The sequence below is a fragment of the Copadichromis virginalis genome, linkage group LG14, assembly GCF_057382275.1.
Source record: "Copadichromis virginalis isolate Kocher_CV1m ecotype Utaka linkage group LG14, C_Virginalis_male_GT1.1, whole genome shotgun sequence".
Taxonomy (NCBI): Eukaryota; Metazoa; Chordata; class Actinopteri; order Cichliformes; family Cichlidae; genus Copadichromis; species Copadichromis virginalis.
The window spans coordinates 42,882,124-42,943,071 of record NC_140631.1 but is presented as its reverse complement, the minus strand read 5'-3'; the positions used below and the strand labels follow the sequence as shown (position 1 = coordinate 42,943,071).

General features: G+C 44.5%; 5 protein-coding genes, 1 long non-coding RNA gene and 1 other non-coding gene across 8 annotated transcripts in view; 2 read left to right on the top strand and 5 right to left on the bottom strand.

Moving 5' to 3' along the window:
* Nucleotides 1–19,964: 19,964 nt before the first annotated feature.
* LOC146694784 (uncharacterized) lies at nt 19,965–25,169 on the bottom strand. 2 transcript variants are annotated; one of them, XM_085431056.1, is made up of 5 exons: nt 24,883–25,169; nt 23,459–24,045; nt 23,229–23,305; nt 22,533–22,784; nt 19,965–22,425 (listed from the first exon to the last, which is right to left on the bottom strand). In XM_085431056.1, exons 2-5 carry the CDS (start codon nt 24,003–24,005, stop codon nt 22,168–22,170), a joined length of 1,134 nt encoding a protein of 377 aa, XP_085287182.1. In that variant the 5' UTR covers nt 24,006–24,045; nt 24,883–25,169; the 3' UTR covers nt 19,965–22,167. The 2 variants fall into 2 exon arrangements, with proteins under 2 accessions (XP_085287182.1, XP_085287183.1); XM_085431057.1 differs by lacking the exon at nt 24,883–25,169 and adding an exon at nt 24,605–24,656.
* LOC146694783 (dual specificity protein phosphatase 14) lies at nt 24,787–27,083 on the top strand. Its single transcript, XM_085431058.1, has 3 exons — nt 24,787–24,853; nt 26,215–26,531; nt 26,607–27,083. Exons 2-3 carry the CDS (start codon nt 26,221–26,223, stop codon nt 26,818–26,820), a joined length of 525 nt encoding a protein of 174 aa, XP_085287184.1. The 5' UTR covers nt 24,787–24,853; nt 26,215–26,220; the 3' UTR covers nt 26,821–27,083.
* Nucleotides 27,084–27,088: 5 nt separating this feature from the next.
* polr2d (RNA polymerase II subunit D) lies at nt 27,089–34,358 on the bottom strand. The gene is made up of 4 exons (XM_085431060.1): nt 34,080–34,358; nt 33,726–33,906; nt 33,556–33,651; nt 27,089–27,403 (listed from the first exon to the last, which is right to left on the bottom strand). Exons 1-4 carry the CDS (start codon nt 34,168–34,170, stop codon nt 27,325–27,327), a joined length of 447 nt encoding a protein of 148 aa, XP_085287186.1. The 5' UTR covers nt 34,171–34,358; the 3' UTR covers nt 27,089–27,324.
* Nucleotides 34,359–34,683: 325 nt separating this feature from the next.
* On the bottom strand, nt 34,684–34,755 carry trnag-ucc (transfer RNA glycine (anticodon UCC)). Its single transcript has one exon. It is a non-coding gene; the product is annotated as a tRNA-Gly (tRNA).
* A 2,422-nt stretch (nt 34,756–37,177) lies between these two features.
* On the bottom strand, nt 37,178–38,134 carry LOC146694780 (uncharacterized). Its single transcript, XR_014923895.1, has 5 exons — nt 38,116–38,134; nt 37,901–37,925; nt 37,737–37,812; nt 37,639–37,655; nt 37,178–37,560 (listed from the first exon to the last, which is right to left on the bottom strand). It is a non-coding gene; the product is annotated as an uncharacterized LOC146694780 (long non-coding RNA).
* Nucleotides 38,135–41,067: 2,933 nt separating this feature from the next.
* Nucleotides 41,068–46,844, bottom strand: LOC146694779 (uncharacterized). The gene is made up of 2 exons (XM_085431055.1): nt 46,793–46,844; nt 41,068–42,737 (listed from the first exon to the last, which is right to left on the bottom strand). The coding sequence occupies exons 1-2, from the start codon at nt 46,819–46,821 to the stop codon at nt 41,432–41,434; spliced, it is 1,335 nt and encodes a 444-aa protein (XP_085287181.1). The 5' UTR covers nt 46,822–46,844; the 3' UTR covers nt 41,068–41,431.
* Nucleotides 46,845–57,915: 11,071 nt separating this feature from the next.
* Nucleotides 57,916–60,948, top strand: part of LOC146694778 (olfactory receptor 4B13-like) — a 14,625-nt gene continuing 11,592 nt past the window's right edge. Inside the window, exon 1 of the mRNA XM_085478765.1 lies at nt 57,916–59,246. Within this exon, the coding sequence (XP_085334891.1) occupies nt 58,316–59,246 (931 nt within the window). The 5' untranslated portion in view covers nt 57,916–58,315. The remainder of the gene's footprint in view (nt 59,247–60,948) is intronic.

The window sequence follows — 60,948 nt, the reverse complement described above, 5'->3', positions numbered from 1 at the left end:
AAAGTAAATTCTTTATCGTTAGGATGAAGAGTCCGCCAGGTATCAACCAGATCAAGTTCGTTACAAGTATCTAAAAGTGCTTTGGCCCTTGTAGACATTTGAATTTGTTTAGGAGGGGATCTGTCCTTAGTTGTAGAAAAATAACAGTTAAAATCACCGGCTATCACAGAATTATCACAAACCCAATCAGAAAAGGAAGAGAAAATATGAGCAATAAAGTCGCTAGACTGTACTGGCGGAAAGTAAATATTCAGAAATGACACCGCCTGACCACCTAGGGTGCCTTTTAAGGAAACATATCTACCAGACTTATCACAAATTGTTTGGTCAACTGTCAGTGGTAGGTGTTTATGTATTAAAACGGCTACACCGCGGCTCTTACTCGTAAAGGAGGAACTAAAAACTTGACCGACCCAATCACGTTTCAGTTTTAGATGCTCCTGAGGAGACAGGTGAGTTTCTTGCAACAAGGCAACATGTACATTCTCCCTCTTAAGAAAGCTCAATATTTTTTTTCCGTTTAACAGGGTTATTTATACCTCCTACATTCCAGGAACAAACATTTAACATTGAATTATCACTTATCATACAACATTTTAAATAAGCATGGAACCACGCTCAGGTGACCAAAGCATAGCTGATATGTAGGGCTCCCAAACACTGCTCTACAACACCAGTGGCAAGTAAAATACACATAGAAAAACAAACGTCCTGCTTTGCTAACAATTAACAGAAAACTATTTATAAGAAACAGAACCGTCAAGAAACCAGTGAGTATGGAGGTCAGACAAAGGTCTCCAACGCCCAGCAGGGGGCGCAAGCAAACTTTCCAACTTGGACATAGAACGATGCTGGACCAGAGTACGAGTCTTTTCTTAATCAGTAACGTGAAACAGTTGCCCGCCCGCAGCTAAAACAAGGATTCGGATTATAAATGGCTAAATAAAATAGTCTATGTGTATGGGGTTATTATCTCCGCACAGACCCGAAAAGAAAAAAAGAAACCAAACAGAAAAAATAACAATAATAATAAACAGGGAAGGAAGAAAAAAAGAAAAAAAAAAGGAGGAGGAGGAGACGAGGGATTGGCGAATGCCTCACGTATGGGACAGGAGCACAGATCAACAGTCCACTGGAGCCACCGAGGATGAGCGCGGCCCCGCCCCTTGAGGTACGTTATCCAGGTAAGCTGAGACTGCTTCTGGAGATCTAAAAGATTTCTCCTGGCCATCGATCTTGATCCTAAGGACAGCCGGGTACATCATAGCGAAGGGGACACCCATCTCCCTAAGGCGTTGTTTGACGTGGTAGAATCCCTGGCGTTTCTTCAGAACAGCGGCGGAGAAGTCCTCGAATATCATAATAGGAATGCCATTATGAAATAAGGACTGCTTCCTCCTAGCCGCTTGCATGATCCGTGCTTTATCCTGGAAGTTGTGGAGCTTTATGATGACCGCGCGGGGTCGCTGGGCACTGGAAGGGAGGCGTGCAAGCACCCGGTGGCAGCGATCGATTTTAACAGCGCCGCCCTTGAAACTCACAGCCACCAACTCCGGTAACCACGTTTTGAAAAAAGACACAGGGTTGGTACCTTCACTGCCTTCGGGTAGCCCAATAACACGTATGTTACACCGTCGGCTCCTGTTCTCCAAGTCATCAATCTTATCCAAAGCGGCCTCCAGCTTGAGCTCCACTTCAGAAATCTTGGCGCCATATCCCGCTGTAACATCTTCCTGCGTTGATATACGTGCCTCTGCCTCCTTCATTTTAACATCCAATGCAGAGATGTTAGCTGCGCATGTTTCCAGTCTTTTCAGAACTGGATCAATCTTCTTCTCAAAGGAGGCCTCCACCGCCCTCAGCACCTCCGCCGATATCCTCTCCACCAATTTGTCGACGTCCATTCGGTCGAGAAGTGGGGGCGACTGGGCCTCCGCCATAACCGCTACAGCATGATCGCTGAGCGGAGGGTGATTTTCTCCGGATTTGCCCGGTTTCGACCCAAGGTTGAGCTTCTTCTGGGTGCTTGGCATCGTACGAAGTTTAAAAGTCGAAATAAACAGAGACTTTAACCAAACAAGACATATAAAGGCCTAAACAAATGCCAAGCTGCGGGAGCGTGCGAGAAACACAGCTACTCCGCCATTGACGTCACGTGACCCCCGGGTCCTGTTCTTAAAGCTTCTCAGAGATGTCGGCCAACTGGTGCAATTCCAAAGCCAATATGACAGGCTGAAGTAGCAGCTAAATACACTTTAATAGTGGAAGATGCTCTCCGCTAATCTAGCAAATCCTAAAGGAAGCATGACAGATTGGAGAGAGAGCACTGACAAGCAATTATATTCCTAGCTGCTCACCATCTTTCAAATACATGCTGTTGGCGATCAGAGCGGCCATGTGGAAAAGGCTTTGGATGGTCTCAGTCACCCTCAGAAGGAGAGCAGACCTGGCTTTGTGCCCGGCTGCGACGATGGCGTTTTTATGGAAAATCCACATGAAGTGCTGCCTGCTGAGCCTCTGTCAGGCTGCTTCTCTCCTCACTCCTCCTCACTTAAGTGCAGTGAACAGTTAAGTGAATTTTCCTGGTCCAGCACTTGTGATCTTCAAGAATCCCTGGTGTGGGGCCGGGGACTGTTGTAAGGGGGCACCCCGTATCCTTTTAAGTGTGTGTTGTGGACAGATGTGGTGGTGTCAGGGTATACCGAGGATACCCGCTATACAGGATATAAGTGAGGTTTGAAAGCGTTTGTATTACTGTAATTGAAATGCAAAGTTATATGACCAAAAATCATAACAGGCACATAAAGATTCACCTCTGACCGGCTCAGTTGTGTCACCTTCGTTAAGATAGGACAACGTTTAATTTTTTTTTTTTTTTTTTTTTTTTTGTCCCGTTTGGATCTTTAGCGTCAGAATTGTTGTCTTGAGGCCAAGAAAGATGCCAAGCGGATTTATTTTACCAAGTGGATCATCATGGCCTTGCCATATTGGTCCATTTGATTGACCTTTATTATAATTATGAATTTATTTTATTTTCAGTTGCAAACGGGACAGACATAACTGTGGGATAGGACAGGGGGAAAGAATGAAAGAAAGAGGGGGAGAGAAAGAAAGAAAACCAAAGGGGAGAAGAGACGGTGAGAAGGGGGGGAAGAGAGAAAAAAAAACAAACAAAAAAAAAACAAAAAATAAAAAAAAACTCCTGGGTCACCTGTATGGAGAAAAAAAACAAACAGAGGAGACAGCAAACAACAAAGAGCAACATAATAATAGAAAAAAAAAAAAGCACCATCACAATAAACTAGCTAGCAGTAGATATCAATAGTTACTAAATAATAAACGATATTGTGCAACACGCAAGATAGACAGCGCACAGTGTGCTTTGAGGCAGCAGCCAAGAAAGCTGTAGTCCGCGTCTGTGAATACCCATGTGTACACCTGTGTGCATACCTGTGTGGATCAGCATGCTTGCATTCCAGAGGTTTCTCCATGTAATGATCTGCTAGGGAGTGTGGGGAGCCACAGCCCTGTCCTTTATGGTATCAAGCAGGTATGGAGGAGATCAAAACTCCAGACATCCAGAGGCCCCCAGAACACAAGAGACCAAGGAAGACCCACAGAGGGGCAGCCGCACCACTGTCCCAGTAAGAGCTAAGGAGAGTCCCAGATGAGGGCTCATTCAGCAGCAGGACAACGTTTAATTAACAGGTAAAAGCTGAAGTTAAATGTCGGACACGTGATTTCAGTGAAGTCTTTACAGGCCTCGGATACGTGCGTGGGTCCAGGCTGGTGTTACAGGCGTGGCCCTTTAAGGATGAGCCTGATGGGAAATGTGTGCGGGGGGGTAGAGCAAAAAAAAGGAAAAGGAAGAGTAACGGTTAGCTACAGAAGAGACGAAGGGAAAATAAATAAAAGGAATATAATAACTCCCTCGACAGCCAGAGTTGTATCGGCGATGCCCGCTGTGAGTAAACTGTTTCAGCCCACTGTACGCGGTGTTCGTGCCTTGGAGGAGAAATAAAGGTTCGGTAAAGCAGTTTCCTACGCCTCCCTCGATCTTCTTGCTAGCGGAGTTGACCTGTATAGTAAGCTGTTGCCGGCTGCGAGTCAGTTACGGAACCTTCAAGTAACTGCCAGAGGTTTCCTTACTACGGTTCGGGGCCGCGGATCTGGCGCGGTAACACTGGGGGCTCTTTTCCGGGATTAAACTCCGCAAAGCGCCGAGAGAGAGGGAGCGAACTTTTTTCTCTCTTTTCCCTCGGACGACAGAGAAAATGGCGGCTCCGAGAGATGCTGAAGGGGATGGCATGGTAATGTACTTCAGTAAGAGCAGCAACCCATTTTTGTCAGAAACACCAGAGAGTGGCACAGCTAATGTGGACCATGCCACTTATGTAAACAATAGAATCCACAGCAGCAACCCCTTCATCACGGACATAGAGTTAACGCCAGCGGCGAGCATAGCAGCAGTCGATACGACAGAGTTTGAGGCTGCATGGCATCTCACCCCGCCACCTTCAGCTCACACCAACCCTTTCTTAACACCAATAGCGAAGCAGAATGCAGTGTGCAGTGAGTTTAAGCAGTTGCAGTGCTCAGACTGCGAAGGCCCTGGTAACACTGCATCTACACCGCTCACAGTGGGACAGCATGGCCTGCATGATCACCCATCTCGGATTGTTACATCTCGGCCATGCAGCCAGCCATTCACCGCCATGAACTGTACCTGCAGTGTCCCTAGAAAAACACGGTTTACTGAGCCAGCGAAGCTACACATTATGCCGGGTATACCCCAACCTGCGCAATACAGCTATGAAATGCCAGCTCAGGGCTATTTTTCCCCAACACCTCGCATGGTAATACCAGCACCAGATGGGGGGTGTGGGCTTTGTAAGCATGACCAGGGTCACAGTTCAAAACAAGCCATGCCAGGGCCACGCGGCTGTTTTCCTGGTGTAGTGCAAGACGGTGGTTTTGCAGATTGTAGTGCTGATGGACAGACAAGGGGCAAGGAGAAAATTCCCACATTACAACCAGACCATTTCGATGGGTCAGGGTCATGGAAAGACTTTCTCTATCAGTTCGAGACCTGTGCAAAGGCCAACTGCTGGACGGAGAACACCATGGCTGTCCAACTGAGATTCAGCCTGAGGGGCGCAGCTGGAGCCATAATCCACAAAAACCCCAAATCTGCTCGCTGGAGTTACCAGAGGATTGTGGAGGAGGTGGAGGCTGCCTATGGGCCGTGTTCAGAGCATGCAGCAGCCATTGGCATTGAGCTACGGCAGAGAATCAGGAAACCAGGTGAGGCCCTGCACACCCTCAGAGATGATATTTATGAGAAGGTTTCCATTGTGTATGCCAACCGCTCCGAGCTGGAGCAGGACTGTATTGCTGTAGAGATCTTCACTAATGCTTTGGCAGATGCTGAAATGGTCCAGAAATTGTTGGAAGAACAACCACGCACCCTGGCAAGAGCCTATGAAATCGCCCACAGGTTCGAGACAACGAAAAGGGCCGCCAGGGCAGTCACGCAGCTTATGCAGCCAGGGCCACGAGTCTCTACAGCACAGGGGCCCGAACAGCTGCATTACGGGAGAATGTTCATATGCTAAGTTATGAACCACCGGAGAGGGCTCAAAGACCTATCCAGCATGGGCGCCAAAGCTGGAGCACATCCAACAAGTCAAGCAGGAAGGAGGCTGTTTGCCATAACTGCTCCGGCATAGGACATCTACAGAGGAACTGCCCCTCTCCTCGCTCACCTGCCCAAAAGCCTGTAAAAGCTGCTAGAGGCCCAGCCCCTGACCCAGGCACAGTGTTCCACAACGGAGGCCAAGATGTGATGTGTGTCCAGATAGTAATACAGGGACGGGAAATACGGGCCTTGCTGGATTCTGGTGCACGGCGGAATGTGCTGCCCCTCCACTATTTTAACACCATAGGTAAGGTAAGGTAAGGTAACTTTATTTATACCTAAAGGCAAGGTAAATTTGCTTTACAGAAAAATGACAGCATTTGACATCCCTTTAAAAACACATACCTAGTAAATATATAAAACTCACTGTGACACATACTTTAATATTTCGAATCAAAAACAGTTCTTATTTAATTCAGTGACAGCAACGGGGACAAAGCTATTTTTATAACGCTTTGTCCCCGCAGAGTCAAGACCCCAGGTGCAGGCATCCATTGCTCAGACTCTACAAGGCATTGGTCCAGAGGGATTGGCCGTTCTGGGCGAGGTCATCCTGCCTGTACATGTGGGGAGCGGTGTTAAAAATGTAGACTTTCTTTTGGCCGACATGGCTGAAGGCACTGAAGTTATCCTGGAGCACCCTTTCCTGCAACAATCGTGCGCTTGCTTAGACTACGGCCGCCAAGAGATAACCCTGTTTAATGAAAAGATACCATGTTTTGGTGTGGGCCCTCAACCTCAGGTGCTTGTTGTTAGGGTGGCACGCACTACGGTTTTGGAACCAGGCTGCGAGTATGTGGTCCCCGGGTTTTCCAGCTCCCACTGTGCCGCTCATAGAGACATGATGCTAAGCCCCACAAAGGGCTTTGTGGAGAAGCACCAAGTACTGGTAGCTCACGCAGTTGTGCAACCTAGTAAACCCTCTAGCATCCCAATCAGAGTCTTTAACTCTGGGGCCGCAGCTGTCACCTTAAAGCGGGGTGCCGTGGCAGGGGTTCTTCAGCCCGTGCAGGTCCTGGAGGGGTCGGGGGGTCACCCACCAAGGGTCTTGGCTGCCCTCGAGCTTAATGGTACTCCCCCTGCTTCTGTACCAAGCCATTTGCAGGCCCTTTACGCCGAGAGCAGCCCCGGTTTGACTCACGTTGCCCGCTACGATCTGGCAGGCCTGCTGAGGTCCTACGGTGATGTCTTCTCCACTGGCCCAAATGACCTTGGTCGCACTGGTGTTGTCCAGCATGACATCCTGACCACGCCAGGGCCACCAGTTAAGCACCTGCCGTGCAGGATGGCAGGGGACAAACAAATAGCGGCCGACCAGCAAGTACAGCAGAGCCTGGAGGCTGGGCTAGCTCAACCTAGCAATAGCGGCTGGGCTGCTCCAATTGTGATGGTGAAGAAGAAAGACCAGAGTCCCAGACTATGCGTGGACTATAGACCACTAAATGAGCGAACCCTTAAAGACGCTTATCCCCTGCCACGCATCCAGGACACCCTTGACACGCTTTCTACTGCCAAGTACTTCAGTACACTAGACCTGACTTCAGGGTACTGGCAGGTAGAGATGACCCCCAGAGCCCGAAAAGCAGCTGCATTTTGTACTCGTAAGGGATTGTTCGAGTGGAATGTGATGCCGTTTGGACTGTGCAATGCACCGGCCACATTCCAAAGGCTTATGGACAGAGTCCTGGCTGGGCTGCAGTGGGAGACATGCTTAGTATACCTAGATGACATCATTGTCCTGGGTCAGGATAGCACCCAGATGCTGGAGCGGCTCGAGCAAGTGTTCATCAGATTGCGTGGAGTCAACCTAAAACTGAAGCCATCTAAATGCTGCCTGTTTTGGGAGCAGGTGGCCTATCTGGGCCATATCATCTCTGCTGGAGGTATTTCCACAGATCCCCAGAAAGTCCAGCAGGTGACGGACTGGCCTGCACCGCGGACCGTCACAGAAGTGCGTCAGTTTGTTGGCTTAGCCTCATACTACCGCCGGTTCGTGGAGGACTTTGCCACAGTAGCCAAACCCCTCCACGAACTCACTAAGTATGCCCGTTTTAACTGGACTGCTGAGTGCCAGGGAGCATTCCAGGAATTAAAAAGACGGCTTACAGCAGCCCCTGTCCTGGGTTACCCACTGGACCAGGGTGACTTCTTCCTCGACACTGATGCCAGCAATTGTGGGATCGGAGCGATTCTCTCCCAAGTGCAAGGGGGCGAAGAGCGGGTCTTGGCCTATGGGAGCAGGTGGCTGTCAGCTACCGAACAAAACTATTGTACGACCAGGCGAGAGCTTCTGGCGGTTGTGGCGTTCACTTCCCACTTCAGACAGTACCTGCTGGGTAGGCCGTTCACTGTCCGGACTGACCATAGCAGCCTCCGCTGGCTGACCAGGCTGAGGGAGCCCGAGGGCCAGCTGGCCCGCTGGTTGGAGAAGCTGGCAGAGTATAACTTCCAGGTGCTGCACCGACCTGGGAAAAACCACCAGAATGCGGATGCACTTTCCAGGAGACCCTGCCGCGCTTCATGCCCGTGCACACTCCCAGAGCCCACCATCAACAGCGGCCGGTTCGAGCATAAAGGTGTGCAGTGTAACTTAGAGGACTGTTGTACCAGCATAACCCCCCCAGGGCAGCCCCCAGTGGGGGTAGTGGGGCCTGATGGTACCGATGGGAAAAGCCGGGTAGCAGAACCAGAATGTGCACCCGTAGCAGCAGTGGACTGTTGTTCCGGTAGTAGCCACGACACCCGCCCAAATATCCACCGGGTGGATGAGTCCCATCACACTAGCTTGTTCAGTGGCTGGACCCCAGAACAGCTCTTGGCTAGCCAGAAGAACGATGTGGATATAGGCCCAGTTTGGGAATGGAAGGAAAAAGGGGGAGGTCGGCCCGTCTGTGCCGATGTAGCGGCATGCAGCCCCGCAACCAAAGCCTACTGGGCGCAGTGGAAAAGACTGTACCTAAAAGATGGAGTGCTGGTGAGGAAATTCCACTGTACAGAAAGTAATGTGTTTTTCCCCCAAATCCTTCTGCTTCACGCCTATCGTTACTCCGTAATGCAGCAGATGCACGATGGCCCAGTGGGCGGCCACTTTGGGGCAGAAAGGACCCTGGCACGCTTGAAGAATAGGTACTACTGGTACAACATGAAAGATGATGTGACCCTGTGGTGCCGCACTTGCACCAGTTGTGCTGAAAGGGCGCGGCCCCTAAAAACCCCCCAGGCAGCGATGGGCACGGTATTTAGTATTTAGTATTTATTTATTGTCATTGTCAAGAACAATGAGATTGCGTTTGGGGCTTCCATACAACCCAAAAAAAGAAGAAAATAATAAATACCCCTTAAAACCCAAGTGTACATATTTAACCCAGTGTGACTCCAATGCAATAAGACAATCCTTAGCAATAATGTTCGTAGAAATTCAGACAAAGACCTGAGAAACATGACAAAATACAACAATGCAACCCATTCAATATTATTGTACTGTGAGATATGATATCAGATATGATAGTTATCTATTTAAGAATGAGGGGGGGGGGGGGGCAGGAGGGGGAAGAGAATAAAGATATGATGCACCAATGCAGACCAGTTCATTGCTATTAAGAAGTTGGATATGGTTATTGTCCGTGAGAGGGGGGCAGAGAGTTCAGGAGCCTCACAGCCTGTGGATACAGGCTGTTGGCCAGTCTGGATGTTCTGGCCTGTATAGACCTGTACCTTCTCCCTGAGGGCAGCAGATGGAAAAGGTGGCGCGCAGGGTGATGTTGGTCCCGCAGGATACTGTGCATACTTCACCCTCTACACCACAGACTTCAGCCACTGCACAGAGACATGCCATCTTCAGAAGTTTTCTGATGACTCTGCGGTGGTTGGATGCATCAGCAGGGATGATGAGACAGAGTACCGGGCTGTGGTCGACTCCTTTGTCACGTGGTGTGAGCAGAATCATCTGCAGCTCAACGTGGCAAAGACCAAGGAACTGATCGTGGACTTCAGGAAGACCAGGAAACACTTGACCCCTGTTTCAATCCAGGGGGTCAGTGTTGACATTGTGGAGGACTATAAATACCTTGGAGTACACATTGACAATAAACTGGACTGGGCTAAAAACACCACAGCACTTTACAGGAAGGGCCAGAGTCGTCTCTATTTTTTGAGGCGACTGAGGTCCTTCAACATCTGCCAGAAAATGCTGAGGATTTTCTATGAGTCTGTGGTGGCCAGTGCGATCCTCTATGCTGTTGCATGCTGGGGGAGCAGGCTGAGGGTCGCAGATGCCAACAGACTTAATAAACTGATCCGTAAGGCCAGCAATGTTGTGGGGATGGAGCTGGACTCCCTCAAGGTGGTGTCGGAGAGGCGGATGCTGTCCAAGATAAAGACAATGTTGGATAACACCTCCCACCCACTCCATGACATGTTGGTCAGTCACAGGAGCTCGTTCAGTGAGAGACTGAGATTACCGAAAAGCACCACTGAACGACACAGGAAATCATTCCTGCCTGTGGCCATCTCCCTGTACAACGCATCCACTTAACACACTGTTTGCTGCTACAACTACACATGTTTCTTTTCCAAATATTTATTTATAAGTGACTTATGTATGTATGTATGTATATATATGTATATATTGTACTATTCTTAGTTAGCGTATTGTCTGTCTTGTCTTAATGTTGGTTTAAAATGGAGCACTGTAACAAAAAATAATTTCCCCCAGGGATCAATAAAGTATTCTGATTCTGATTCTGATTCTGATTCTGACCCTCCTCAGACAGCGAGTGGGGAAGATATTACTGATCTCTGGCAGACTTGTTCCAATAATTCTGCCAGCTTCTTTCACCACCCGCTGGAGTGCTTGCTGATCGGCCTTGGTGCAGCTGGGGAACCACACTAGAAATCCATACGTCAGAACGCTGCTGATGGCACAGTTGTAGAAGTTCAACATCAGAGATCTGGGAATGTGTGCGCTCCGCAGTCTCCTCAGGTAGTAGAGGCGCTGTTGGGCCTTCCGTGCAACTGAGGTGATATGGTTGCCCCAGGACAGGTCCTCGGTCACAGTTACCCCCAAGAATTTAAAACTGCTCACCCTCTCCACCGCCTCACTGCCAATGAAGAGAGGCAGATGGTTGTTATGACCCCTCTTCCGGAAATCTACAATGATCTGGAGCCCACCAAAACAACTCCCTGATAACGACTGTGTGATGACTATTCTTCCCGTCCCATGAAGGCCACCTGGGTTGGCTGGCAGACTGTTTACTTAGCCTGATAGTGCGAAGGACACTGTCTCCGCTGAACTCTGGACACACACACACACACACACACACTTACACTGACAAGCACTCACTCATCCCCCTCCCTTTCCAACGCCTTCGATGCTTGTGCCCTACCGGGGATGATAGCAGTCAACTGGACCAGCGCAGATGCTGCAGGACCGGATGCGCTGTCTACGCCGGCTCTCTCTTACCCTTTACCCGCCCCTGTTGCTTGTCTCGTGTTTCTATGGTGTATTGATAGTCATGTGCTTTTGTGCTGAGGTGTTTTTTCTGTTATCAAACTGTTCTCCCACCAGGAGCTCAGTCTGAGTGGAGTTTTTTTTCTCCTCCTCTTACCTCATGTAGTGTATTTTCGTTGTTTTTCCTATCAGCCTACCTTTCTGACATGTCTCCCCAATGTGATGTTTGTGTAAAGTTGGTCAGAAGGTTCCTTTGTGAGTGCGCATGCGCCATTAGCGTGCTGCCTGCTGTAACCCCTAATTTCCCTCGGGATGAATAAAGTATTCTGATTCTGATTCTGATCTCCTTGGTCTTTTTGGTGTTTAAGACCAAGTTATTGTCGTGGCACCATGACTCTAGTTGTTGCACCTCTGTCCTATAGTTTGTCTCATCATTGTTGGATATAAGTCCGAGCACTGTAGTGTCATCTGCAAACTTAACAATGAGATTGGACGCGCAGGAGGAAATACAGTCATGGGTGAAGAGAGTGTATAGCAGAGGGCTCAGAACACACCCCTGAGGGGCACCGGTGTTGACCACAAGGGTAGAAGAGGTGTTCTTACCCACTCTGACACTCTGTCTACGGTTAGTGAGGAAGTCCACAATCCAGTTGCACAGAGAGGAGTTAAGTCCCAGTTGGTGGAGTTTGGGACAGAGTTTGTATGGCCGGATGGTATTAAAAGCCGAGCTGTAGTCTACAAAGAGGAGCCGTGCATAGGTGTTCCTGTGTTCCAAGTGCTTCAGTAATGTGTGCAGCACTGTGGCGATCGCATCCTCGGTTGACCGGTTCTCCCTGTATGCAAACTGGTGCGAGTCCAGGGATGGTGGAAAAGCAGCTCTGATGTGTTTAATGACCAGTCTCTCCAGGCATTTGGCGGGAATGGGGGTGAGTGCCACAGGTCTGAAATCGTTCAGACATGTGACATTTGACTGTTTTGGGATGGGAACGATGGTTGCTGCTTTGAAACAGGATGGTACCAGTGAACAGGACAACGAGGTGTTATATATAGAGGTGAAGACGTCCGCCAGGTCCGCAGCACAGTCTTTTAGCACCCGGCCCAGCACTCCATCTGGCTCGGCCGCCTTCCTGGTGTTAATGCTCCGGAACACACGCCTCAGCTCATGAGTGCTCAGGACTGGAGCAGGATCGGTTGAGGGGAGAGGGGACAGGACAGGGTCGGTGTTCTCCCTATCAAAACGGGCATAAAAGAGATTTAGATCCTCAGCCAGAGTAGAACTGTCGGCTGAGGGTGATGGTGTTCTTCTTTTGTAGTCCGTGATAGCCCTGATGCCCTCCCAGACCTGCCTTGGGTTTGTGTTGTTCTCAAACCTGGCCTCGATACGCCTCCTGTGCTGCTGCTTGGCAGTCTTGATGCCTCTTCTCAGGTTGGCCCTGGCAGCACTGTATGCCTCCTGGTCCCCGGATTTGAAAGCGTTGTTCCTTGTTCGAATAAGTTGTTGAACTCCGTGTGTCATCCAGGGTGGATTATTAGGGAACACACGGAATCGTTTCCAAGTTGTTACATTGTCCACACAGAAACAGATGTAGTCCAAGACAGTGGAGGTGTAACTGTCCAATGCGACACGATTGTCAGTGTCCTGCACCTTGAATACATCCCAGTCTGTGCAGTGGAAACAGTCCTGAAGCATCGGAATAGCATCAGGTACGTGTTGGCGCCCCCATGGAGAGGATTGCAGTCGATCTGATGGGACCGTTGAACGAAACAGAAAGGCATAAGCGGTTCATATTGGTGGTACAAGACTACTTCAGCAAGTGGGTGGAGGCTTATCCAGTCCCCGATGGACAAGCACCCACAGTGGCATCAAAGGTTGTTGCGGAGTGGGTATGTAGATATGGAGCCCCACAGTCTCTGCATAGCGACCAGGGCACCAACTTTGAGTCAGATGTGTTCCAGGGGATGTGTGAACTGTTCGGAATCAAAAAGACACGCACCACGCCCTTTCATCCACATTCCGATGGCCAGGTAGAGCGTTTTAATGCTACCCTGCAGAAGGCCTTAGCCACCACCGCGGAGCGCTGCCACTGGGATTGGGATATAATGATCCTCTATGCTGTCATGGCTTATCGGGCAACTAAGCACAGTTCCACAGGATTGACCCCAAACATGATGCTTCTGGGCCAAGAGATAACCGAGCCTATTGACCTGGTCGCGGGTCTGCCGGCCGACGACACCCCCAACTGCACTGTACCACAGTATGTGGTGCAACTCAGGGAAAGGCTGGAGCTTTCCCACCAACTGGCACGGGAGGCTCTCGGGAAATCTGTTGAGCGCACTAAGAAACAGTACGATAAGAATATCTGCCAAGTTCAGTATCCAGTCGGCGCTGCAGTGTGGCATCTGATCAAAGGGACCAAGAGAGTGCGGCACAAGGTTCGCAAGTGTCTGCCTTCCTATGAGGGCCCCTACTTCGCACGTGTTTGGAGACCACAGACTGGGACACATTGAAGGCTGCTTCTAACAGCTTGGACGAGTTTACGGACACTGTCACCTCCTATATCCACTTCTGTGAGGACAGCATTGTGCCATCACGCACCAGGGTGAGTTATAACAATGACAAACCCTGGTTTACTCCTAAACTCAAAAAGCTGTGGCTGGAAAAGAGAAAGGCGTTCAGAAGCGGAGACAGGGACTGCTACAGAGAGGCCAAGTACAGGTTCACTAAAGAAGTGGACATTGCCAAACATCAGCACTCTGAGAAGATGCAGCAGCAGATCTCAGAGAATGACTCGGCCTCTGTGTGGAAAGGTTTTAGGAATATCACCAACTACAAGCCTAAAACCCCCCACTCCACTGATGACTTGCTCTTGGCCAACACCCTTAACGACTTCTACTGCCGTTTTGACGAGCCATCAGGCAGCCTTCACACCTCCAACGGCCCCAACAATAGAGGCACTTTGGACACTCATTCCCCCACCTCTCCCCCCTCCACAGAGCCATCACCACCTTCAAACTGTTCACCTACAACACCCGCCCCCTCACCCCACACAAAGGAGGATTTCACACCACCTCCTCCCACCACAACTCTTCATATTCATGAAGCAGATGTGAGGAAGCAGTTTAAGAGTCTGAATGCTCGGAAAGCTCCCGGCCCAGACGGTGTGTCTCCTGCCACCCTCAGACACTGTGCAAACGAGCTGGCCCCAGTGTTTTCTGGCATTTTCAACTCCTCACTGCAGGCATGTCATGTGCCTGCCTGCTTCAAGTCCTCCACCATAATCCCTGTCCCCAAGAAACCTAGGATCACTGGACTAAATGACTACAGACCCGTGGCTCTGACATCTGTGGTCATGAAGTCTTTTGAGCGCCTAGTTCTCTCCCATCTCAGGACCCTCACGGCCCCCCTCCTGGACCCCCTGCAGTTTGCATATAGAGCCAACAGGTCTGTAGACGACGCCATCAACATGGCCCTACACTTCATCCTGCAGCATCTGGACTCCCCAGGAACCTACGCCAGGATCCTGTTTGTGGACTTCAGCTCTGCCTTCAACACCATCCTTCCAGACCATCTCCGAGACAAGCTTTCCCAGATGAATGTGCCTGATCCCATCTGCCGGTGGATCACTGACTTCGTGACGGACAGGAAGCAGCATGTGAGGCTGGGAAAGAATGTCTCGGACTCCCGGACCATCAGCACCGGCTCCCCTCAGGGCTGTGTTCTTTCTCCTCTGCTCTTTTCCCTGTACACCAACTGCTGCACCTCCACCCACCAGTCTGTCAAGCTAATCAAGTTTGCAGATGACACCACCGTTATTGGGCTCATCTCTGACGGGGATGAGTCTGCCTACAGGAGGGAGGTTGAACGTCTGGTGTCTTGGTGCAGCCACAACAACCTGGTGCTGAATGCCCAGAAGACAGTGGAGATTATTGTGGTCTTCAGGAAGCACACAGCCCCACTCCCCCCCATCATCCTGACTGACACCCCCATCACCTCTGTGGACTCATTCCGCTTCCTGGGTACCACCATCACCCAGGACCTGAAGTGGGAGCCCACCATCACCTCCGTCATCAAGAAAGCCCAGCAGAGGATGTACTTCCTGAGGCAGCTGAAGAAATTCAACCTGCCAACACGGACGATGATGCAATTCTACACTGCAATCATCGAGTCCATCCTCACCTCCTCCATCACCGTGTGGTACGCTGGAGCCACTATCAGGGACAAACAGAGACTGCAGCGTGTTGTGCGCTCTGCTGAGAAGGTGATTGGCTGCAGACTCCCATCTCTGCAGGACCTGTACACCTCCAGGACACTGCGGCGTGCAGCTCGGATCTCAGCTGACCCTTCTCACCCTGGACACAGTCTGTTTGACCTGCTCCCCTCAGGCAGGAGGCTCCGGTCCATTCGCACCAGAACCTCTCGCCATAAGAACAGTTTCTTCCCCTCTGCTGTTGGACACATGAACAATAACCATATGACTGTCCCCGCCACTAACACATGACCCTACGCTGTGTCACTGCATCATTCCATGTTTGGCACTGATCACCACCTGCACTCATGTATATATCTTTCAACGTAGCACTCTTAATTCTTATTCTCATGTATATATCTCATGTATATCTCATGCACATATCTTTCTACGTAGCACTTTTAATTCTTATCCCTACTTTTATTTTTTCATGTCTATTTAAGTGCTATTTATGACACTATGTTTGCACTGAAGCACCGCAGCAATTTCCTAATGTTGTAAACCTGCTCAACATTTGGCAATAAACCCTTTCTGATTCTGATCTGATTCTCTGATTCTGAACTGTTTATACTAATGAAGTAAAGCTGGATATAGGGGCAAACGTTCAGCTGTAGTGCCTTAATGTCGTGCCGCATCTTGGATAATATGGGCATCACCTCTGAACACTCATGGATCGATGTAAATGCTGTTGTGTGTGTGTTTTTTTGTCTTTCTTTATGAATACTGTATATGTGAAGGACGGGATATGGACATTGACTTGCACCCTCCCCAAAGTGAACTCTGTACATCCTATGTTTTTTTTGGTGCACAAGATATGGACAGTTGTCTACTTCAAGATTGTTCCATTCTAAGGATCGCCATTTATGGACTGGGGGCATGACTGCTGTCCCGCATAGAATGCTGTATGTTTCCTTGTTAATGGGGGGTTCATGTGCTGGAATGATGTTAAGGGTTTAATTATCATCCAGAGTGGGGGTAGTGTTACAGGCGTGGCCCTTTAAGGATGAGCCTGATGGGAAATGTGTGCGGGGGGTAGAGCAAGAAAAGGAAAAGGAAGAGTAACGGTTAGCTACAGAAGAGACGAAGAGAAAATAAATAAAAGGAATATAATAACTCCCTCGACAGCCAGAGTTGTATCGGCGATGCCCGCTGTGAGTAAACTGTTTCAGCCCACTGTACGCGGTGTTCGTGCCTTGGAGGAGAAATAAAGGTTCGGTAAAGCAGTTTCCTACGCCTCCCTCGATCTTCTTGCTAGCGGAGTTGACCTGTATAGTAAGCTGTTGCCGGCTGCGAGTCAGTTACAGAACCTTCAAGTAACTGCCAGAGGTTTCCTTACTACGGTTCGGGGCCGCGGATCTGGCGCGGTAACACTGGTGTGCAGGAGCTGCAGCGCCCCCTGGTGGACGGCAGCATTACAACACAACACAGAAATCGGTTTAAAAACAGTGATGTGGTTTTCTCACATCATTTTAGTCTTGAGTGTTTGAGTGAAAAACATCCTGATGGTGGAAATGTTTTTGTTTACATAAAGAGAAACAAATCATCAAACATGCTGAATCAGAGCCGAGTAAAACTGGGAGAACAGCGAGTGTCCACGCTGCATCACTGCACCCCGGCTGTGGTGAACCGTCAGTGATTCTACCTGGATGGTGATTGTAACCAAAGGACCCGACACGACTCAGAAACTCACATTTTTTCTTTTTCTTTTATATTTATTATAAATATAAATAAATAAATAAATGAAGGCTAGAAGGCTGTCCAGTTTCACAGCCCCTCACTTGTGTCCAAACTGGCCGTCAAAGGATCCTACGCAGCATCCTTCCCCTGAAGGATTGTATTGTGCATACTGGGTTGCGTCTTTCCTGTTTTATTTTGAAGGTCTTGTGCTCCATGTTCATTGCGTTACTTTTGTTTCCTCCCTGGCGTCATGTTCATTTGTGTCAGCTGTGTTTTCCGAGTGTTTCCACTTCCCTCAATACCCTTCTGTGCATTTAAGTCCTCTGTCTCTTGCTGTTCAGTGTCGGGTCGTCTGCTTATCTCCTGTCACTGTAAGTCTCAGGATTGTTTTCATGCTCCTCTTCAAGTTTCTGGTCACAGTTTTTGCATACACCTGTTCAGATTACGTCCCATGTCATAGTTTCATGTTTATTTTTAGTTTGCCACAGTTTAGGCTTTAGTTTAGTTTTTTCCCCTCAACTCACCTTGTCTTGTTTTTGTTTTGGATATCAGCCTCAAAGAGCTGGCTTTGTGACAAACCTTTATTACAAGATGACCAACCAATCACAACAGATGCTGTGCCGAGGGTTTTCAGCAGAGGGCGCTGTCTCATTCAGCCAAGGGGTGCAGCAGTCTCCAGCCACACGTTGGCCTTTCCAACAGTGATCGTGAAGCCTCGGACAAACACCAGACATCAGGTTTCTCCCCACCTGCTCCTTAAACATCGCAGTCTCTTCCACAGTTTCATGTCTTGCCTATAAGTGTCCCCTCCACCCCAGCTCACGGTAACGTGACCACATGTGCACAGCAGAGCTGCTGCAGACATATTTGGACCTGTTTTCTCCAAGGAACTGACACCAGTGACCTTAGTCTTCGGGGACACAATGTCTGCACCTCGTCCTGATGCCCAGGTCCAGATGTGGGAGGAGATCCCTCAGGACAGCTGCTGAGTTGCTGCAGGGAAATTTCAGCTCAGTGGACTCACTTTGATGTTGATCTTTGGGGTATCGTTGAACTCTGTGTGAGTCAAACGATGTGGCACCGTTTCCTCCCGATCACGTCACCCAGCTTCGTTTCTCCCAGTGAGATCTGATGTTTGGTTTCTTTACTTTCTCTGATGGGTTTATTTTATACAGGAGTGTTTTTAATGGCTTTATTTCACCTATACTGTTTCTTTTCTGTGACAAATGATGTCATTAAATATGATAATTAATAATCACAGAAATAATAGTATTAATTTGGCGCAGTATGGCTGAGGTTTAGCCTCATGGCTTTTGCAGATGGTTCACTACATTCCAGAACCTTCCGTCATCCTGCCACAACAATGGGTCAAATTCTTTGAAGCACAGAAGAATTTATAGAAGTAAATTAATAAAACATTTTTATGATTAAACATATCCTAGAATCCAACAGTGACAGCTTGACTGCCCTAAACCACCACCCGGACCCCGCCCAGCATGTGTGCGTGTCAGTGGCGGTCCTAGCCTGTTTGGCGCCCTGGCGAACACTCCCCCCCACACACACACACACGCAACATATTAAGGATTGTACGTTAACATTGTTGTCAGAACCACACTGAATTTCACCAGAGAAACACGCACACATATGAAGAGAGAGTGTATACAAACAGCTACCAAACACGTCACACAATGAGAACAGGACAAATCAACAACTGACAAGGACTCATTAATATTAAAATCTGTAACATAATGTTTGGAGTTTAGTCTGTTACTGTTGCTGTTTTTACCATTTCTTCTTGCAGCAACTGTAACTCACATCATTTCCTTAGAGATTAATAAAGTATTCTGACTCTGATTGGTTCAGGATGAGCTGCCATTATCCAATCACACGTCTGCTTACCTGCATCTTTTGCTCGTTTCTCCTCCTCTTCTTTTCTCTTTTTTCTAAACTGAGCACCTGATGGCTTTGAACGTTTCTTGTCCATCTTACATTGGTTTTAATTTTGCACTCCAGTATGAACACCCATCCCCCAACCTGAGGATCACCACAACATAACCTAACAGACCTACACCTTAGTTCACAGATTCACTTTGTCTAAGGTGCATTTCACACGACCCAGGATTCAAATCATGAATCCATGATGGGCTTGGATTTACAGCATTATAAATGAAATGTGCTCTATTTGGAAGCAGCTGGCCCCGCCCCTTTCGACGGGTTGTGTGTGAGACTTTAAATCATCAAACTGTAAATTTTAAATTGTTATTGATCCTTTACCCCGAGTCCTAAAGTGTAGATTTATTTTCTTACTCTTCTTATATTTGTTTGTTTCCTTGCACCTCTGTAACTGCAGCCTCGTCGTCTCGTCTCTATATGCTGGACTGTCTGTAGCGGAGATGACAAAGTTTACTTTGACTTCAGCACCGCGCAGGCGCACCGAGGGCTCTCGCTCACTTCTCGTGTACAGAATTTCAAAAAAACATCGGTGCAAATTATAAGTCTGCATCATGATGTCTGGTGTTTTCGTGTTTGTTGTTTTGTTTTTATTTTTAAGTTGATTATTAGACGCTGCTCCAGCCAGCCAGAGAATCCCCCGCCGCCCCGCCCTCTCCTCCCTGTGCTGCAAGCAGCAGGCGCACCTTGCAAACGGAGGGCGCCCTTACTCCCAGCAAATGGGCGACAGAAAACCGATCGGTGCCTCTGACATTCCCAGTATTCGCTGGCTGATGTCGGGGCAGCAGGAGTACGAGCAACTTTTTTTTTTTTTTTGCCGATGCCTGTGATGCCGCCCGTGTCTAAGACCGCTACTGGTGCGTGTGGACCGAGGGGTTCGTCGTGCTGCTCCAACAGGAGTCCGGGAGGTGCGGCGTAGCAACAACGAGCGTGGAGACAAAGCTGGCTTTCAAAAAAAGATTTTTTATTAACAGGAAACTAAAACCGCCGTCCGCTCACCAGTAAAACACACAGTTCCACAGTGGGCCAGGAGCCGGCACCTGTGGGGTCATTACACTTCAACTCAATGAAAAACAGGCCTGCAGAGGGCGCTGTTGCACAGCTGCTCTATCAGCAGATCTTTTGTGGTTTCATACCATCAGTCATTTTCTTTTTGCTACGAGGTCACAACTTTAACAACCTGCAGGGCGGAGGTCATGTGACTCCAGTTTATCAAAATGAAGAGCGGGTGGAGCTCACTCAGGTTCCACATGATGACTCATCGCGGTCAAACAGGAAGGTTGCCGGGCGAGACATCTTTCTCCCAGCATGCTTTGATGATGACGGCATGAACCAAATATGTGGCGATCACATGATTAAAGACAGCGTCTGTCAGCAGAACGCCACCTGCCGTGACTGCGGGTAAACCCCACACGCTTCGGGCCACAAAGCTCTTCCCGCAGGTAGCGACCTCAGGGCTCGCAAAATTTTAAAATCCCCGGTAGCCCTTCGGGCAGGGACTCTTCAGTTTTTGGTAGCCCAAAATAAATTTAAGTAGCCCGAATAAAAAAAGAGCAATTTTTTGATTGATGCTTTGTTTTCTTTACAATATTATACATTAAAGTATAATATTGTAAAGGAAACAAAACATTAATCAAAAAATAGTTAAAACACAAATTACAACATTGTATAGAAATTACAATCATCAACTCAAATACTTGGTTCTAATTGAACAGAAATTTCTATGAACTTGTAAGAACTGTGTAGGACATGAATCTGTGTCAGATCCTGACTTTGAAATTTCCACTGAAGTCACGGTAAGAGGCGAGTGGAACCAAGATCGAGGCCGTTTGCTTTGTGAAGTTTGCACAGACGGCTACATTGTGCCAGTGGTAGTTCACTCTTTGCAACATAGTAGCTGTTCTAAACTGATTTTCAGGTTTATTTTTAGTTTGCAATTGGTGTTTGTTCTGGGAAAGATATTGCAGACTGAGCAATAATGCGTTTCTAATGGGGGCCTTTCTTAAAATGACTGGTCCCAGTAACAAAGGCGCTTGTCGACTCAGAAATCGAGGGAAAACCAACAACACACCCGGCAGAACATTATGTTATTTACACGGGTGCAGATAAGTGGTCCGCATGTGCGCATTCGCTGTCAAAATAAAAGACGCGCAGCAGATAAGAAGTTGCAGCGCGCGTTTGCGTCCATATAAAGGCAGTGTTTTTGTCCTAGAGTGGGATTTTCACGGCACATTCTGCACCACATCTCTGTGCGTTCATCATTTGTTTGAAGCCAGCTCACCTCCTGCAACCACTTGTCCGAGAATACGTGCTTCTTTTGTGGTTCGAACTCCTTCTGACATTTCTTTGGAGGTGGAGGAACATCACAGTAATTGCTTAAAGGAGCTTCTTCGACATCTTTAAGAGTTCTAAACTTTAAGAGTCTGTCCTCCTCCAGAAAATCGTATGTACCCAAACACGCGTTGCAACTTCTTATCTTGTGCGTGTTTTTTATTTTGACAGCGAATGCGCACCTGCGGACCACTTATGTGCAGCCCTGGTTATTTAGCTCGTCATATTGCATTCATTTTGTCCATGAAACCATAAAGCTGCACTTTCTTTTTGCCTTATAGTCTGATTTGTCATAACTTCTCCGTTTTGTGGTAAGCTTTTCTTTGGCTGTCACTTCTTCACCCTGACCTGTCTTATTTGGCTCAGCAGAACTGAAATGCTTTTACACACGGACTCACATAAGCTCAGCGATTCTCTGCGCGATCAACCTCTCACATGTTTAAGCTGCGGGAGATTTCACTTGTCATGTTTGCATAGTAAGCTAACGATTAATAAGACGATGTCAGAGGAATTGGTGCGCAAATTATCATCACTCACAGATCAGTGCTGTCGCTCTCTATACACAGTTCGCATGATTGCAAAGTGAAAGCAAAAAACAAGCGCAAATTCAAACGCGATTTCAATATGTCACATATTGGCAGTGGCTCACCGATGCCAATGACATAATTACCCAGCTACATTTCCGAAAGAATGCAAAAGCATTGACATATATTTTTCCTTCCTACGACAGCCCGACGGACAGGGCAGATATAGATTTTGGTAGCCCGACTGGAAAAAAAGACTGGCAAAAAAAAGATTTTGCGAGCCCTGGACCTCTACAGCTCCGGCGTCCCAGCGGCTGCTGCACGCTGCTGCATCTTCTGCCTGACGTGAGGCAGCACAGCGTCCCTGTAAAACACCTCCAGTTTGGACACTGTCTTCTCCCACAGCTCGGGGTCAAAGGTCACCAGGACCACAGCCGTTTCCTTCAGGGTGAAGACCACGAGGTCGGCCTCCCGCAGCCCCGTCACCGCCAGCTGACACTGGATCTGAGTGTAGTAGCTGTGGGAGGTCTTCAGGCGGTACACTGGAATCTGGAGGAGGAGGACACGAAATCAGAGAGGAAGAGGTGGAGGAATTGGAGGAGGAGGAAGAATCAGAGAGGAAGAGGAAGAGGAGCAGACTGATGTGTGTTTGCTACCCCGCCGCGCTCCCGTGTGGCCTCCTCATGCAGCTGCAGACAGAAGGCGGGGTCCTCCCTGCAGGCGTCCTCCACCCGCCTGTGTCTGTGCTTGTAGGGACACTTCACCTCCAGACAGAGCAGCCATTGGCCGCTTCGTCTGTCCGTCACGATGCCATCAGGACTGGCAGCCAACCAGGGCCTCCGGGGGTCGACGAACAAGCCACAGTCCCGAACGCAGACCTGCTGGCCCAACGCCGAGGACTTCAGCCTCTGTGGGGTGATGTAATCAGTGACATCATCAGCAAATGTTCAATAAAGTTTAGTGTGTAGAAAACAGCAGTGAAGGACCTCCTCCTCGTCCCCAGTTTGTAACGTTCTTGTGATCATTGCGGTTTTCTCACATATTTTGTGCGTTTTCTGATATTTTTCACTGATTCTGGTTTTCTTATTATTTTATACACATCTTTCTTTCACGTCACTGGTTTAAAACTATTATTTTCTCTGTTCACTGTTGACCATTACCATAATAATTAGTAATTAGTCATTTATTTGTATTTTACCTGTCAGGCGTCGCACTTTTTAGTCTTTTCCTCGTGATACTGAGCTTCTTTGACTTGTTAAATTAAACTTTAACTCAGAGCGCTCATAATGCCCATATATCCTGCTGGCCGTGTTTGTGAGATGGCGGAGTGTTACAAAGACGCTGAAACACACCTGGTACCTGCGGATGACCTCAGCCTCCATGTGGACCCCCCAGCTCATGGCTCTGGTCTGGACTCTGGGCCCCTCACCTGTCGAGACAGTCAGGTAACCAGTTACTGGCTGACCTCTCGGGATCCTGCACTTGTTACAATAAAACTCACACCAGCAGACGTCCTGGTGAAGCTGCTAAAAGATACATTTATATGGAGTCAGGGTACCAGGTGGTAGAAGGTGTGGCCTACCTGTGACAGCAGCCAGGTAGGAGGTGGGCGGAGTTTTGCTCTTGCCGTTAACAAAGCCGGAGCGAGCGATGCTGTGTGCCACCGAGGCCGTGATTCGGTTCTTCCTCCAAGCGAACCAGTCTGGGTTGTTTCTCTGTCCGCGGGTCAAGACTTCCACCTCCTCCACCACACACCGGTCCAGACGGACACCCACATCCAGGGGCACCTGCTCGGGTTTGGGAGGGGCTGCTGGGGAAGGTTTCTGGGGAGGATCTGGATCAGCAGCAACCGCCTCCTTCACAGGTTTCTGTGCCCGTTTCTGTCCTCCTTCAGGAGGAGGTCTCGCAGCCGAGGCAGCTTTTTGGGCGCCGCTGTTTCCTGGATCTGCCCGGGAGTCAGTCCCAGTCTGAAGGGGGCGCGCAGCACCGGGTCTGGTTTTACTGGAGGTTCTGGTTCCAGTGATGCCTTCTGGAGTCTGGATGGAGGGGTGGTATCTGACCTGAGGGAGGACTGGTTTCTGAGCCGTGCCAGTACCTGTGGAAGTCTGCTTGGTGTGGTGGTTCCGCATTGTTGTTGGGTCTTGATCCGAAAGGGGACCAGAAGAGAAACTGCAGGAAAGGAATGAAAAGCAGAAGAGTCTGAATCCAGGAAGCAATAAACGTGATCAGATGAAATAAAATCACGAAACGAAATGAATCACCATCATCGAAATGAATATCAAATCAAACGGGTAATAACAGATTTTTAACTTGACAGAGTCGACCGAGGCTTTTATTTTGAAGAGTCAGATGTTTCGCCACACATCCGGTTCAAACAGCCGAAACAAACCACGTGATCGCCCGACCCGTCCCCAAGCACATACACTCCTGCCACCAGACTCCGTTCAGATTTGTGTAGAAACACGGAGCTCGGCGCTCCGGTGGACGCAGGCTCACCGGGAGGCGTTTGAGACTCACGGGGAGGAGCCGCTCTGGTTTTCGGCCCGGACCTCACGAAGGCAGCGTTCATCGTTTTTCAGGGAGATCCTTCCAAATAATCAGGCCAACTTTAACGTTTCCTCGTCTGTCTTTCAAGAAACAACTAAAAGCTCATATTTTTTAGTTTTTATGCGCTGTTATTTTGTTGTGAAGCACTCCGTGATCCTTGTCTTAATACAATTTTACTTACTTTTATAATGTGTTCTTAGGGTCCTCGTCTTATGGGAAATAGCTTGATCTCTTGAAACAGAAAAACAGGGAAACACAGAAACGGAAGGAGGCCCTAAAGTGAATGAATTTTGAATAGAGTCTGGTTGAAGCCGCTCCGGCTCCTCTGAGAGCACACGGCGAGGTTAGTTCGTGTTTCCAGACCTCGGCCTGTCTGTTCTACGCTCATTAAGCTGTAAACCAGCGGGCTGGCTCCTTATCTAACTGCCAGGTGAGTGAAAGTGTCAGAATGTACCTTACCTGTCTCTGCTGTCGGTCTGAGAGCAGAAACGAAACCGAGTCTATTTAAAGCTTCGCTGACTCATTATCCCGTGACACCAGACACGTCCCGGCATGTTTCAGCTCAGCCTGCTCCCAATAATCTGGGGGATCATCGATGAATCGTATCAATAACAACCGGAAGACTCGGGTTTGGAGTTTGTTAATACAGCCACAGTAGACGCTGAACACTCTTCATCATCACTATCACTGTGTACGAAGGACGAGCTGCCGTCAGCCCACCTGTGTGCAGGTCGCAGTCTCACCTGGAGGCGTGGCTTCGAATCCACTTCTGACAAAACGCTTTGCTCTTGTTTGTTTACAATAGTGAAAAACAGTGATGCATAAAAATACCAACTATGCATTTTAATATGCTGATTCAATTCAACTTTATTTATACAGCGCCAAATCACAACAACAGTCGCCTCAAGAGAGATAAGATAAGACTTTATTGATCCCACAACGGGGAAATTTTTGCGTCACCTCAGCTCAGGTACAGATATATGAAGGAAATACAAAAATACAATTTAAGTACAATCAATGAAAAAAGTAAGATAATACACTATATACAATGGTAGCATACACAGTATGTGATTATGGATATAGTTGGAAATACGGAAGACATAAACTATATAGCTTGGAAGGTCATGGAAGGTCCATTATGCATGAAGTGGTTACCGTGGATGTTCACAGTGTCCAGTGACTTATGACATCGTGATTGAGGAGTTATAGTCTAACTGCTGTTAGACTTGCTTTACATTGTAAGGTAGACCCTACAACAATAGATACAGAGAAAAACTCAACAATCATTTGACCCCCATGAGCAGCACTTTGGTGACAGTGGGAAGGAAAAACTCCCTTTTAACAGGAAGAAAGTGCTCTAATAGGGTGATATGGTACTACAAGGTCATTAAGATAAGATGGGGCCTGATTATTTAAGACCTTGTATGTGAGGAGCAGGATTTTGAATTCTGGATTTAACAGGAAGCCAAAACAGGAGAAATCTGCTCTCTCTTTCTAGTCCCTGTCAGGACTCTTGCTGCAGCATTTTGGATTAGCTGAAGGCTTTTCAGCGAGTTTTTTGAACATCCTGATAATAATGAATTACAGTCGTCCAGCCTGGAAGTAATAATACTGGTACTGTCTCCAGTCTGGTCAGAGCCCGCTAACTGTCTTTGGTTCTGTGTGGTTGGCTGAACCGCTGCTCGCCTCACTGAAGAGAATTTGACAGGAAGTGGCGAGCTCCTGTTCTTTGAGTCCTTGTTCTGTTAGACCTCAGTTTGTGTTGAACCGCTGTGATGTGTCCTCCTGCAGCGGATCATGCGGGTCTCTCGGGTCTCTGCCGGCCTCTTCCTCACTGATCTGGACTCGGCTCTGAACACCAGCGTGTTGACCAGCAGAAATGTCACTCTCATCATCAACGCCAGTGGGCTCGAGGACATTTCCTACCCGCAACTGGATGGTCTGCAGGTGCTCCACATCCCCGTCCAGGACCAGCCTCATGCCCCCCTCAGAGAGTACTTTGACCTGGTAACTGAACGGATCAACCAGAACCAAACGGGGGCAACTCTGGTCCACTGCACCGCCGGCAGAAGCCGGTCCTCTGCGCTGATCATGGCCTACCTCATGAGGTAGCCACAGTGCTTTAGTCTCACTTTGACAGTCAGGTTCTGGTCTCTGATGTGGTTCTGGTCTCTGTGCTTCAGGTCTCAGGGTCTCAGCCTCCGTCGAGCTCACCAACTTGTTCTGGAGCAGCGACCATTTATTCGACCCAACGCTGGTTTCTGGAGGCAGCTGATAGACTTGGAGAGGACCCTGTTTGGTAGGAACACGGTGAGGATGGCGAGGACACCAGGCGGCGTCCTTCCTGAAGCTCTGGAGGACTCGGACGCTGCAGCGGTGCACTGCCTGAATGTCTGATGCTGGCTGGCTCTGCAGCGTTTTCGGTCTGAAGCGCTCTGAGGAACTGCTTCCACGTGCTCTTCCTGTTGTTGGGAGGAGCTTATAAACCTGTGCATATTTCTCCTGTTCTCTGGGCCTCAGAGTGCTGCTCTGCGATTGGTCGTGGTTTAAATGCCGCTGAAATCATCTGTTTTCTGCAGTGTGTGTGTGTGTGTGTTATGGTGCCAGACGGTTATTTACTTGTAATTTTAATGGTACAAATGAAAAAGTCACATGACTGAGCAACTGGTTCAATCAAACCTTTATTTAAAAAAAACCCCAAAACAAAAAAAAAAAAAAAGCATCAGCAACAGTTCAGGTCAGACGCTGCACACAACCCTGCAATCAAGCTGAACTGAGCATGTGCAAGAAACGCGTGAAAACAACAAGTAAGAAAAAGTTTTATCAAGACAGCAGATTGACCACATTAGTCCGGGGGCGGGGCTGTAGGGGGCGGGGCTGTGTGTGTGGGGGGCTGAGGTCTCAGTACTGGAAGCTTCTCTTGGTCTGGATGTCATCGAGGATCTGCTGCAGCTCCTCGTCCTCGAAGCGACCCTCCAAGCTGAAAACACAGAAAACTTTATTGACACAGCAACCGAACAACCACACAGACACACACACAGGTGTCGTCATGGAAACACAGCATCGTCACAGATCACTGACGCCACCTGCTGCCGGTTCTGCTCTGAAGTATCTGCAGAACTGAACCAGGACCAGCTCTGGACAGGAAACTGAATCTCTCTGCAGCTGTGTACCTGACTCCGTGGTATAATTCTCAGACACGTAGCCTAAAGCAGACGACTCGTAAGCTGGAGAGTCACAGATTTAGAGGATCATCATTTAGCCTGGAGAAATAGTTTGCTGCTTTATAAGAAAGCCCTCCACAAAGCCAGAACATCTTACTATTCATCACTGATTGAAGAAAATAAGACCAACCCCAGGTTTCTCTTCAGCTCTGTAGCCAGGCTGACAGTCAGAGCTCTGTCGAGCCAACCATCCCTTTAACACTAACTAGTAATGACTTCATGAACTTCTTCACAAATAAAATTTTTATCATTAGAGGAAAAATTACCAATAATCATCCCACAGATGTAATATTATCTACAGCTACTCTTAGTACCATTGATGTTAAGTTAGACTCTTTTTCTCCAATTGATCTTTCTGAGTTAGCTTCAATAATTCCTCCAAACCATCAACGTGTCTTTTAGACCCCATTCCTACAAAACTGCTCAAAGAAGTCCTGCCATTAATTAATTCTTCGATCTTAAATATGATCAACCTATCTCTAATGATCAGCTATGTACCACAGGCCTTCAAGCTGGCTGTAGTCGGTCTTGTGTCAGTGAAGTAAAAGACGGATTTAATGCGACAGGACCATTCAAACAGCAGTCGCTTTCTAAAACACCGGATGCAGTGGATGCTAAAGTATTCGGCCCCCTTGAACTTTCCCACATTTTGTCACATTACAGCCACAAACATGAATCAGTTTTATTGGACTTCCAGGTGAAAGACCAACACAAAGTGGTGCACACGTGAGAAGTGGAACGAAAATCATTCATGACTCCAAACATTTTGTACAAATAAATAACTGCAAAGTGGGGTGTGTGTAATTATTCAGCCCCCTTTGGTCTGAGTGCAGTCAGTTGCACATAGACGTTGCCTGATGAGTGCTAATGACTAAATAGATGCACCTGTGTGTGATCTAATGTCAGTACAGATACAGCTGCTCTGTGACGGCCTCAGAGGTTGTCTAAGAGAATATTGGGAGCAACAACACCATGAAGTCCAAAGAACACACCAGACAGGTCAGGCATAAAGTTACTGAGACATTTAAAGCAGGCTTAGGCTACACAAAGATTTCCCAAGCCTTGAACATCCCACGGAGCACTGTTCAAGCCATCATTCAGAAATGGAAGGAGTATGGCACAACTGTAAACCTACCAACACAAGGCCGTCCACCTAAACTCACAGGCCGAACAAGGAGAGCGCTGATCAGAAATGCAGCCAAGAGGCCCATGGTGACTCTGGACGAGCTGCAGAGATCTACAGCTCAGGTGGGGAATCTGTCCACAGGACAACTCTTAGTCGTGCACTGCACAAAGTTGGCCTTTATGGAAGAGTGGCAAGAAGAAAGCCATTGTTAACAGAAAACCATAAGAAGTCCCGTTTGCAGTTTGCCACAAGCCACGTGGGGGACACAGCAAACATGTGGAAGAAGCTGCTCTGGTCAGATGAGACCAACATGCAAAACGCTGTGTGTGAAAACTAACACTGCACATCACTCTGAACCATCCCCACTGTCAGATATGGTGGTGGCAGCATCGTGCTCTGGGGGGGCTTCTCTTCAGCAGGGACAGGGAAGCTGGTCAGAGTTGATGGGAAGATGGATGGAGCCAAATACAGGGCAAACTTGGAAGAAAACCTCTCGGAGTTTGCAAAAGACTTGAGACTGGGGCGGAGCTTCACCTTCCAGCAGGACAACGACCCTAAACATGAAGCCAGGGCAACAATGGGATGGTTCAAAACCAAACATATCCATGTGTTAGACTGGCCCAGTCAAAGTCCAGATCTGAATCCAATCCAGAATCTGTGGCAAGATCTGGAAACTGCTGTCCATCTGATCTGACTGAGCTGGAGCTGTTTTGCAAAGATTTCAGTCTGTAGATGTGCAAAGCTGGTAGAGACAGACCCTAAAAGACTGGCAGCTGGAACTGCAGCAAAAGCTGGTTCTACAAAGTATCGACTCAGGGGCTGAATAATTACGCACACCCCACTTTGCAGTTGTTTATTAGTAAAAAAATGTTTGGAGTCATGTATGATTTTCGTTCCACTTCTCACGTGTGCACCACTTTGTGTTGGTCTTTCACCTGGAAGTCCAATAAAACTGATTCATGTTTGTGGCTGTAATGTGACAAAATGTGGGAAAGTTCAAGGGGGCCGAATACTTTTGCAACCACTGTAGGTAAGTATCGGATTCAGTACCACATTCAAAAGTGACCCAGATTGGATTTGAAAATATTGGATTTGCTGTTCACACTGTCATTACCATGATCGGATACGGGTCGCAAAGGGTGAAAAAAAGTCAGATTTGATGTGCTTTCGCCTGCAGTGTGAACGTAGCTTTGTTATTCTGCAATAGACCTAGGATTCCCATGATGCACTGGGTTTTTCCTTTCCAGTCACCTTCCTCACTATGTGCTAACAGACCTCTCTGCATTGAATCATATCTGTTATTAACCTCTGTCTCTCTTCCACAGCATGTCTTTATCCTGTCTTCCTTCTCTCACCCCAACCAATCACAGCAGATGGCCCCGCCCCTATAAAGCTCCTTGAGGTGACTGTTGTTGTGATTTGGCGCTATATAAATAAAATTGAAATGAACTTTCAAAATAAAGCTGCAGGGCTGGTCAGGACTGTTTTTATGAAGTGTTTTACGTGGCCCGTGTGAGTGCAGCGTCACACGCAGTGCTCTGTTGTCCAGATTCTGTACAATAAAGTTCAGATTTGTCTCATGAAGCTGTTCCACTGTGCCAAAAATCATTATTTCAGTCATAAACTGATATAAAAAACTGGAGAGGTGGTCACAGGTTCATCCTGTGGGCTCAGACTAAAGCCAACTGTCTCACCCAGCTGACTCGCACAGCCAATCAGGATGAGCCTGTGCCTCCACCTCCACCTGCTTTTCAGTGATCTTTTATTTTTCATCTGAATCGTTAAGATTAAGACAGACACGTTCATTAAATCAGAAGTGTGAACAGGTAACACTTCCCGCCTGTGGAGGAAACACGACCCGTGTATGTAATGGTGGAACGGCAGGAAACGCATCACTCTCCGTGCCCTCGCCTAACTGGTTGTTGTTCCATGGGCTTAATCAGAACGGTCCCATTTGTCACTACCCGATCCGTACTGGAAACCCGATCGGTACCACGCATGTGTGAAAGGCGTCTACTTCATTTCACGATAGTTACAGGTCAGAGTATCTGTTGAGATGTTAACAATAAGTATCTCTTAAAACTTTTGCAATAATGAAACATTCAATACAATGTAGACAAAAACGAAAAATAAAAAGATAGTTACGGATCAGGACTCCCCGATGCTTACCGCGCATGTGCAGATGTTTTCTTCTTCTTCTGTTCGTTTAATGGCAGTTTACTGCCAGTGTACGAGGACACTGCCACCTGCTGACCGAGCGAATGAACCCTATTGTAAACTGAATTAGCGTCGTTACAAACGTGTGTTAAATTTGATTTAGTGATAGTCGAGTGTGTTTATGCTTGTCTGTGTGGAGAGGATTGTTGGAAAAGTGATGATAATGTGCGCTATCACTGTCAATTGTCAGTAAACACTTCATCTGGCTGATGAATCTTCACGTGACACATTACAAAGTCTGTATTATTAACTCTGTAATTAGGCGCCATTCTTCTTATTTTACGGCGCTGTTGTTCAATCGGGGGACGCTCTCTGAGGAGAAAAGCATGAAGTTGTTTGTATACGGAGGTGTCCATTGTTTAAATGTCCGAAAAAGAGGCAGAGCTGTCGAGAAATGCTAGGAGCTAACTGGGCGCTAACCGTATCATATTAACTGTCACAGTGTTGGCAAAGAGAGAAAGTGACGTAAGATTTGTGCATGCGTGGTACCGATCGGGTTTCCGGTACGGATCAGGTAGCGACACCATCCATGTGATGGTCATGTGACCACGCCCCTCAGCTACAGAGTAAATGGTCTGTGTGCAACGACTTCCTACAGACACACGCAAGGAATTCTTACCAACCCCACTCATGCTGTGATCACCCACCCACAGGTAGGGATGGGTATTGATAAGATTTTCACGATTCCGATTCCATTTTCGATTCGATTCTTTATCAATTCTTTATCGATTCTTTTTAAAAAAGGAGAACACTAAGGTCGATTAGCTTAGAACTTTGTTTTATATCTTCTCTTTGAACAAGATAGAAATTTAGGAGTAACATGGCCTTACAAACCCAACAGTGAGATATTAAGAGATCCAGCCTACGGCTCTTCAATGGGGTGTCACAGGGTCCCCGGGGAAAAAAATTGTAAATGTAAAATAATAAAATAAATATTCTTCTGTAGCAACAACAAAGTATAACATAAATTATTCTGTAGCAATTACACAAGAATATCCAGTAATGTCCCTGCCTACAATTAAACACATTCACTTACCGAAAATCGGGGGCATCTGCTGTGGCAAACGGGTGCAAGCCTTTGACCACAAACTGAGTCTCTGCTCGGTGACATTAGTCTATCCTGCCTGAAAGGAGACGCTACCGGTAGACTGCAGCGAGAACTGCCAGCATCTGAGCCAGACTCTGTCTCATCATGGTCACCTAAACGCACAGTAATGGCAGATAAGGCAGATCGCGCTAACATAATATGCACTGTTAGTTGATTATTTACGTGCCGCATTAACGGGAGAGGACGTGCAAACGTTACCGCTGCTGCTGGGTTGAGATTCACGAGTCCGGAGCGGAATTAAAAACACGACGTTCATTTAAGGTCATCGCGTGTTTTGTGAGCAAATGCTTTTGCATATTCGTAGTGTTTCCTCCCTTAAATATCTACTTTGCAAGTATTGCAAGTTGCCCTGTTGTCATCCGTTCTCGTAAAGTATAACCAAACTTTTGAGCGTTTGAGCCGTTTAGGCGCCGTGTTTCCTGCCAGGTAAATGACGCTCCGCAACGTGGTGACGTCATTCAGGGCGACTGGAATCGATAAGGGAATCGTTTGCAAAAATGGCAAACAATTCCAAGGAATTGAAACAGTGGGAACCGGTTCTCAACAAGAACCGGTTTTCGATACCCATCCCTACCCACAGGTGTGGTTTCTGGATTCCAAATGTTGTGGCCATTTTTGTTGAATGTTTATAAAATGCAGTTTGTATTCATTTTAGTTCTTTAAAGTTGTAAGAATATGCTGACCTAGTTTTGTTAAGTAAATTTGTAATTAATTTTTGGAAAAGTTCTTTGGAAAGTGATTGGTTTATTAGCTTATGGAGCCTCCCATTAATCAGGGGATTAAGAGCACCTGGAGGGGTGTGGTAAATGTTTTTGGTTTTTTGTTTGCCAAATGTCTGATGGGAAGACAGGACGGTTAGAAAATGATTTTTTGACCACTTTTGAAGTTGTTAAAGCAAATTAAGTTAACTTTCGTTTAAGTTGTAAGAAGTTATTTGGTTGATTTTTGTTTATAATTTTGCACGAAATAAACGCCATATGATTTTTAAACAATGGAGTCAGAAGTGCGTTCCAAAAGCAAACCTCCCGTTGCCACCCACGGCCTTTTCGGTGTTTGGAACATAAAAGGCCGTGACACCAAATGTTTCCACCTGCCGCATCCAACCGGTCACAGCTGATGGCCCCGCCCCTCCCTGAGCCTGGTTCTGCCAGAGGTTTCTTCCTGTTAAAAGGGAGTTTTTCCTTCCCACTGTCGCCAAAGTGCTGCTCATAGGGGGTCAAATGATTGTTGGGTTTTTCGCTGTATGTATTATTGTAGGGTCGACCTTACAATATAAAGTGTCTTCAGGGAACTGTTGCTGTGATTTGGTGCTGTATAAATACAACTGAACTGAATTGAACCTGCCTATGTGTTTAACTCAGCTAGTTATGAACTGTGGAGCAGCTCCTGTACCTCAACACTGCAGCTGTCAGAGGCTTTTATTGTGAAGTTCCTGCTGTGACGTGGATCTGACTTACCTGGGGATCAGGGCTTTGGCCTCCTCTGCGGCTTCTGGACACAGGTTGGCCAAACTGGCGAGCTCGAACTTGTGGAGCTTCTTCTGCAGCAGGAGGCTGAAGACAGAAAGATGACAGGGGTCAGAACCGGATCGCCTCAGACCTGGGTAGGAGCCGGGGCGGGGGCGTACCTGCGCACGGCCGTGATGGTCTCGCGGTTCTTGAAGCGGCTGAAACGGGCCGTGTAGTTGAGGGTCTTCATGAAGACCTCGGACAACTCCTGCTCGTCCTCGGCGCTCTCGTTCTGCTGCTTTCTGTGCTCCAGCAACATATGGACCTCCGAGTTCAGCAGCGTCTCTGCGTTCTCGAACTCTGAGGGGGAGGAGGAGGGGTTAACATCTGTCAATCACTCAGCTCAGAGAGGCTTTGAACCTTCAGCCGAACCCACAGACAGCAGCTCGGTCTGTGTACCCGCGTGCACCCACGGACCGCCCGCGCGTGTCTGTAGTTGTTCGAGAGTGCGTGCGCGCGCTGCAGGTACTCACCTTTTGGAAAGAGCAGCTGAGAAGCGTCCTCTTCAATATCACCAACATGCGGAGGAGCCGCGCCGCCTCCAGCCGCCATGTCGAGGAGCATTCAGGAGCGTGAAGCCGCCCGGAGGGTGAGACACAGCTGCCCGGTCAAGCCTGGCAGCTCGGCAACAAAGCGCAGGTCGGGGGTGAAATCCCGGAGAGAACGGTCGGGGGGTAGAAAGCAGCGCCGCCGCTCCGGACCGCAAGAAAACAGCGAGAACTACTTCCGGGGCGCCCACAGTCACTTCCGCTCTTTGTGACGACATTAAATAACATTATGAAAAACAGAAGGAGGGTGCAGTTTGTGCCAAAGAGATGACAATATAAAAAAAAATTACATAAAATTAGAGAATCAGGTCGACAGTTCATTTTCCTGTCTGGCAGGGATTCTTTCAAAGTAACAGTCTCTGCTAGCAGCGCCCTCCTGCGGACGGGAGCGGCAGCTTCGCACTGAGTGTCAGAGAATAGTTTTAAGCAGTTTAAATAAGATTATTTTGTTACATGAGTGCCGGAAGCCGCTGAACCCCGACAAAAAGAAACAGAACAGAATCTATCTCAGCGGTCGTAAAAGGGAGACTGCGTTGGCCGGGAATCGAACCCGGGTCAACTGCTTGGAAGGCAGCTATGCTAACCACTATACCACCAACGCCTGAAGGCAGTGGCGCTGTACCACAATAAAACACACGCAGCATCAGTATGACTCAATATGGCGTAACGTGACGGCTGTGACCTCACAGCAGGGAGGTCCTGGGTATCACAGAAACTCAGGAGAGGCTTCTCCAAGCACACCGGCCACAAAGTCAACAACCTAGTGTAGCTGTGCAGTACAGCGACGAGAGCTCAGACCTGGAGAAACCAAACAGCCACTTCATAATATCAGCTATCAATTTTATTTCTACAGCACAAAGTGCTTCACAAGTAGTTCATGAACAAGAGAAAATAGAAAAATAACACATGATATAAGGCAAACGCAACATATTTAACATAAAAACAAAACAAACACAAAACAAGCCTGATGGTGCTCAAACTGAACTTTGAGTTTCATCAAGCCAGTGTAAAAAACGTGAGTTTCAAGACGAGATTTGAAACACTGTATGGACTCTGAAGTACGAATATCAAGTGACAAGTGATTCCCAGTGTTGGGAAGGGTACATTTAAATGTATTCCATTACAGATTACAGAACACATGCCCCAAAATGTATTTTGTAATGTATTTGTAACTGAATACTTTGGATTACTTAATCTATTATCATGCTTTTTATAACTACATGAATGTCCTATTGCTGTGTGATTCATTACTGTTACTGAAGGTTACTCTCCACACCAACACCAACTAGATGTTTAAATCTTAATATAAATGAGTAACAGTAGGTGGACATTAGGTAAGGCTGCACTTTTTGCAGCGATCTCGTGTAGAAAACTATTTCTGTATCAGTAATATGTTTTCTTTCTGTCTGTTAATAATCATGTGGAACTGCACATGATTATTTGCAGCTAGCAGGTTGTTAATGCTATCCATTAAAAACAGCATGTTAATACGTGGAGATCCTGAAAGCTGCTCCAAAAATGATCATTTTTTATTTGAAATATTTGTTCAGTTCTCCTCCAAACCCCAGCAGCTGTCTGTTGTAGGCTTTGATTGTTTACTAAAATAATAATAAAAGTGTTCTAACATCTCACTGATTTTATGTGTACTGTGTTTATTAAAAGAGATGAAGCTTGTGCTTCTGTCATGTAGTGATTATGCTTAACTGTATGATGCTTATTAGACATTATGAAACAGATGATACATGAAAGTGAATTTTGCCAAAGTGCTTAAGATGCTTTTTTAAAAATTTTTTTATTTTTTTTATTTTTTTATTTTTTTCCTGTCCCATTTGGATCTTTAGTCGTCAGAATTGTTGTCTGAAGGCCAAGAAAGATGCCAAGTGGATTTACTTTAACTGGGTGTCAAAGTATTTAATACTTTGGGAGTAAGTAAAAGACTCATGAAATCAATTCAGACGCAGCTGGCTGTTCACCTGCATCTAAAGGTCAAAGGTCACTCTTTGAGGATGCCAGTGTTCACATGTTGGACAGAGAAGACAGACGGTTTGAAAGAGGAGTGAAAGAAGCATCTATGTCCACTGTGAACGACCATCTTTGAACAGAGGGCGGGGCTTACCACACCAACTGTCGGCCATCTGTAATCTGGTCGTCTTAACGCCCACTCACACCTTGGGTCAGTTGATCTCAGTAGGTCACATGATAGGGGGCAGGGTCTTTGAGTGGTGTCACCTGCTGATGACGACACACCCTTTTCACACCTTGGGTCATGTGATGAGCAGTGTTGGTCAAGTTACTTGAAAATAGTAATTAGTTACTAATTACTGATCACTTCTCTAAGAAAGTAATCCCATTACTTTACTTAATTTTCAAAAGTAATTAGTTACTTAGTTACTTTTTAAAAACATGATACACGACCTGAATACGTAATAAAGAACAGACCTTTCAGCCCAATTCTATTTTTCTCCATAATCCATCATATCAAACTGAATCAAATGAAAAAGTCTCTTTTTAAAAAACCCTGAAGGAAATTGGGTTAAGGCTGTGGGCCTTATGCCAGCGCCGTCTTACCCTTACACAAACATCACATGTGGAAGGCATGTCAGAGAAGTATAAATAATAATAATAGTAAATAATCATTCTGTACATCCTATAATTTTTAATCCTACAACTGTTTATAACTTGCATAGTTCACATTTCTGTATAGCTGTAGCTCTCAGATTCAGAACAGGACACCGTGGGACACAGACGAACCAGCAACAGGCAGGAGAACTCACAGGGCTTAAATACACACACCAATAATCAGGGGATGAGAGACAGGAGGGCAACACGGCTGGGAGGAATCAGAGCTGACGGGACAGGGGAAACGTGAACTGAACACACTCACGTCAGACAGAGACCTTCACAATAAAACAGGAAACTGACAGAGAACCAGACAGGACACTGAACTTGACAGGCGGACTCATAAGTAGACACAATAACACCATGGACAGACAGAGGGAACAGAGAAGTGGGAGCAGGCAGGCAAAGAACAGAAACCTAACAAATGGCAAAATCACAACAGAATACACACTCGGAATGAACAAAAGCATAAGGAAACACAAAACACTGAGTCCACAGACTCAGGACCATGACAATAACCTTTCAAATGTCTTTTTTAGAGTTCTATGAAAATTTTAAGCTTGCAAAGAAAAGCGTCTGGACTTCTTTAAGTTTCCTTGAAGATGTTTCTCCTCTCATCCAAGAAGCTTCTGCAGTTCTAAGAGCAGTTGGTGGAGCGTCCCTTTTTCACATGACTGTAGCAGCACATGTACCTGTTGAGGCTTTTCCATTGGGACAAAGTCGTGCTGGTCAAAGTCGTCTTTCGTCTGAGGCCATTCATGGTGATGGCGTTTTGATGGGACCCTTTCTTTAAGTAGATGTCGGGGGGACTTATTAAGTCAGTAACTGTATAATGACTGATAATGACGAGCCCAAAGATACTTACCTAGACTTTGATGGGTCCTAAATAAAAGACAGAAAAGATGCATGTAAATAAGACATTTAAAAAAGCATCTTGAGAAGCCTGAAAATATAAAGTCAGACCTTCTTTCTAAGTGAGACTCCAAATCCAGTGAATGCCTGTAACTGCCAGGTGTAAGACTTTCAGAACTGAGTGGACCTAAAAATAAAAACCCTTTATGTGTTAATACAGTTGTAAACAATTATTGGTAACACTTTATCACAAGAGGCTGTGATGTTTATCTTACCTTTCATATGTGAACTAAACTCTGCCTGTTAAAAGTATAAAAAGAGAGTTAAACGACAATGCTTGGTGAAATTTGTAGAATAAAATCAAATGTATATATGAATAAGGAAAGCATGTTTATTTTACAGTATTTCTCATAGGACTTAGTTTGTTAAGAGATGGTGAATAAAACGCAAACAACACCTTCTTATAGGTTCAGCATTTTCAGCTACTTACATTTCTAGTGGTCCCGTGCTCTCTGCTGAAATCAAATGACATTAAATAACATGTCAGAAGAGCCTCCAGCATTTTCTGTGATAATCTTTCCAACCAGCAGATGGTGTCATCGCTACACTGTACAAACTGTGGGGTGTTGTTTTTGCTTTACACCATTATTGCAGGGGAAAACGTCACACTGGGTTATCGTCAACTCCAGCAGATCTCTGCTGCCTGCTCAAGGACCACTAGAACCTCTTCAAGGACTTCTTAAACCAGATCAAGGCCATGCATGTTCTCCTGAACCTCTCACAGCCTCCCCATAGAGATCAACAACCTAATCAAGGACCTCCATGACCACCTTTAAGACCTCTGCTACCCCCAAAAGAGTCTCTACCTCCTCCTCAAGGACCTTTCCTATTTTCTCCAGGACTCCCAAACTAAACTAACCATTACAACAGAGAATCCTGTTCTCTGATTGGCTGTCAGCTGTCTATTAAAGACAGAGTCCAGGTAAACCAGTTAAACCTTATATATAAACTACAGCACTACAGGACTGCCTGGAACCTCCTCAATGACCTCTGATGAGTCCTGAAGGACTCACCTCTGGAAACTCTCCAAAGAAAAAACTATGCAGAGAGACAACAGACAATGTAGTTTAGCTTTGTACAATTCGATCTATGAATATGTCACTGATTTCTCCTCACATTTAAACATTTACATTGAATAATACATTATATATGAACATTTTCTGTATGATATAAATCACAGCTCTGTGATGTAAAACATCATCTGACAGTTTCATTTTGTTTTGTAATTTTTAAAAGTTTAAATGATGATATTACTTTTCTCATAAAGAGGTAAAGGAAAACAAAAATGTGATCTGGTCAATGAAAACACATCACCAAGATCTGAAAATATTTAACCACGTCTTCTGAGAAAAATAAGAAACATGATCATGCTTTGAAAACTGACAGAGAAAAAAAAATAAAACAGATCAATTCTCATAAAATGTCTAATAATAAATGAATGAATAAAAATAAAATGTGTTTTCATTGGTTGTCAGTATTTTATGTAAAATATAAAACCAATGTAATCCAGTTTGCCTCAATATATTATACATTTTGCTTTACTTTGAAATGTATGTATATAATATAAGTATATGTATGTATTATGAACTTTATGGTACATTTATGACCATATGTCAGGTCAAATCTTATTTTAATTTTACACTACATTTTATTATTTCTTTTTCTTCAACATTTAATTTTCTTTCTTCAGTTTTTTTGATAACTAAAATAGAAATAAAATGGAGCTAAAGATCCCTCTGACACTCATTTTTCACTTCATATTGTTATCGTGTGATCTCATTGTGTTGTGTTTGTGTTTATTTGATCTCAATTATCTATTCTATCTAAATTTTTAGGCAATTGTATCTTTTTATCTGCACCATCACTCAAGAAGCTGTTAAATGGTGTTTCACTGTTTTGGAAACAATGACAAAAAGTTCTGTTCTATTCTATAATGTCATTTCTACCAGTAGAAGAAAACAGAAAACTCTAATGTCTCTACTAAACCTCAGTGTCATCTGACATAAATCAAACAACTGGAGGAAGTTACATTTTAGGAAAGACACAATGTTCATTTAAAAGTTTATAACTTTTACAGGATCTTTCTGAAGCTGTTTTATCCTCATTTGTTACTTTATTTTGTGATTTTCCAACTTTTCCAGAGAGGGGCTCTGTAACAGTGTTTTACCTGCAGTAGAAGTCAGATCCAACCATCCTGCTCTTTGTGTTTTCTTCTCTTCTATTCCTGAAGGGGTGAGTCCAAATCACACAAACAGGTGTCTCTCTCTCTCTGTGTGCCTGTGGCCCCGCCCCTCCCTGACCTGCCAGTCCCAGCTTGTCCTCCTTGCAGAACAACAGCGCCCTCTGTTGTTCTGCAAGCAGGTGGTGCATCATTTAGTTCAGGGGCTCAAAAAACTTTTTGATAACAAACCACAGAATTAAACATTGAGCATTATAAATTATTTATGTATATGCAGTTTTTCTATAGTTTTATACTTTGTGCCTTTCTTTTCTCCTTTAATCCTCTTGCTTTTTATTCATTCGTTTCCTTATTTATGTCTGAACTCTGGGGGTCAAAGATAAATGTCATTTTGATATTCTATATGTTCTGAACACATAACAGGTTTGACAATAAAGGTAACTTTAACTCTTTTGACCTTTAATTATTCCTCCTCTGTATAAATTTCAGTGTGTAACTATTCCTGAGCTTTGAGAAAATTCAGACAAAATTTACATCAAAATCTGTGGTTCAGTTAGGAATAGTGTTCAGTGTTATTCAATGTGATATAATTGCTCTAACTGAAAAACCAACAGAACAAAAGTGTTTTTAGGAGGTCTGATACTGAATTGCTCAAACGTAATGTGTACAAAAGCTGTGAAATTGTTCACTTCTGTGAATCACGTTTAAGGCCGATGTGAACAGTTCATAACTAAAAGTAAAGATGGTCGACAAATACCTCCATAAATGATCAATATTTGCAACGTTATTCAGAACAAAATGCAGTCTGTTGAAAAGAGTAAACTCTGTGGGTTTGTGTAATTCAGCAGCTAATTCAGAAGGTTTGTTATATCTGGCTCCAGCAGCTGCACATGTCGATTGTGGGTTTGTCACATTTAAAATGCCTTTAAATATAAATGTAATAAAAATAATAAAATGTACAATAGGAAAAGTTACTGAGGTGAAAATCCGTGAGAAAGTCTCAGAGAGGTTTAAGCTGAAGCGACAGACTAATTAAAAATTCCTCAAACCGAGATGGATTTAATGTGAACAGCTGTTGTAAATATTTTGTTTTTTAAAACCAATGACCCACAGAAAGTATGATCATTAGTTTGTCCTCGCAGGCTTTGTGATATTATCCTCACAAAATATTTGTTTTTGCCAAACTGTAAAAATGAAATGAAATGTCTTTAAAAAATGTGTTTATTTGGCATTATCTTTATTATTGTTTGAATAAATGCATCGTACAAAGTACAAATATAGAATTTTAATTTGGTCATTTTACACTGTTTCACTACAGAATTGCTTTTTAAGCCTGAAACACAATGAACTGATAGATATTAAACTATATTTACAACAAAAATGAAATCAAAATGGAAGACTACTGTTATCTTCATGTGATGGTACAAAGCCTCAGAATAACTCAGGCTTATCGTCCGACAGTTGTCTGGTTATTATGTGGAATTCAGTGATTGAGCAACTGATGAAGAAATAAAGTTAATAGAGTTTTCTGTCTCATTCATTAGCTACATATGTTTCAGTGATAATATTAATGACGTTTGTGACAGCTGTTGTCGTTGTTTATTGGTTGGTCAGTCACTTCCAGTGAAACCGTGGCTCGGTTCCGTAAACTCTCCCTGAGGGCCAAACGCATGTACTCAAGTGGAGTGTCAACAGGGGCTTCATTGTGTGCCAGAGTTGTGCTTTCTCCACTAACACGTTGGCTCTTCACCTGGACCTGCAGGTTGTAATACTGCTGATTACTCCTGTTAAACAGACCCTGTAGGTCAATGCGAAGGTTTCTTGATGTAACCAAGTTGGACCTGGCCCGTTGGCCCAGGCCCCGGCCGTCCCATTCATTAATTAAATTGAATGCTTCGGCACGGTAATTATGAGAGTCTGCGATGGTTTGGTGATTTTCTACTGCTTCGAACATGGTCACTCTCCTCCTGCTGTTGTCCTCCCGAGTACAGATCACCTGTTTCGGGTTAGTTTGATTGGGTTTCTTGGGTTGCCGTTTGGTGCGGTGTGGCACAGAATACCTGCACTCTCCAGGAGAGATGACTCCACAGTAATCCCAGTTATTGTTGTCTGTTGTGTAGCACCAGCTATATCCCTTGCCATGGTCTCCACAATTGTGATCTGAGCGACAAGGCACACCTCTGTAGGTGACGTCTGGCGCAGGTGAGCAGTAGTCCCAGCTACCATGAATGTGGCACCAGAAGTAGCGAGAATACTGGCAGTCATCAGTGCAGCGTTTTCGGGATATGGTGTCATGAATCACTGCCTTTGGCTCCACTCGTCCACACTTGTCCCAGCCTCCTTTGTCCAAATAGCACCAGTGGTAATCTTGTCCATGTGTGTCACAGGGATGGTCTTGGCGACAGGCGTTGCCTTTGTAATCAACGTTTTTTCTTGGTGAGCAGTAATCCCACCCCTTTGTGGAATGGCACCAGTAGTAGTTCTTACCGTGCGTTTCACAGCTATCATAACACGGCATACCATATGTTAAGGTGTAATGGTTTAAGTCCTCTATCACATCTCCACAGTATCCCAAACCCGAGGCTGTTTCACACTGGTAGTAGCCATTGTTGTGCTGCTCACAGCAATAAAAGCACACGTTTCCCTTGTAGTCCACCCCACTCATTGGTGAACAGTACTGTAGTTCTTCTGTGCCATCTGTCTTGTGTACTGTGCACTGGTATGTCTGCAATAAGCCCTGAGGATGACAGTCGCCGGTGCATTTTATCCCATGGTGGCTGTAGAATGTTTTTCCAGAGGTGGACCATGGAGAGACGCAAAGGACAAGAGTGAGGAAGAGTGAGGGGAGTCTCCTTTGATCCTTCATTTTGGCTCTGTAGAGGACGAGAGAGAGGAGAACAACTCTTTACAATCATACATCAGTAAGAGCAGGAAACACAACACCAAACTGACGTATGTCTGCTCATATTGTTGGGCTTTGTTACAGTGAGACGCTGATGGTAGTTTGGGTTGCGATCATGGACCCTCTGGGCTCTATCCTGGCCATCTGTGGCCACTTCACTTTTCTTTTTTCAACCATTTTCGTTCTGTTAATGCAAGTGGAATGAAACTTCCCAAAGGTGTGTATTTTTTTCAGATTTTTTAATTTTCAACATCAGCTCCTTAATAATGTCAATAATATTCACTATACACCAAATTGTTCCTCTTGACTCTATCGTGGCCATTTGTGGCCAATTGAAACCCATTATAACCACCTTTTTTGATTCCTTGTTACTGACAGTACTATATCATGCGATTTAGGTAAAATTGCTTTCATTCTAAACTCAACACATGAAAATTGTAGTTTTTAATGTTTTTTACCAAATGACATCATTTACCCATTTTTGGCCAAACAAGCGATTTCATGTAACATTCAGAGTTTCTAGTAGCAGCCTTTGATGGCTTACCACACTCCAATGGACCAAAAATAATGACACAATTTTGACATAGGTTTGATCTTAAGGATCTAATAGTTTGTGTTTATGCATGACATTGCAGTACAAACATGTATTTGCAAGATAGACTGGAATAAATTCAAACATTACATAGGCTGCAGTGAGTTTCTGTGGATGCAGGCTGTTGAGCTTTGAGCTTCCCAGTCAAACTCAGCTTTGAAGCACATGTTAAAAACACTTTTACTCTTGTATTTTTCATAAAAAGAGACCACACCCAAAATATCAACTCTAGAAACAAAAACAAAAACAACCCAATCACAGGACATTTTGCAGAGTTCAAACCTGCAGCTGCAGCTGGAGCACAAACAACAACAAACACTGTAAACGTGTCCTGGAGTTTCTGCAGGTGCAGACAGAGCTACTGCTGTAAGTCAGCCTAACAGCTTCCAGATCATTTATTCTGGCTGTATGGCAAGAAGGTCATCACTGCTTCAAGCACTGTCTGTGTGATCTGGTCAGAGAGCAAGGACAGCAGCAGTCCTCTGTCCTTGAAGAAAAGACATCTGCCCAAGATGAAGAAACTTCCTCTCCAAAGATGATGAGTACTAGCCAGTGCCTGAATCCTCTTCTTTGGGGGAGGATTGGGGTTGGGGGGCATGGAGGTGGAGGCCGAGCAGCTGATGGAAAAGAACATAGGAGCATTTTCTGAGACCGAGGAGAGTGACCGAGTGGATCCCTCATGAAAGGAAAACCATGTGGGTCCCACCACTGAAGAGAGACTGCTCTACATCCAGTACCCACTGGTATCAAACCAGGGCTCAGCCTGTATGCAGTTCCCTGCATTAGCAGCCTGAGATCTACTTTTGACGTTTTTATAACAAAGGAGATCTTTTAGCTGCTGTGCACCCTTACAAAGCTGCACGGGAGGCCAAGGTGTGAGGACTGGAGGATCATAGATGAAGTGGAGATGTGAGCCTAAACCAGAATAAAGCAATACATAGCATGTTGGATGACAACACTGGAAGTTCTCAGGAAGTAAAAAAGGGAACAGGGTTCAGACTCCAACTGACGGAGGAGCTCCGAGGACAACGTCTTTCCTTCGGGCACCTTGGTAGAGGAACTCCTCAGATGAAAACTGGCACAGGGGAAACAACCCAGAGCTTCCTCCCCAGCTCCTTCAGTTGCAACAGAGGAAGATTTTGTTGTCTGTCTTTGGCTTCAATAAAACTTCCACAGCAATATCCCACATGCCAAAGCAACAGAGGAATGTGCTTCTTTTGACAGCAACACACAAGGAACCAGCAGTCGATGATGGGGAATAAAGGATGCGTGAAAGCAAGAAGCAATCCTGGACTACAATAGGCACAAATACTGCTTGGATAACTTAGAGAGGATGTTGGCACCTCGAGTTGCAGAAGGAAAACTAACTGATGGCTGCTGGCTCTTCTCTCCAATCTCCTGGATGTCTTGGGATACGATGCCTTTGTCCCACCGGAAACAACTTTTTTTTTTTTTTTTTTTTTTTTTCTAAAGCATATAGTTAGGGCTGGACCAGGTGACCCTGAATCCTCCCTTTGTTATGCTGCAATAGATGTAGGCTGCCGGGGGATTCCCATGATGCATTGAGTTTTTCCTTTCCAGTCACCTTTCTCACTCACTATGTATTAACAGACCTCTCTGCATTGAATCATATCTGTTATTAACCTCTGTCTCTCTTCCACAGCATGTCTTTATCCTGTCTTCCTTCTCTCACCCCAACCGGTCGCAGCAGATGGCCCCGCCCCTCCCTGAGCCTGGTTCTGCCGGAGGTTTCTTCCTGTTAAAAGGGAGTTTTTCCTTCCCACTGTCGCCAAAGTGCTTGCTCATAGGGGGTCATATGATTGTTGGGTTTTTCTCTGTATCTATGAAGCGCCTTGAGGCGACTTTTGTTGTGATTTGGCGCTATATAAATAAAATTGAATTGAATTGAATTGAATTGAAGTGGGGGAGTGCTCTACAACCTACAGATGAAGAGTGATCCTGGGAGAGCTGGGACACATGCTGGTGACCTCAACAACTGCAAGACACCCATGTCCCTCAGCCACTTCTGCCATTGATCTCAAGATACAGTAGTCTGACCCAGAGTGTGACCCACACCCCACCAACGAAATGAGAAGAAGGTGCAAAAGGCGCACCTGCAGGACTGGAACAGCAGCCCCTTGCACCAGGTGCAGAAAGTGTGCCTACAACAACCACTCTACTGTGGTTAGTACATCGTGCTGCTAATGAGGATGCACGCAGGAGCACACACATACTGGAATATAAATTTTCTTGGTCATTTCAGGGGTTATTTGGTCATTAAATTGCCTTTCTGGCCACTAACACACCATGTGTGATATTCTCTTTGGCCATTCATTCCCCCCCAAAGAAAAAATTAATAAATAAATAAATGAAGTAAAAATAAATCATTGTTACAGTTACTGTTACTGACCTGCAATGACAGTAAAAAATATTAGGTTTCACCATTCATATGCTAAAAAATGTGAACTTTATTACTATTTCCCCCCAAAAGCGTAGCAATAACACATAATCTGACTGGTATTCAAAGGGTATAATATCTGAATTTGAATTATATTTTGGTTTTCATGACTAGGACTGGTGCTAATTTAAAAAATCAAGTCAATGAAAGTAGAAAAATGTTTTAATATATATTAATTTTATAGTATTTTGTAAAAGTAAACAAGGGGTGGCCATTTTTGGCCACGAACAGACTGAGAGGGAGTTTTTATGTTTTTGCTCTCCCTGCACAAAAATAACAATGCATTATAATCAATGTTGATGTGAATCAATTACATGCCCCAGACTCTACTATTAACAATACAAGAAATTTCAGTAGCAATGTAATTATATAAAATTGCGAGATTTGAGGTTGTCTTCCAGCTGGTGCAGTGGACAAACAAACTGGTGTTTAAAGGGTTAAAAATTTAAAAAGTAATAATTATTTTATATTTATGAAAAGAGCTGAAGTTACTTAAAAGCTTTATGCAGAAAAAATGGCAAAAAAACATAAAGATAATAAAAATTACAGACCTAATCTGTTGGTGGCCACGAACAAGCTGAAAGGGTGGTGATTTTGAACCAACCCAGAGGGTCAAAGAAACAGTGACTACTAGAATCAAACAATCTCCTTCTGACACTGTTCAATGATCTCTAAAATCTGGAAACATCTGTGTTATCATTAGTTTTTTTAATTACACCATGTTACATATTTATGAACTTAAGTAAATCAAATGCATCACTCTAGGAATGGACATGTTTAATGTTGAGTATTAGCTTTATACAACAGTAAAATAACTACAGTATCCTTTACTGTTAAATCTATGCAAGATGATGAATTCTGTTGCTTTGAGTAAATAATTTGGGTTAAATTTGTATCCATGCATCTATTAGCTATTAGTGTTAGTTAATCTCTGAAATCCAATGATCTCAGCTTAGAGGGAAAAACACCAACTTACAGTTGCTGCATCTGCTGCATCTGCTGCATCGTCTGCAGTCTGCTGTTTGAGGCTGACGTTCTTTATACACATGGTGTTTGCCTCAAATCTTGGACTGAATCATTTTGGAAGACCTTGTACTCTGTTAATACAGAACAGAGGGCCTTCTTCAAACACAGTGGTCAATGTTTCTGTTTGCTTGACAGTAAATTACTGCTAAGTGTTTCTGGTAAGACCATATAGATCCACTGATCAGCCTCAACTTTAAACCACTGACGGGGCTGTGGCCCCCCCACACCCTCTAGCAGATCATTACATGAAGGAACCTTTTAAAAACAAGCGCGTCCATGCTCACAGGTGTACACACGGGTGATCACACCCACAAACTACACCCTTTTTGGCTCCTACCTCAAAGCACACTGTGTTCTGTTGATCTTATGTGCTGCACAATAATGTTTAATATTTAGTATTTACTGTCATATTCCCATATATCATTGTGATGTTGTTTATTCTATTACTCTTGTTCTCTTCTGCTTGTTTTCTTTTTTCTTTCTCAGCAGGTGATCCAGGTGATCGATAGATGCATTTCTTTTTCTGCCCATTCTGTTGGTTTTTGTCTTTTGCCCTTCTCCCCCGTCCCTCTTCTCAGCTGTTTCTCTTTCCCTCTTTCTTTCTCCCCTTCTTTCCCCCAGTCAAGTCTGTCCCGTATTCAGTAAGTGAAAATAAAATAAACAATAAAAGGTGAATCAAATGGACCATTACGGCAAGGCTGGGATGGTCAGTTTGGTAAAGTAAATCCGTTGGGCATCTTTCTTTGCCTTTAGACAACAATTCTGATGCAAAAGAGCCAAACGGGACAGGCCAAAAAATAAATAAATAAATAAATAAAAAAGAAAAAAGAAAAAAAAAAAAAGAAAAAAAAAAGGAAGACCTTGTACTCTGTTAATACAGAACAGAGGGCCTTCTTCAAACACAGTGGTCAATGTTTCTGTTTGCTTGACAGTAAATTACTGCTAAGTGTTTCTGGTAAGACCATATAGATCCACTGATCAGCCACAACTTTAAACCACTGACATGTGAGGTGAATGACACTGATCATTTGGATCCAGTCCAATGTTGTGCTGGGAAACCTTGGCTCCTTCATCCATCTCCATCTTTGGCATGTACCACCCACATAAACACTGTTGGAGACCAAACACACACACATTGTTTCTATGTATGTTCACATTTTACTTGTTTTTAAGGACACCTGAGCAGAGGCGGAGCCAGACATTTGAAACACCCGGGGCTTAGCCCTGAAGGGTAGTATGCATGTGGATTTTTTTTTCTTTTTTGGGGGGAGGGGGGGGGGGGGGTTAGAAATGACTGAAAGATTAATTGGCTCTGTTTTGAGTTTTGTTCAAAAAAGAATGACTTCATATAGGGAAAAAAAGATATCACATATACAGGACACCTTAAACTAGTTTTTTAATTAAGCAGCGAGGCAGAACAAGGTCAGGGCTGCATCAAGACACGAGGACTAAACCCCAATTCAACCAGACCCAGAACTGATCCGGAATTAAAACAGGACTACAAGAGTTCAAAATCAGGACTACTTAGGATTTAACCAAGACAGAACCAGAATCAGAACTAGATGATAGCAGCACTAAAAATCATCATAGACCTGCACTACACTTATTTTTTAATTCTACCAAAGTACAATATTTAGATTGAGAAAAGTTTATATAATTATTTAGCCTTGTTGTGCAAACAAGCCTGCATAACTTAATAAATATAGAATTTGAAAAATAGCAAACCTAAAAAGAAACACGAGGTACGAGATACATGAGGACCTATGATACGCTGATACTTTTGGTAAACGACCATTTGACTAACACGTGTGTCTCACCTGCTCTTGTTCATCTCTGTTCTGTCCTGTCTCCTCTCTCTCCCTCTCTGTTCCTCTCTCTCCCTCTCTGTTCCTCTCTCTCCCTCTCTGTTCCTCTCTCTCCCTCTTTGTGCTGACAATCATCAAATATACAGTTGAAACCAGATATTTACATACTCTTCAGATAAAAACACAAACACTTTTTTAATTGTAACATCAAATCAGACTAAATGTTTATTTTTTTAGATTGATAAATATAAAAAACATATTTGTTAACTTTAAGAGTAAAGAGAGAAACTGTCTGTATTTAATTGTAAATGGCACCAAATTGTATTCAAACTGAGCCACACTTATGGAGCTCCACAGTTCTCTTCCTGGTGTTTTGGTTGATATCTCTTAATTTTCCCATTTCAAAGAAACAGGCTCTGTGTTTTGCCTTATATGCATCCACAGCTGTGCCACCAGTTTACTCACATGGACTCTACGAACCAATCAGAAGCTTCTTCAGCTCAGAATGGAATCGTCTGGTTTTCTTATTAATTAACAAACTTAGTGTATATGTACTCTTAAATTTGATGAAAGTGATAAAAAATAGAAGCTCTGTCTCTCTTTATTCTGACATTTAACTAATTCAAAAGATATTTCAATATTTATCTAAAACAAAAGTTTACTCTAAATTGATGTTGTACAGAAAAAATGTTTTATGTTTTCTCCCTAAAGTGTATGTAAATATCTGGTTACAAATGTGAATATCCTGCTGTGTACTGAAATCCCTCTTGTTTTGCATAGAAATATACTGAACAACATACAAAGCATAATATATAAAATAACATTTACCTGAGTTTTTTCTTTGAAAGAAGCTTCTAATGTCCATTCTTATATTTCAGTACATAACTGAAACCGATTTAGTCGGGGAGGGTAAGAACTGAAAATATGAAATAAACACACGTAAGATAAGACTCTATTAAAAAAAAAAAAAAAAGCATTTGTTCAGCTTTTCATTTCGCCATTTGTTGATTCACTTGAAGAGCAAGTAACGTAATATTGGTCAAGTGATCAGTTTGATATCAATCTTTCGTGATTCACCGTCATTTGTACGGTATGAATGGTTTGCTTTGGTACCTGGTCAAACTTAAGCTCTCCTTAGTATGGCTGGCTCCGTTACTCCAACAGCGCACTCACAGGCACAAGAGCACCTGGCTGCAGCCCCGCCCCCTCGCTCAGTTGCTTAGTGCCTGAGCTCGGATCATACCAATATCAGGGGGGATTCACGCACAGTCGTAAATTCCCACAGTGTGCATTATGTGCTTCGAATATTGTGTGTACTTTTTGTTTTATACAGTTGTCAGCCAGGCATCTAACTATGAAAAAATTACACTCCAAAAGACCCCGGGCTTCTGACAAAACAACCCGGGCTTAAGCCCAGTAAGCCACCCCCACGCTCCGCCCCTGCACCTGAGTCTTTAGGATTTCAGTGGTCATCGACGTCTGCTTGACACAAACAGACCAAACATCCTCAGTCCTCCATCAATGTGAGGAAGATCAGACACACAAATGAAATAAGACAAAAGGTTGCTGACAATGTGCTCAACAAAAACACCTCCTGGAGTCTGCCATGTTGATTTCTCTGCTGATATGCATAATGTGGAAGACAGTTAAATTAGTTTTTGGATTTTGATGCTGTCAACAGCACATTTGGTAGACTGTACTTTAGGACTAAGCTGCACAATTCTACTGTAAATGTGTAAGATTGTCACTAAGGGCTTAACAGAAAATGTATTCATTAAGGATTTGACAATTATCATAAATATTTTGAGTCTGTGTTTGGAAAAAGGCAGACCCAAACATTCAGACCCTGAGCCATAGCGAGCACCACAACAAAACCACCTACCTCAAAACCTGGTACACAGAACTTGATAGCAAGTTTTCAGATTTTACCTGATCTGACTTACTGGAAACTGAAGATGATCCTTCAGTTTAATGCAACATGGAGTTCATTGTTAATGCATTTACTAGAAAACATCAAGACTCAACTCAAACCAAACAAAAAGAAATTCAGGCTGAAAAATCCTTCAGATTCCTTCAATACAAATCAAAGAGCTCAAAAAAGAAGAGAGAGAAAAGAGACAGCATCTGTAGGAGGAATAATACTCAGAATGATATCATACTGGAACAAATAATCAGGCAATCATTTTCACAGCCACCAGGTGGCAACATTTCCTCTTCTCCACTACAGATTTCCTGTTTGTTATTTCGTCTTTAATGTGTCCATCTTTCTTCATCACATAAATGAATCATTAAATATTTTACGTAGAAGACAAAGACAAAGAACGAGATCGCGGATACAAGCGGCAGAAATGAGCTTCCTCCGAAGGGTGGCTGGCCTCTCCCTTACAGATAGGGTGAGAAGTTCGGCCATCCGGGAGGGGCTCAGAGTAGAAACGCTGCTGCTCCACATCGAAAGGAGCCAGCTGAGGTGGTTCGGGCATCTGACAAGGATGGCCCCTGGGCGCCTCCTGGGTGAGGTGTTCCAGGCATGTCCCACCGGGAGGAGGCCCCGGGGCAGACCCAGGACACGCTGGAGAGGTTATATCTCTCGGCTGGCCTGGGAACGCCTTGGTGTTCCCCCGGACAAGCTGGAGGAGGTGGCTGGGGAGAGGGAGGTCTGGGCCTCTTTGCTCAGGCTGCTGCCCCCGCGACCCGGCCCCGGATAAAGCGGATGAAGATGGATGGATGGAAGACAAAGACCATTTAAAACTGAGACATTAGAATTACAGAAATATAAACCAGAGCTCTCTGTGCTTTAGATGGAGCTAAATACAAAATACATCAACATGAAAGAACAGATCAGCCTGTAAACTGACAGCTAAATACAACCTGGAATACAAAGACCATTTTTAGAAACTGATAGTTATTCTAAGAATGTCCACTAGATGGAGCCAAGTCCTTCGGAGCTGGTTTACCGAGTCTGTTAACTCTCATCGCTCTGTGTTTAACCCATTCAGAACCTGCTGATGAAGTTCATTCATGTGCACATATCATTGAATCATTAATGACTGAAGACTACACACAAGACAAAGTAAAACAATCATGGAACTTGGACTCACCAGCAGCCGTGGACCCAAAAGAAAATCACACAAAAAGAAAATCACTACAGCCCACCCGGTGCTGTACAAAAGAAAGTGTGAAAACGACCCACCACCTGAGGTCCCAGGGCCACTGGCTCGTCCTCCTTTCACTGAAATACAACAGAAAAATATGTTAAAAGAATAAAAGGACACTGAGCGTCAGGCTCGCTACCAGTGTTGGTCAAGTTACTTGAAAAAAGTAATCAGTAACTAATTACTGATTACTTCCCCAAAAAAGTAATCCCGTTACTTTACTGATTACTTATTTTCAAAAGTAATTAATTACTTACTGTATTTTCACGACCATAAGGCGCACTTAAAAGTCTTAGATTTTCTTCAAAAAGTGCGGCGCGCCCTATAGCGCAGTGCGCCCTGTGTGTTGTAAGGAGGACGTAGTAGAGAACACCATGAGAACGTTAAAGGGTGAAGTGTGGGCGTTGATCGTAAATACCGGGACAATCGCACATACCTGTATAAAAGAACAGGTATGTGCATTATGCGGAACATCGTTGTTTTAACAACCCTGAAAATGGCAAAGAGACACGCTTACGAAGCACAGTTTAAACTGAAGGCCATCAGCTACGCGGAGGAACATGGAAATCGAGCAGCGGCGAGAGAATTTAAGATTAACGAATCGATGGTTCGCAAATGGAGGAAGCTGGAAAACAAGCTCCGGCAGGTCAAGAAAATGCAGCTGAGTTTCCGCGGACATAAGGCGAGGTGGCTCGAGTTGGAGGAAAGACTCGAGCGGTGGATCATCGAGCAAAGAGCGAGCGGGAGAAGCGTTTCGACGGTCACCATTCGGCTAAAAGCAGTTTCACTAGCTGAAGAGATGAACATTGAACATTTCCAAGGAGGTCCGTCTTGGTGCTTTCGTTTTATGAAACGGTGCCATTTTTCCATCCGGACCGGGACTACGGTAGCGCAGCAACTTCCAGCGGATTATAAGGAAAAGCTGGCCATCTTCAGCTCCTACTGCAGCAAACACATCGGCGACAAAAACATCCAGCCCAGCCACATCACAAACATGGACGAGGTCCCGCTCACTTTTGACATCCCGGTGAGTCACACTGTGGAGAAGAAGGGGACCAGCACGGTAGTGATACGCACAACGGGGTATGAAAAGTCTTCTTTTACTGTTGTGCTAATGGACAGAAACTGCCGCCTATGGTGATTTTTAAGCGAAAGACTTTGCCTAAAGAGAAGTTTCCAGCAGAAATCATCATTAAGGCAAATGAGAAGGGCTGGATGGATGAGGAAATGATGAAAGACTGGCTGAGGGAGGTGTATGTAAGGAGACCAGGTGGTTTTTTCCACGCATCACCATCGCTGTTGATCTGTGACTCTATGCGTGCCCATCTCACAGCCGATGTGAAAAAACTAGTGAAACAAATGAACTGTGAGCTTGCTGTCATTCCGGGAGGCCTGACAAAGGAACTCCAACCGCTGGACATCGGTGTGAACCGGCCGTTCAAAGTAAGGCTGCGAGCGGCCTGGGAGCGATGGATGACCGGTGGAGACCACAGTTTCACTAAGAGTGGAAGGCAGCGCCGGGCGAGTTACGCCACAATTTGCCAATGGATTGTAGATGCTTGGGCTAACATGTCTGCTGGCACTGTTGTTCGAGCTTTCGCAAAAGTCGGCATCATTTCCGAGGAGCCGCACGGCACGGAAAGTGACTCTGACAGTGAAGACAGTGAACCTGGCATGTTTGATGGAGATTTAGCGCAGCTGTTCAATTCAGACACAGAGGATGAGGACTTCGATTGGTTTGATTGATGATAAAAGTGTGAGTACCAAACTTTGTTTTGCTCCTGCTTTATTTTTAAATACGCACACTTGTATGCTTGTGTGTTGTTGATGATGACGATTATTGGTAATAAAAATGTGAGTAAGGTACCGAACTCAGGTTTGCTCCCGCTTTATTTTTAAATACGCATACGGTACTTGTATGCGCCCTATGGTCCAGTGCGCCTTATGTGTGTGTTAAATACAGTAATGGCACACATAACTGAGACTGCGCCTTTTAGCACAGTGCGCCTTATGGTCGTGAAAATACGGTAGTTACTTAGTTACTTTTTAAAAACACGATTTACAACCTGAGTAGGTGATAAAGCGATAGATCTTTCAGCCCAATTCTACTTTTTCTACATAATCCATCATACAAAATGTAATCAAATGGAAAAGTCTCTTTTTAAAACTTGTTTTATTATTTTTAATCTTTTAACTTTATGCATCAAGCAAACATTTAATTATCTGCAACATTCTCTGACTGGAAGAAATTAGTTTAACATTTAAACCTATTTTCTGCACATTCCAGCACATAAAATAAAATATTTGTGTGTTTACACTCAGTCTTTCAAATAGATGCAAGTAAAACACAGCAGAAAATAAATAAAGTCAAAGACTCAGCTGTCCTGTTGCTCTATTTTCACCTGTAAAGCAGGAGTGGGGTAGGCGGAGGTCTACCCTGGTGCAGGTGTGCCGCAGCAGTCAGTGGAAGGATATGGCAGCTCTGTGAGTTTCCCATTACGTCGTAGCTACTCGGTGCTTGTTTGGAAGTTTAGGGGTTTTTTGCTGTAAAAAGAAGTTTTCTTCCCACGCACAGCGGACACTAATGTTTTTGTCACTTTTTATGGAATCAAACTCAAAGTAAGGTCAGTACTGGAAGACTTATACCCCACGGATCAAACTACAACTCGTTCTGGTGGAAATTGTCCAAGCCTCAATTGCAAGCCGGTCTGGCTCCCCACAGGCTGAGACCTGCAACTGAGGCGATTTAAAGTTCCTAGCAGGACACTCGGGCAGAGGATCGCTCCAGCCCGATCACAGAAGCGTGGGTACGAGCAACAGTCCAGGATAAAAATAGAATAAAACCAGGTGAACCAGGAAAAGGTAAGCACACCTAATAAAAACAGTCTCACGACAAGCTAAAACAGGACAAGACAGCAGGCTCCACCGAGGAGGAGCCCTCACAACAGCGGCTAGGCAGGCGTCTTGATTCTCCAATTAAGGCTGGGCGAATTGCCACGGAGAAGTGAAGGCAGCGATCAAACCCCCAGGACCGGAGGCGCTTTACTCTCACTGGTGGAGATAACTCGAGCACCCCTCTCCACAAAATCAGAAAACTGCCGCGCTGTGGCTGTCATATTATCTACTCGCTTGCTGATCAGTCCGTCGCAGTGTGCCAGCATTTACTGCTGCTTTGCGCCAAATGCACGGGAGGAATGATCCAGAAAAACACCGGCTTAGCTTTATACGGGCTGACGCCACCATGCAATCAATATGCAGGTGGGTTCCCAGTTAACCGAGTTGCACAGCCGAGAGCGAGGGAGGGAGAGAGAAAAGGAAAGGCGAGTAGCCCATCCAGCTACATCAGCATAGGCTTCATTAGTAGCAACAGGCTACTGGTTCTAAAGACTTTCACTTTTTCCTTCACATGGTCAGAGAAATGTCCACATTTGTTTGTAAAGAACAAACACATTGAGGTGTTTGTATGTGACCTGTACATGAACGAAAGGCGTTCTGCTGTGCCGCCTTTCAAACAGCAATATCTGATCAATCTGTTTCCAGAGGTGGGTCGAGTATCCAAAAATTGTACTCAAGTAAGAGTAGCATTACTTTAAAATATTATTACTCAAGTAAAAGTGAAAAGTAGTCGTCAAAAAAGTTACTCAAGTAAGAGTAAAAAAGTACTTGGTGAAAAGACTACTCAAGTAGTGAGTAACTGTTTGAAATGTCCGATTTATTTTATAAATAAATGCTATCAGACAAAAAATAAATAAATATACAAACTTTAGTATTTTCAAAAGGAATATGTGTAAAAACATCAACAAAATAAGGCACAACAATTCTAATTTCCAGATTTCAGATTTTCACAACATCAAGCTGTTTTCACCAAAACCTGCAGTAAATAATATAAATATATAAACAGTGCAAACAATTTCCAGTGACAAGATGTGCTGCAAACTTTATATTCATCTTTGCTCCAAATGGCACAGCAGCCTCAGAGAAAACAGAACGAGGCATCTTCAACATATGTTCATACAAGGCAGCTCAGGTTACCATAAGTTGTATGGGTGTGCATCAGAGGTGTGGACTCGAGTCACATGACTTGGACTCGAGTCAGACTCGAGTCATTAATTTTATGACTTTAGACTTGACTTGAAAAAATGTTCTAAGACTTGTGACTTGACTTGGACTTTTACACCAATGACTTGGGACTTGAATTGGACTTGAACCGGTTTACTTGAAAAGACTTGATATTTTACCCCAAATATAAAATTTAACATGCATATTATATAGAGATTGAAAATGTGACGTCATTCACGGGTAGAACCGCAAAGGATTCTGGGAACTCGTGGCAAGAGGTACTAGCGCACGCAGGCTTTCAATTGAAATCAGTTATACAGCGATAAAAAGAAACACAAAAATGTCAAGAAGCTGTTGTATTATTAACTGCAATAGCCGGTCGCATGACAGCCACGGGAAGCCGACGGGTAAAGAGATCGGTTGTTATCGGATTACGTCGTTGAAGAGAAATTGTTCGAGCCATGTTTCCGAAGTAACAAAGACGCGACGGGTGGTCTGGATTGCAGCCATTCAAAGATCAAATATAACGTCTCAGAACCCTCCAGCTCACAGGTTACTCTGCTCCAAGCATTTACACAAAGGTCAGTCTGCTGTTGTAGTTAATGCGTCATTTTCATAACATAATTGGTGATATAGGTTACAAGCAAGTCTGGCGCTGAACAGAAATTGTCGCGCTATGCTCCTTTATTTATTGTGCATAAATAGTGAATTGTCCTGACACAATATTGTGTTTCGCTTCTGTTATTATGGTACATTGACAAAAACATATACTTTTATTCACAGGATAAAACAGGTTTTTTGTATCACTAATTGCCCAGTACGATTACAGCATACAATATTATTGTCACTGCTACATTTCTGTGATGCTACCAGAAATTATTTCCACTGCTAATTAATTACCGTTGAGCTCAAAGGTCCTATTAATAAACGGTTAAGGAATGTGTATTTATGATGACGATTTGTGAGACTGGTAAACTTATGATACGTACGATGGTCTTTCGTTCTACACGGTGCATTTCAAGGTCCTGTACCCATCCGTCGGTAAACTGTACCTGGGCTTGTTGCAGTGACCTGAAGTTACTAAACTTCATGAGTGTGTGCACTCACTCCAAGAACCGTATGATTATAAATATGCATATAAATATGCTACGATGAGATAGCTGACTTCATCTAACTAGCAAATGTTTTCCAGGCTACGTTGGTGATGCAGTTTTTTTTAATGTGTATGATATTTTTGTCATGCGATTTTAAAGCCGGTCCTACAACCGCATCCAAGAATAACATGCAGCTTATCTCAGAACTGTCGGTGAAAATTATTCTTGGAGCTAGGTTTAATTGAGCTGCATTTTAAAGAGGTGCAATTTCACAATTTGTGTATATTTTCTAAGTTCACTATTTTGTATGTGTTGAGAAAAACACAGATTTTAAAATTACATGGTCTAATATTTACATTTAGCATAACTGCAACATTATTTTTTCGTTTTTTTTTTTAAAGACTCGAAAGGACTTGAAATTCAAAGTTTCAGACTTGTGACTTGACTCGGACTTTTACACCAGTGACTTGAGACTCGACTCTGACTTGCCTGACATTACTTGAGACTTGACTTGAGACTTGAGGATAAAGACTTGAGACTTACTTGAGACTTGCAAAACAATGACTTGGTCCCACCTCTGGTGTGCATCTATTTCTGCATATTCTTCACTCAGTGAGGTGATGGTTCAGCTTCAGCAGCAGTTTGCTCTCAGGCAGGGCCGTGCAGAGACGTTTAAAGGGGCGGGTGCTCAAAGTTAAAAAGGGGCACATTGAACCAGGCTGAATAACAACAACACACATTCATCAAGAATCTAATATGGGATTGCATCATACTATATCACTGCTGTGAGGTGGGGCAAGGCAAAGCAAACGTAGCTGTTGAGGTGTTTCTGCTGCTCCTGCTGCTGATGGTGCTGGAGGGCGGGCTGTGTTGTACTCGAGTAAAAGGAAAAAGTATCGTGCAAAAAAGGTACTTTAAAAGTAATTTTTTTCAAAAACTTACTCAAGTAAATGTAACTGGTTACTACCCACCTCTGTCTGTTTCTAATTGTGCCCTCATACACTTTGACCTTTTAAACTCACACCTGCTGAAGTCATTTGATTATCGGTACCTAACTACTGCTGTGTCTCTCATCTTCGTACTTTCAGAAACAAGGATGGACCCGTGGGTGATGGGTAATGAGGTCATGCTGTTTGTGCACATTTAAACTGATGTGAATGGGTTACACAGTTGCAGCTCAGTGGGGAGCGACTGGTAGTCAGGCTGTGCTGTGCAGTGTCTCAGTTTTTGTATTGTATAGCAGAATGGTATGTTTGGAGAATGTTTCCAAGCTGTTCCTGTTATGTGACGTTAACTGAACTTCAGGTAACCTGCAAGAAAAGAACAAGAAACAAGTTCCTGTGAGGTATTCTGAGCCTCAAGGATGATGATAAACACTACAGAGATTACACATTTCACTCTAAGTCCCTACTTTGACACTGGTGCATACAGATACTTGTATTTCCTCATTATTCTTACGTCTTATGCTGCAATCATTTGTGCGAACCTCCTGCTGATTGTGGTTATCTGTGTGAACAGAAGCTTACATGAACCTATGTACATGTTTCTGTGCAGCCTGTTTGTGAATGAGCTGTATGGTAGTACAGGGCTGTTTCCGTTCCTCCTGCTTCAGATCCTCTCTGATGTTCACACTGTTTCTGTTTCATTTTGTTTCCTGCAGGTTTTCTGTGTGTACACTTATGCTTGTGTGGAGTTTATAAACTTTGTCGTCATGTCTTATGACAGATATTATGCCATCTGCTGGCCTCTTCAATATAAATCATGTATGACACTTAAAACAGTCACCTCGCTGATTTCTCTGACATGGTTATTACCTTTTATTATGATTGTCGTGCTTATATCTTTGAGTGCTCCTCTACAGCTCTGTGGAAACGTCATCAATAAAGTTTTTTGTGGAAACTACGCCATCATTAAACTGGCCTGCTCTGACACCAGAGTCCACAACATCTTTGGACTCATTTACACTTTCATCTCTGTCATTATTCCTCTTGTTTTAATCCTGTACACCTACGTGAGGATCCTCAAAGTCTGTTTTTCTGGCTCCAAGCAGACTCGACAGAAAGCCGTCAGCACCTGCACGCCTCACCTCGCCTCCATCTTGAACTTTTTCTTTGGTTGCTGTTTTCAGATGTTACAAAGCAGATTTGACACCAGTGGTGTGCCAAATGTTTTTGGCATTTTATCATCATTGTACTTTCTGACATGCCAGCCGCTCTTCACACCGCTACTGTACGGGCTGAAAATGACCAAAATACGCATTGCATGTAAACAGCTGTTTTGTGGTTCACTGACACGTTTGTTCAGTTGTAGCAGTGATATCTTCTCCAAAAGCCACCAAAGTCAGAGTTATTGTTAATGCATGTCGATTAAAAGGAAACTTATTTTGGAGCTGAAATCATTCAAAATCTGTTTTTGTCAGTATGCTTGAACAAATAAACTAATATGAGTGACTTAGTTTTCTGTTGTGACGCTTGCAGCACGTAACATTTATTTTGTGTGATGTGTGTTTTTCACTTGAGCAGAGATAAACAGTCGGGTGGTTTGGGATCAGTGTGTCTAACTTCCAGAGGGAATGGATCAACACACAAACAGCAAAGTAAAAGCAAAAGATGATCCATCAACAACTGTACATAAACACTTTGAACAGATAACAAAATAAAAATATATTTTTGCTAATTCTTGCATAAAATTACACATTTAAACTGAAATCACATGAATATAAAGTTCTATTGGTTGATAAATTTCCATCACATGATTCAAAGTGAACTCACTTACTGCCATTTAATAGTGAGAACATTTTCTATAAATATTAAGTCTCACAACACAACTGTTTCCCTCACTGAGATATTTGATCTTGCTGCACTGAAAAAATGGGATTAGGGGTTATGCTTTTCTTTCATGTCAAATATTTATAGAAACTACTTGTTTATCAGACATTAACTGGTTATGTAAAATGTAAAGAGCTCTTCTATGTTAATTGTATTTGACTACCATGTGTTAGATTGACAAGATAATTTTATGCTATAAATATGTGTGTGTGTCTATATATATATATAGACACACACACAGTGTATGTACTGTACTTTTTTTCCCAATCAAACTAACAACTAAAACATTTTTGAACAATGACGTGTATTTTTCAAAACAGTATACAATTGTAAGTTGTAACAGCAGTCCAGATTATACATGAGTCATGTGAGTGCATCTCTTCCAAAGTGTACCGCACAAACATCTGCAGGATCCTGAATTCAACATTCTAGTGCCTATGACAAAGTTAACACTGAATTTTCTACGAATACTGGCCCAAAGGTAAAAGGTGAGACTTCCTCGGGTAAAATCATTTTTTTTCTTTCTTTTTTTTTTCAAACGTAAGAGCCTTAAGGCACTATGGCAACAGGAATGCAAATACTAAAATGTGACGGAGAAAAGCTTGAAAATAACATTTTCACCCACAAGCACAAAACCAAGAGCCCTAAAATGTGATTCGTTTTGGCTTGCTTCTATAACTAAAACATGGCAATAACTTATACTAACAAACAAAACAAAACAGTGGTTGGACATCACAACACAACCAAAATTACTGTAATCATGTCCAATGAACTTAAAAATTGTCTGACTTCTAAACAGCTGTTACAATTACTTCAGGCTACAAACTATTCCCCAAAAGAGTATGGCTTGAAAAATGAACATTAAATGCTATAGTACAAGGTTATTATCGTTAACGAAAACTAACGAAATAACGACAACTAGAAGTGTAAAAACATTTTCGTTAACGGAAATAAAAATAAAAACAAAAAAAGCAAAACTAACTAAAACTGTAATGAGTGTTCATAAAACTAAAATTAACTGAATTTATAGCAAAATGTGTTTAGTTTTCATTGATGTGAGCGTGTCCTGGGTGAAAATAAAGTTTCGTTTCCAGATTTTTTCTTGCTGTGTCTCATTACGCCAGCAGGTGGCAGCACGTTAGTCGAGTCGTCTGTGTTGTTGCTCCGC

Excerpts from the sequence above, each read along its gene's own strand:
- LOC146694784 (XM_085431056.1), bottom strand. The coding sequence starts at position 24,005 with ATGCGGAACCACCACACCAAGCAGACTTCCACAGGTACTGGCACGGCT. Across the intron at positions 23,306-23,458 it reads CTACCTGGCTGCTGTCACAG|GTGAGGGGCCCAGAGTCCAG; the intron begins GTAGGCCACACC and ends CTGTCTCGACAG. Across the intron at positions 22,785-23,228 it reads AGGTCATCCGCAGGTACCAG|AGGCTGAAGTCCTCGGCGTT; the intron begins GTGTGTTTCAGC and ends ATCACCCCACAG.
- LOC146694783 (XM_085431058.1), top strand. The coding sequence starts at position 26,221 with ATGCGGGTCTCTCGGGTCTCTGCCGGCCTCTTCCTCACTGATCTGGAC. Across the intron at positions 26,532-26,606 it reads ATCATGGCCTACCTCATGAG|GTCTCAGGGTCTCAGCCTCC; the intron begins GTAGCCACAGTG and ends TCTGTGCTTCAG.
- polr2d (XM_085431060.1), bottom strand. The coding sequence starts at position 34,170 with ATGCTCCTCGACATGGCGGCTGGAGGCGGCGCGGCTCCTCCGCATGTT. Across the intron at positions 33,652-33,725 it reads ACCATCACGGCCGTGCGCAG|CCTCCTGCTGCAGAAGAAGC; the intron begins GTACGCCCCCGC and ends TTCTGTCTTCAG. Across the intron at positions 27,404-33,555 it reads GCCAAAGCCCTGATCCCCAG|CTTGGAGGGTCGCTTCGAGG; the intron begins GTAAGTCAGATC and ends CTGTGTTTTCAG.
- LOC146694779 (XM_085431055.1), bottom strand. The coding sequence starts at position 46,821 with ATGCAGCAGATGCAGCAGATGCAGCAACT. Across the intron at positions 42,738-46,792 it reads ATGCAGCAGATGCAGCAACT|AGCCAAAATGAAGGATCAAA; the intron begins GTAAGTTGGTGT and ends CGTCCTCTACAG.